A 56,338-nucleotide genomic window follows, 5' to 3' on the forward strand; every position below is an offset into this window, starting at 1 on the left:
CCGGATTCGAGAGCACAAACTCATTCCTTTTTATAAGATAATATGCAGCATTGAAAAATGGCAAACTTTACACGAACGGAAGAAAATAGAACATATTTAAAGATGAGAATGATCATATTGGTATAAACTGATAATTGTTGTATCCATTTATTATATATATAGAGAGAGTATTCTAGTTCATGTGACATGTCAGACCGAATTCATAAACAAACACAGCCTTGTGGAGGTGAAAATGTGATCTCTAATAAATTGCAAAATAACTTTGTTTACGTTTAGTTGGAAGACAACAGCAGCCATTTTAACATAATAGCGATATTACATATTAAATAACTAATGAAACCGTGCAAACTTATTTTGTGATGCTGGTTTAAATTACATTTTGGCATGCAGAGCCAAAAGAGCCACGTTGCATTCCGCCGTAAAATGTTTTTTGTTCTTTTTTATCCAGTGTCTAGCACTATAAATAAGAATACGTGACCAGCTGAACCGGGCACGTGGATTATCTATTTTACTCATTCCACTGTGGGAAGTTTCCCATTGTATCGCTTTCGGTGAATAGTTTAAAAACAAATCAAGGACAATAGTCCAGAGATTAATGCCTGGCAAAAACAATGAAACTGCGAACTTGATGAAGCTCATCCCGCTCACGTTTATTGTAAATTGATGCATCGTTGTATCATGAAACAATGATTTGCTAGATAACGGTAGATGATGCAAAAACATCATTGAAATTCATTTCCCGGATATCTGGGTCGGTTTAGAGAAAATAGTTTTGAGCTGGGCCATTTCATTTGAGTCGCTTGAAAAAAATTTGGGAACCACTGGTCTAAGTAGAATCGTATGTATACGCTGAAACCATTTACCTATATGCAAATACCCTTATTTCGATAGGTTTTATCGCCTAACTTCACATTCAGCCAAACGTCTGTTTTAATTCTGCCACAGTTTTCTGGACAATAGTAAAGACTCAGGAAACGCTATTTCATATTGTTATCGGCGCATCGTTTAGGCTTAGGGTAACAAACACACCGTTTTTTTCCGGTTTCAAATTTATTTCGAATGATTATTTCCATCACAACTTTCCAAATCGGTAAAAGGCAAGCGTGAAGAAAGCAAAAGTAAATTTCTTAAATAGTATTAAACATTACGAAAAAATTGTATTGTAGCAAAACAGATTGATATTTGTGGACATGAGCACCATATCTGAGATTATGAGGAGTAATTTGTCGAGTTTCAATTCAATAAAAAAGTTTCTAACCGACTATATTTATTCCACGTTGCTCATGCCGTTGGATATGTATGTGACCTGTATCGCGAGGTTTTTTTTTGATTAGCATTTATAACTCATCGTCGCAGTCAATGACAAACGATCATATTTACCATATATATGTATATCGTGTATGCAAGTATTTGTTTCGATCTCAGTTAAAAACGCCAGTAAAATAAAATAAAAAACTATCAAGTATAACTATACTCAAAGTAGAAGTTTTCGTATAGATTGGCAGGGGTGAGTAACATCAACTGAGTTTATATAAGTAGTCTTGATAACTAATTCTTTTTTTTTGGTCAAATTTTTTAATGTGCTTGAATAATAAATGGTAACAATTGATATTCTGAGACTTAATAAGAAATATATTAATGTAATAAAACCCAATCAAAATAAGATGATCGTATATCATTCAAGAAATTTTAGTTTGGTTGAAGTGGGTAAAGGAATAATCGAATAGAAGTAAACGGTTCAGTATTATTCGTTTACAATCCACAATAGCCTCAGCCCTAGTAAATACTTTTGGTCAATGTTTCCAAGCAACGAAAATTGCGGGCACAACCACTTATGCACATAAATTAGCCATGCATAATGATGTCAGGTGATGAAAGTTTCTAATATCGGCCTATTATATTATATTAGCAAAACTAATGGGTCAAAACGCGATTTATCTTGTCCCAATTTGACCTTTCATCATCCAAATCACTTATGTATGAAATAGTTCGTACAGCGAATTAAAATGCATTTGACACAATGCCAACATCCAACATGTAACATTTCATTCCTTGCCTTCAAACATTAATATTCTACAAACTAATTTAATATATTGTTCTTCAACAAGAAAAAGATCAAAATCTGATATTGAGGAATCTGATATTATAGCAAAATGCTAATCAAGATTGATAGATTTTAATATGATTCTAATATGCTTTGACAAGTACCGGAAGGAACCAAAACAGTTGGTATCTGCGAGAGAGAAGAAATATATGGATCCCAGAAAGCAGATACTCTCCCGTCTACCCAGGTCTATGTGATCGCGATCGTAACAATTATATAGAATGATATAAGATAACATATAAGCACTAATTTTATTTATTTTTTCCAAATAATATGCATCATTGAAGAATGGCAAACTTTGCATATACCGGAGAAAATAGAACTTATTTAATGATGACAATGATAATATTGTTATAAACTGATAATTGTTGCATATATTTATTATATTTATATAGAGTATTCTGGTTCATGTGATTTTGTTCTCAACATCTCAGACCGAATTCATAATCGAACACAGCCTCGCCTGGAGTGAAGGTGGAAATGTGATCACTGATTTGCAAAATGTCTTTGTTCACGCATTTGTTTTACAAACATAATAGCGATATTACAAATAAAATAACTAAAAAACATATAAAATTATTTTGTGATGCTGGTTTAAATTCCATTTTGGTATGTAAAGCCAAAAGCGCCATGTTGCATTCCGCCGTAAAATGTTTTTTTTTTGTCATTTTTTTTATCTATAGTGTAGCACTATGATTGCAAATACGTGACCTGCCGAACCAGACATATGGAATATCTATTTTACTCATTCCACTGTGGTGGAAAGTTTTCCATTGTATCGCTTTTGATGAATAGTTTATAAATAAACCAAGAACAATAGTCCAGAGATTAATGTCTGGCAAAAACAATGAAACTCAGAACTTATGAAGCTCATCCTGCTCACGTTTGTTGTAAATTGATGCATCGTTGTGACTTCGAACAATGATTTTCCATATATCGGTGGATGATGCAAAAACATCATTGAAATTCATTTCCCAGATATCCGGGTTAATTAAGAGAAAATGGGTTTGAGCTAGGTCATTTCACATCCAACCATGTTAACGGTGGATGATGCAAAAAGTTCATTGAAATTCATTTCCCGGATACCTGCGTTGGTTAGGAGGAAACAGGTTTGAGCTAGGTCATTTTACATTCATTCATGTTACGTTTTTATTGAAATGCCTATGGTATATATTGAAGTTTGTCAGTACTCTCAGTATGCTTCCCAGCTTTTCAAATTTGAGGGCTGGTACATATTTTGCTATTAGCGATAAAACTAAACTAAATAAAAATGTGTTATTTATTTGACTTACCACCTGTACCGGAAGATAAGCCATTTTTGTATATTCGAATACAATTCTATTCAAATTATTCACTAATTAGGGGTGCATTTAATTGGATGGGGAAATCACTGATCACGCTATATCCAATTCACAAAATGTAGTATCGCCTATAAAATTAATACTAAGAGCACCAAAATTTACATCTAGAAGCGACAATTTTGGGACAGTCAGAAATAAATTACCAGATACTGTAAAGCTGTAATAGGAGCCCGTACTCCCTAAAAGCTTTCTAGAATCCAAAGGCGTCATATAAAACGAATATTACATGTATCCATCCATAATAAATCTGTGAATAGGTGATGTGGGAATGCTTAATTTACACGAATTGCCATGACTCTGGCTCACAAATCTCAATTTTGTTTTTATTCATTTTCCATATCAATTATATATTAAAAAACACTTACAATACCTATATATATATAGTAATTTCCATAAAAATAGTCCTCGCTGCCTATCGCAGATCTTTGTGAGTAAGTCGCCTTTTTTCGACGTTTTATTACAGTTACTCTTTCCATTTTGGGAATATGGGATAAAGCTTCACCAGTTGAGCAACAAGGCGTTCGTAACAACGCGTTAATTATCTTGTTATTGAGAAATTTGATCTCAGTTTCAATGTGATGCACGAAAGTTATTATTCTCTATTCTATTCATCAGAACACTTCCCTGAGCGTGATGTCATGAACAACGCTTTTAATGGGAAGTAACGAGGATTTCCGTCAGACCATATTTTATGATGAGATAACCCAATGGGAGATATTGTGCGCAACACAAAATTTTTTGAACTAGTGTTTTCATTGCCAGGCAATAATATATGTATGTATTCATCATATTGTTCAGATTGCATATTACAAAGCACTTCGAGTTGACGAAATTTCCGTCTCGAATTTAGACTACGAAGTTTCTGAAAACACGACTTCTGGTCCGACCTCAATATAATGTTTACCATGACCACGCATTACAATGTAGAAGTCATCTTGATTTAAAGATTTTAGGTGCTTACAGAGTCTTGTTCCAAAATAGTATGCAAAAACTAAAGAACAATGTTTCTTGGATAAATGATAGATTTTTCTGATTTAATTTCTGGTTTTAGCTTTTATGAAAATCTAACAATGCCAATTTATGTCCAGCTGCAAGACCAAAGCTACCCAAAATATTTGTTGAACCGAAACCGGTCATGCCGTTCAGAAAGTGATAATTAGGTATACTATAATGGAGGTTTCTTCCGGAATTCTGAAAAACTTAGCTTTAAAAGGAGCAGTTTGAAATCTGGAAGCACATTTGTTGGCCTTGGTTTAATAGTCGATATATATCAAAAGCAGCCAAAATATGAAATCACTTGTACTTATTTTGGGGTTGGTGTTGCTCGCGGTCAGTTTTGGCGACGGTTACTATCACCGTAGACGTTACCACCACTCCTACCATGCCCATCATCATTACGCGCAGTATAACCGATTCTCCCGATCCCTTACGTCTCTTTATCGCATCGGAAGAGGATTGCGAGTCACTGGGAACAGACTTATTGGTCTTTATCGTTTGTACAGGTATTGAATTAGTGATTAATATCTTGACCTCACAAATATATTTTATTCGTGAAACACTATTTATAAAATTTTGATGTTTCTGCATCAAAATTTTCAAACTACGCACAGATAAAAGTTGCGCAAGTTTTAGGGCAAATCTAACAAAAAATCAATTAGCAAAATTTTGAAAAATGACAAAATTATTATTTGTTTTGTCAGTTTGAGACCACAATTCAGTTTTTGAATAGTATTAAATATTTATATTCAATAATAAAGATAAACCAAAACATTTCTTCAAAATTATATCGTAAATCGTTACGCCTTCAATCTCTATTCTAAATTATTATGGACAAACTTGATTTATATAAGGTTCCATTTTTGATCCCCAAATATATCGACAAAGCTATATATTTTTGCAATAGAATACTAATAACATCCACGTTTTTTAGACGCATGCTGATTAACATGCATCATTACGGGTACCATGGTGACGAAGACGACTTGTCTTTACTTGATGAAGATACTAGTTCGTTTGAGGTGAGACCGAATTGAAAATAATATAATAAAGTTAATCGAAGCCTTTTGCATTTCACGAGTAAAGTTCAAAAACTCGTTTTGAATGGAAAATAATAATTATCAAATTCCGTTTCCGTTACAGAAAGATGAAATGAACATGCCAGAACAACTAGCTGATAACGCCGGTAAGTTATATTATAAATCAAATGTACATAATAATTTTATTACAACATTTATTTCTATTCCAACGGGGGCCAATGACTGGCCCTTATGATTATAATACACAATTTGTAAGTCAGCATACATCTTTGGCATATTTTTAGCAATCAGGCGCAACTAGATAAACTTGACTAATAAGACTTCAACTATTACGATTAATGTGATAACTGTAATGTATGATTTTATCTTTATAGAAGACAAGGACGATGGTCAAGCAGAAGATGATATATCCATGACGGAATAGATCAATTGTTGAAGATACTGAAAGTCGAATCTTCTCGTTTTAACATTGCAATACATTTTATGCATGAAAAATATATATGGTATATATAATAAAAATATTTGGACAACTTCATATATGAGTCAGTGTTTGGTGTTACTTCATTTCGAGTCTCGATTTAGGTCGATTCTCTGAACTGGGTCTTGAATTCAATTTTATCAGCCTGTAGAGCGTAGGTAATGAGAAATCTTCTATATATAATAAAGATTATCGAAGCAAAGTCAATCATAATGCGCACACAGCCGTGGCCTAAACACCAGTATGGTTGTATAATATTCAACAGGAAGTTTGCTTCCAATTGCACGCTATCGGGTGTTGGTCGAGCGCGCAAAATCACCTTCTCGTTAAATTTTCTAGCTTTGACCTGTAGAGTAGGGTTGCCATACCGTCCGGAAAATTTAGGGTTAAATTTTGCGTCCGGAAAGAATTTAAAAAAATGCTCTAATGTCCGGAATTTTACTGCATTTGCAATCGTACCGTGCACACTGCTAATACTACGAGGTTGTGTGGAATTATGATGTAACAGAGCGTTCCTTATCAATGATGTTCACCACTTGGAACTTTCTGATTATTATTCGCTGACTGTTTTACTCGTTTCGTTGTGCAGCTGCAAGTGTATTTGATAGCAGCTAGTTCCTTGTTAAATTAGCTAAATACAGAAGTTTTATACCACGAAGTTTTACTTGTGGATTTTCTATTTGAATAGGAAGCAAGTCAGGAATTCGGGATCGAAAGTGCTAGTCCCTGGAGCTTTTTGGTTCAGTTAGTCTGGTGGTAAATTACTTTGTTTTTTGAAGTACGCATTTTTATTTGGGTTGTATTTATTGTTAATAAAAAAAGATATTATTTTAAATGGCTAATTTTAAACGAAAGTACACATTCACTAACGAGATGCGAGAAAAACATCCATGTTTTAGAAAAAGCAGGAATGATTATGGGGCAGAATGCTTGGTTTGCGAATCAGGAACCTATATATATATATCTGTCGTGCACAATGGTAATGGTGATTTAAACACACATCTGCAATCAGAAAAACATCGCAAAGCAGTAAGAGTGGCTGTTGCATCAACGAAAATGACAAATTATTTTGTTACAGCAGGAAGTAAATGCGAAGATGAAATCACTGCCGCAGAAGGCACGCTTGCATTTCACGCTGTTAATCATCATCATAGCTTTTTGTCCATGGACTGTACATCTGATTTACTTGAAAATATTTTCCCTGATTCTAATGTAGCGAAGAAGTTTAGTAGTGACCGCACAAAGACAGAAAAAGTTGTTACTAGCGTACTTGCGCAATATTCTATTGATGCTGTTCTGAAAAGTTTTGAAGAAAACGATATCGCGTACTTTGGCGTTGCAACAGATGGCAGCAATCACAATGAACTGAAATTACTATAATTATTCAATGTTTTGACTGGAGGAAAGGTGGCTTGCAATCAAAATTGATGAGTTTACAAACAAGGCAAACGAGACTGCCGACACAATTTCCACTTATGTAAGAGACACCTTAGAAAAAATGATGCTTTTGAAAAAATGTGTGGCATTTACAGGAGACAACTGTAAATGCCTTATTGAAGAGAATTAGATCTCCAGAAAAATATGCATGGTCAAAATAGTAAATTTGCAGTGACTTGACTTACAAGCGTGTATGTAATTTGTTTTAAGCTGTAATCACTGGGCTTACTTTTTGGCACAACCTAATTCTCAATATTATTTTCCACTCTGAACTTGAGATTCATTTAGAGCAGTGGTCGGCAAACTTTATGTACTTGCGGGCCAAATATACACATTTCCGGTAGCGCGCGGGCCGCAATAATTCCACTTTCGAACAATCATTACATTAAACTCCCAATTATGGCGCATTCGCACCTTCTATTGCTGTGTTAAAAGTCCGCCACAATGAGATGTGTATGTGGCGTTTTTTCGAAATATTATCTGACAATACATTGTTTTTATTTACCTATTATCAATGTGACGGATGATGTTTTTATGGCAACTTGCCCGCGGTACGTCGTCCAAATGACTAGTATAAAATTTATTGTAAGTGTAATGCATTTTAGATTAAGCTGCTGACAGCAATATGAGCTTCTGAACGTGCAGAATACACGTTTTGCACTGTCGCACAAATGAGCTGTGGCTTAGTCTCGGGTATCGGGGTCGAATTTTCGATGAGACGTTTCGTAACGAGTAGAACATTAAATACCTTAAATATTTGCGATGCTGACCGGACATATGAAGCTGGTTTTGGAATGCGCGAGAAAGAAAAATATATTTGCGTCCAAGCACTTTGGAATCGTCGCGAACCCTCCGTTTCCAAGACAATTTTAATATCAAAATTAACCCGAACGGCATAGAACTGACGCTACTCATTTCAAAACAAGCGTCGTACAGCAGCACTTGTTATCACATAAATCTGTGTGTGGACAATAATAAATTAAGGATCAATTTTTGTTATATGTATTAAATGTCGGGTCTATCGAGGGCCGCAATAAATTAGCTCGCCGGCCGCATTCGGCCCGCGGGCCGCAGTTTGCCGACCCCTGATTTAGAGCTATATTTAGAGAGTGCCCGCCTGGCGCGTTGGAATGAGTATCGTACAGCGTTTGCAGCCTTAGAATTTCGGTAGCGCATATATATGGTCTCGTGAAAATATGGAGCTCCGGAAGTATGTGCACCAAGATGGCGCACAACCTGAACATAGTATAGGTTGTGCGCCATCTTGGTGCACATACCTCGGGAGCGCCGAAAATACTCATGCACTGCCCGGAATTTTGCTTCTTCAAATATGGTAACCCTATTGTAGAGTCAAATATTGTGCGAAATAGGTGAACAAATGTCACTGAAAAACGTTTTTCATTTTTGTAGACTTTGCGTAATATCAAGTCTTTGATCATTTTTGTTAAGTTTCGATCAGTGTCGCAAAAAAGTGGTAGCAAGGAGGAATCCAAAACCACTGCAGTATTCTGAGTCCTATGCTGGCCAAATCCAGGCCATTTCGACAAAACTTCCATCGCCATCCGCTATCGACTCCTAATAGCCTATATATTAATAGCTGATAAAACCATTTGACATCAAAATTGTGTTATACATTGTGTTAGCCGGCAATAGCTGTTGAAGCCAAATGAGTTGTCCTTTCCGTTGTAGTCAAATATAAAATATCTTACTATTTGCTATAATTAATTCATTTATGAATCGGTCTGATTTCATAAACACAATTTTTTGAAGCTAATAAAGGAATCGTGAGCTTAAGCTGAAATATTTGAACGTTTCGATGTTGATATATCTTAGTTCTATCCTAATTATATATATAAAAGAACTTGTCAGAACCCTCGTCACAAAGAAGCAATATTTTTGTCCACTGTGCTCGTGTATAGGCCAACGCTATTTTTCTACAAAAGAGATGCTGCAATGCTTCAACCATTCAAACGATACAGTATGGATACACTGTTATTTATAACCTCCTGAAAGATGCTGAAAGCTATTTGACTGATTGCTTTATATCAGAATTAGGACATACTTTACTGCTCTACGTGAATAATTTGTTTTGGCTTGAGCGATTATTTTTGAACTCGAGTCTCTTTTAGCCGTTGAGACGTAAGCGCGTTTACAGCTTTGCTCTAAAAAACTAATTTCCAGAAACTATTTGCTCCAGTCAAGTACACTAACCAACACATGTGTTTATCAAAATCTTCCATTTTTTTTTTATCCAACTCCAACTTAGTATATAATGAAATATTAAGTACAAATGTAATGTGAGCATGAAATCGGACGAGCAACCTTGATCAAAAGATTTTATGTGATTTATCAGTAATTTCTATGAATGACAATGTGAAGAAGGTCTGTCATTATGTGGAAAAATAAGCACATATACTGTATTTTCATTTACTTGGCACTTAGTACAACTACATTGAAAAAAAAATCGTTTTTTTCAATTTAGCACAGAGACACTGTAATGTTATTGAAGGGTGTCCGACATCACATAATATTGGAGAATCATATTACTTCGATCGTGTCATGGATTCAGCAACAGCATTTTTTTCAATTTTATCGACATTGCCACGCAGACAAAGTTAGCTTACTATCAATCCAGCATGCCCAATTCATACATGTATGATGGCAATATGATCTGTAGGATATAGTTGTTCCGCGATAAAACGAATATAATTTTACAACACTAAATTTTGTGAAAAATTTTTTTTAAGAGGAAATGATTTCCGGAAACTATTTTTTATAAAAAGAAAACACATGAAGTTCTTTATACAGTTCCTGATGTGAGAGTCAACATGAATCTGAAAACATCTATCTTTATTTTGTTCATCACATTCCTTGTTTGTGACATCGGAGGTGCTATTCGTGGCTCAAAGAGACGACGAAGTTACGTTGCCGCCAGAGCCCTACTAAAACTACGTCGTATTGGAATAAATCTGCGTGCAACTGGTAGTAAGATCCTTCGTCTTTACTCTCTGTACAGGTATGGCTTACATTAAAATATTTGTCCGCGGCTGTTGAGTGTATTACGCGAGTTATAAAAAGTAAGATTCCATGCTAGTATAATTTATCAGAATGTACAGGTATGGCCTAAATTAAAATCTTTTTCCACGGCTGTTAATTAAGTGTATTACACAAGCTTGTCTATGGGAAACGTACCATGGGATGAGACGGGACAGCACACATTTGTATTTCCCATGGGAGACGTGGGACACGAAAACCGTATGATTTTCGAGAAAATGCTGATAAAACAATTTGTCATGGACTTCGTGTCCATATATTTGAGCATAGCTCTCTTGTTAGTTATAAAGAGCAAAATATATTCAGCATTGACAGCATTAACAATATACTTCGTGAAGGGGATGATGGACACATGTATAATAGTAGTAATTTAGTATATATACAATATATATAATAGTAGTAATATAGTAATTTAGTAGACGCTAAACCTGAATTTAGTAATTTTTATTGAATTTTATACCAATTGGGATCCCATGGGATGGGGTGGGACAGGCATAATTGCTATGGGATGGGAATGAGACAAGAAAATATGTCCTGTGGACAAGCCTGGTATTACATGAGTAAAAAACTCAAGACTTTACGCAAGTATAATTTATCAGAATGATTTGAAGATTCACAAAGGGTTCAAAATTTCTCGGAATACTGTGAATCTAAAAAACAAACTCTTCAGACAAAAGCAAGCAGACCGGTCACATAAAGTCGTGGTCCATCGGGGATATTGGCTTTAAAATAAAACACCATTATAACTGACATGCATTTATTCACAGCAATCTCTTCAACTTTGCTCGAAGCTGAGTCAGCAGCTCCCCATCTATACTGAACCCCTCATACCGGCAGTTATATTGAAGGGAACAAGCGTTCATTTATACACAATTTATGAAAACCCAACAAATGATTTAAATATTTCTGTTCCAGGCGTTTTGTTCTACGGACAAGAAAAAGGGGTGACACCGATGATATTGACGATATCAACGATGTCAACCCATCAGAAGTAAGTATACCCTAACTAGTATAAGCAGTTGTATTGAAAAGTATAGCTTGAACCCGGATTCTACTTATAACATACACATTTTTAATGCTATAAAGACTAAGCCTTTGGTGAATATCACAACTCGCGATCGCGCTACAGCATACTAATATAAAAACGATTATCTTTAGGATGAATCCGAATCTCTCGAGAAGTTCGAAGAAATGCCGGGTATGAAGTTTTCTTATTATCTTATCATCTAGAATTCTAGAACGACTGTGAAATGAACAATTTTGAACGCTTCAGTGGGTAGAAATGTATAAATTGAATATGGGTAGGGTATATCACCGGGTATAGCAGTACTTACAACATAGCCTATAGATTCTATGTATCACGCTGGAGATTGTCAAACACCATTTACAAAAAGAGCTCTGGAACGATATAATTAAAATTAATTAGTACTATATAAAAAAAAAAACTTTATCGGCTTGACAGATATTATAAACAAGGTCTCACATACTATTTTTGATTTCAAATATGCTAGAAGAGGAATGAAGTTACAAATCCTGAAGAGAACCAGAGTTATAAGAAGAAGAAAATATTTAATTGGAAAACTCTGCATATTTATTATTTAACTCTGATTCTCAAAATATAATTGCAATGAAGTCAAAATCGATTTAAATATCAATATAAATTTTGATGGATAGTAAGATGTCAGTTTTAGCCTAATCTTGATATGACTTTCACGTTTGCAGACAATAGAATTATTGAAAAGGCAAGATTCCGTAAAATTGTTAGATATATGTGATTGCAGAGATTTAGCAGCTGAATAAAAACTAAGTTTGTCAATGTTTTTAGGACTTTGCAACCATCTTAGATTTTTGTATTCCATTCCATTCCAACCATTCCAACAAAAACGATTAGATTTGTGCGTCCATTACACAAAAAACTGTTAAAAGGTTTTAATCGAAATTCCCTAACAGAACATGAATACGATTAATACTGCTAGCGAAATGAGATTTTAAAACGAGTGATTTCTGCCAATTCATCAAACCACGACCACAAAGGATGTTTCTATGATTAGGTCACGAGATGTCGGATTAGTTTGAAGTGACTAATAGTAATTGTGGATTTTATCGATATTTCAACACAAACCCAACAAATAGATTGTCCAACCATACATGCATAGACAGTTACTTGCGATGCCATATATTTATACGGTTTATAGCTAACTGGGGCAATAGCACATTTTACGGCGCTCCAAAAGTATATGTACAAATATGGAGGTAACTAATTTTGTTCGCCTACTTTACATCAAGTTGTGTAAAGGGACTGAAACATATGGGCTATATTCACTTGGCTAAAACAGACAGTCCCCGAACTCGTAATAGAACTGAAATAGGTAAAATCGGACAAAAATGATGGCCTAACCCTAACCTGGTACACATACTACGGGAGTACCCAATTTTCGACTTCTTGGGAAATAAAGAAAACACAGTTTATTTGAGAAATGTTCAATACTGTGAGCAGAGTTTTAACGTCGACGATGCTGCCGAAGGCGTCGCAGAAATGGAATTATAAACGGTGTTATATAAATAGTTTTGCGATATTTAATATACGCCTGTTCTATCCCAATCAACTGAATTTCCATGATAGAAACAATATAGAATAAAGCAGAATACATTCTATTTAAAATTATTAAATTTCTGGAATGCTAGATATATTTACTGTTTTAACATCGACTGTTGAAGACTTTTCATTTCTTCTGGAACATCAATCAAGTGACATTACATTCTCCATCACTCAATATCTAAGCAACAACAGTGATCACCAAATCATTGAAAATGAAGAACAAATCTATCTGTAAGTGGACACAATGCACAAATAATAGGAAATTAAGTTTGGGGCATAAAATGCCTAATCAACAAACGATCAAAATATGATATGATGTCCCGCAATATAATTCGTGTCAAATTTGTTCCGTCGACTAGCAGATTGGACCAAAAATATTCATTGTACTTATAGTTGCGTGATACTGTAATAATTCTAATCAATTAAGTCTAGAATTTATCAGTCAGTTGCACCAGTCATACATGAATTTCTGTTAAAGAAATTTTGAGAATGTTGCTCTGTTTGGCGAATTTTTTAGCCTCGAAGATTCATTTACCTGATCCACATATATTTCTAGGATGTGACTTTTGCACAAAACGAACTTTCACTGGCTTTCAATTCTAATCCCAATTCCTAACTAAACAAACGCTTTCCCTTTTTGTTCAAAAGTTTAATCCCTGTCATAACCGATTATGCTTCTCTTTCACTGCGTTTCAAAGCCCCGGTACGATGCAAACCCACTGTAATACCGTGTGTGTATACAGCAACTACAATGGTTTAAGACTTACATAAGAGAACTTTCTGGGTTGCTGCTCTTTAGAGAAATTTTCGTTTTGTGGCGTTGTCAGCAGATATGGCGAATGTTGTATGTCTCAGGCTTAGAACTCTGAACCAGTCTTTAGACAATTTTCTGATTGAAGAGTAACTGGAGGTAGAAGATGAAAATGCATTTTACCAAATAATTTACTTGTATCTTTAGAACGCACAAAATTTTACTTACTCATATGTCCGAGATCAACAAAAATCGGCAGGAAATATTTGTTCTGTCAAGTACCGCAAATTAAATTCATTTTTATTTTGGCTTTCGATTTCCACCTGCTTTCAACAGTTATACAAATTCCTCACGTTACGTCATATATTTTCCAACGTTCTATTCTAGTACCTATAGCAGTAATTGTAGAGAAAAATAGTAAAAAAATCAAAATGGGTGAAATATAAAATAATACCATATATTTGCGTAATGAAATGCAGTGCTGGGCACCCATTATGCGTAAGAAAGGGTCACATAAAACATCTCACATAGAAAAAAAACATGTACATGACAAATCATGTACAGACACAATTAACTCTAGTGAGAGTTTTGCTGCTGTTTCGTCTCCAATATAGGATTGCAGACGAGGCCTCAAAGAAGATTGCACAAAACGTAGCTCTGCAGCGGCGTGTAATCAAAGCTATAGTGATGAAAATGTTTTTTCGCATAACGCACAAGTAACTGGTTGAAAATACGGACAATTGTTTGATTGCTCGATTACCTAGCGATGGGTACCAGTATAGCAACTAACCCCCAAATGTACCCCATTTCATGTTAAAAATATGAAAACAAAGTTAATTTTCCCCAAAATTCGAACAAAGACTTTCGTAGGAATCAAATTACACCAGGTTTAAGAACATAACAGGTTCCATCCAGTCATTATCAAATTAAAATCTATATTCTCAAGACCTTTGGCACTGATTGAAATAATTATATGTGAGTTCCCATCCGTACGATGTACCTAATTACCCTTGTTGAGATAATAGGAATTTCTGTTTATAACGTGAATCACGAGCTCACGTTTACAGCACTTAATTGGATTTATGATCAACGTATAAATACGACTCCGATATCTTTCGATAGGGAGAAGGAAGATGATGTAAACCATTCTAAGCTAGTTTGGATAAATGTTATAAGATTTATATTCTGTGTATCGTGGAAATCTGAGAATAAAATCAAACAGAGTTTTCTCAATATATATGCTATAAATGATTAATTAATATAGCAACTAACCCCCAAATGTACCCCATTTCATGTTAAAAATATGAAAACAAAGTTAATTTTCCCCAAAATTCGAACAAAGACTTTCGTAGGAATCAAATTACACCAGGTTTAAGAACATAACAGGTTCCATCCAGTCATTATCAAATTAAAATCTATATTCTCAAGACCTTTGGCACTGATTGAAATAATTATATGTGAGTTCCCATCCGTACGATGTACCTAATTACCCTTGTTGAGATAATAGGAATTTCTGTTTATAACGTGAATCACGAGCTCACGTTTACAGCATTTAATTGGATTTATGATCAACGTATAAATACGACTCCGATATCTTTCGATAGGGAGAAGGAAGATGATGTAAACCATTCTAAGCTAGTCTGGATAAATGTTTTAAGATTAGTATTCTGTGTGTTGTGGAAATTTACGAATAAAAACATATAGAGATTTTTAACGCATCTTCATTCACGTGGGCGTTGAAGCTGAAGGGTGAACGGGTAACTTGCAAGTCAGAGACAATCTACGAAATAGCAATATACGGTAACATCACATTCATCTAACAATCATTTATGCTATAAATGGTGACAAAGCCGACTTGAATTAATCTTCTGAAACGGACCAGATCAACGGACAATAATCAGGACAAGCAACAATTGGACGGAATCAACCAAAAAGCTGACCAAGCGAAAGCTTTCAACAATTGCCGAGAAACAGTCTCTACAATACGTGCGAAAATCAAATTCGACCAATTTACGAACGTCGGGGAGATTCAAATTGCCTGGAACAACGATTGGAGTAGCAAATTGCTGACAAGCCGAAATATTCAAAAACATTATGAAAAGACAATAATCTCAATTGAAAACAGTTGAACTATGGTAACGGACTCTGGAAACGTTAAAATCATGAATATGGACTGTATTGAACATCGATCGAAATGAACTCTTTTAGAACATGATATATGTTCGAGGTGAAAAACCTAATCAAAAACGAACTGTTGAAAACAATGAACTATATACATGGACTGTTTTACTGTAAATTACGCGCTCTATTCCGAACAATAGAGAAATTGTCGCGCTTACCTATTCAGGAGCATGTAATTCTACAATTTGTTTCATGATTTGCAGGTTTTTCTCCTCATTGAGACAGACATTTTTCATTCTTCCACTATTACTAAGGTAAAGTACTTCTTTTTCTTCTTATATATATATACATGGCGTTTCATTCGGCTTTCAATTTTTATAAATTATTTAATGGTAACAACTTTGAATATTCTAATTTCAAATACCTTTAAAGAGATTTATATTATTGAATATTTGTGGTTAGAATTTCCTTTCGATTAAATAGATTTCGTTGGAATTAAAATGCTCTCTAAAAGTAGATTCGAGCGAGTCATACTTTTAATTATTTACAAAGCCGTCATATAGAACGGTGAAATAATAAGCTCGTTAAACAAAAATTGTATCCAAAAGCGTTATTTTTTCAAAAAAGCCCTGAGATGGCGTAAACTTAAAAATACGTTTTTTCATCCCGACATGGGACAAGCATATATTGACCAACTAGGTCTACAAAATCGTAACAATGCGATAAAGCGAGTATAAGTATTTTAACTTAGCGAAATACATTAAATTGAAAATATGTTTTAACCGTCCAAACCAAAATTTTTCAAATAAAAATACGCCATCCTTCTGTAATTCTACTTTACAACCTTTACCCTTTCTATAAATTCTTCTTTACTTCAATGTCTTGTCTCATTGTAGATCATATACATTTAAATATTTTTTTTTTGACCTATATCATTAATTTTAGCATTGTGTATTGTATTTTTCTATATATTTTCAATTTATTAGAGGTGCCAAATCTTTAAACTTCCAGTTAGTAAGATGGGGAGATAATATAGCAACTAACCCCCAAATGTACCCCATTTCATGTTAAAAATATGAAAACAAAGTTAATTTTCCCCAAAATTCGAACAAAGACTTTCGTAGGAATCAAATTACACCAGGTTTAAGAACATAACAGGTTCCATCCAGTCATTATCAAATTAAAATCTATATTCTCAAGACCTTTGGCACTGATTGAAATAATTATATGTGAGTTCCCATCCGTACGATGTACCTAATTACCCTTGTTGAGATAATAGGAATTTCTGTTTATAACGTGAATCACGAGCTCACGTTTACAGCATTTAATTGGATTTATGATCAACGTATAAATACGACTCCGATATCTTTCGATAGGGAGAAGGAAGATGATGTAAACCATTCTAAGCTAGTCTGGATAAATGTTATAAGATTTATATTCTGTGTATCGTGGAAATCTGAGAATAAAATCAAACAGAGTTTTCTCAATATATATGCTATACCAGTATTCGTTATCAAGAAATATCCAAAATTGTGATAGTAATTCTATTTTAAATCTGGACTGTAAAGTAGAATCACAATTTCAATCAAGTTTTTTCTTTTTCATCGGGTACATCATATTAATCCCTCTGCAGATTATAGACGCCTCAAACGAAATGAATTTACATTACAAGGTCGTCGGTGGTAACTTGGCACCAGGCTCGAAACCCTATCGTGCATGCTCAAAATACTGGAAAAGATCTCTCCGGCCCATGCTTTTCGCGCGTCTCGTGACCACCTGCAGGGTTGCAACAGGTTCATATCTTATTGGAATATTATACTGTTCTTGGCTGTTTTCTGGTTTAAACAAAGAAATATACTCACATCACGTTTCATATGGATGGTCATATTAATCAGGAAAAGCATGCAGAACTGAAAAATCACGCGCGCTGATTTTGAGGTTTCTAAATCTTGCGAGATTAGATGGAGAGAAATCGCGATGAATCGGAGGCGAAAAAGCGAAAAGTGTCATTACTCGGCGCCAAGTTGTCGCGAAAGACGTCGTAATATGACGGCGGAAGAGAAATTGCGTAATAAACCAACGCAACCTAGTCTCCAGTAAAGCGATTGAGACGGCATAAAAACAACGAAATTTCTCGCGAACCGACAAAAAAGTTTCGCGGACTGGCGGTTGGGAACCACCTTCTGAAGTATATAAATATTATATGACTTCTATACCCCCACATGCAATTTACGCGATTTTTCCCCATCTAGGCTAGATTTTATTAAATCGTAACGTTTGTTCAAACAACATATTTCAAAATAATTAACTCCATTTTTCCAAACGACTTGGGCGATAATTTTGTTTTTAGCAAGATCTATAGATTCTAGGGCATCTAATTCTTAATGAAGTAACACTGTGAAATTTTTTTGAACTCTTTTATACAGAAATATCCAATTGAAGTCTTTTTCACTTTAGACAAACATATATGTAGCGACCCTGCACATACCCACATACAATGGCTATATTTATAACTGTCAGGCATGGCGAAAATATAAGTAATATTTTCAATCCTGATTGTTATATCGTTAACTTCATAGCCTGCATCAGAAAGAAATGCGGAATTCAGGAAGATATGATAGTGGACCTCACCGATGAACAAGGTATTCTTTTTAAAATTACGCGTGACTATTATTACAAATATATATTTATATATCACTGCCCGAACTCTATCACATCACATATTTGTTATAGGGCTGCTGATTGACGTTTTATCAAGGCATGGATTTGATCGTGCATCAAATTACGTATCTCCGTTTGGCACTTACATTCTTGTCGAAAAAGTTCCGGTAAACTTGGGCATGAGTCGAGTGGTGAGAGGATTGCCTTCAGTTCCCGACACACTTTTTGAAGCAGAGGTTAAAGAAAGAAAGACTAAGAATATTCGGATAATAAAGACTGATTTTCAATACCAATACGTTCCTCTGCTAAAATGTATTTCAGATGAGTATCCCGAATATAGTATACACGTTGACGTCGAGAACAAGCCTACGATGCGCAAAAAAGGTGAGATTTTCGAATTTGGTCTTCGAGTGTTTCATCAGAATAATTCTTTGATTTGAACTGGTTGAGAAAAACAATTCATACGCAGCGCTCTCAAGCCAGATTATTTTCCAGATGCTTCAACAGGTCGTCGATGGTCTGGTGCCAGCGCCACCTCAAGACAACAGAGGAGACCTCTCGCTTCAAACAGTGGACGAAGAACCAGTAGATCCAACAGCAGAAGACCCCTTAAGTAACCTGTGCAGTTTCAGCCTATCAAAACGAAACACTGTCGGTTTAAAAGTCGGATATTCTTAATAATGGGATCCCCTACTGAGATTTTTGAAAAATATATATATACGTCAATATTGTATCCCTAACCGTATAATGGCTCAATGAGCATGTATATATGCTCATTGAATGGCTTGACTATGGACCTTTGACCCTCGGAAAATTCTCCCTATACTTTACCTTTGCAAAATTGTCAGAGCTATTTTAAGAGTGCTTTTGCAAGTAGGCGCTTGTAAAATGCAGTATGAGGGTCAAACCATCATTATGATTCATCGCATACAACAATCTGTTTTTTAAAAGTACCGGTAAAGAATTTCAGGCTAGTCTATCACAGCTATTTCTACACTAATTTTTATTACTGCAATTAAATTAAAACTCCAAGAAAGACAGAGTGATCATTGAATTATCTGATTTTTATTTCCCAAAAGTTTAAGTTCCCAAAACACAACTGAAAACTAACGAATAGAGTTCAAAAACGCGAAAACGAGGCAATGTTTACAATCACGCTTGAAAATCTGTCTGAGTGAGAAAAGTGTCTGAGCGGATGCGAAAAGGGGGCATTGTTACGTCACGAGGTAAACAAGGAAGTCGATGCTCGGGGAAAGGTCCATTGCAGTGGCTTATTTGACAAATCCTTGAAGGTATCCTTGGAGATATTCTTCATCCTATTTCAATTAAACTTGTCCTATTCGCGGCCCATAAAAGTGCAAGGAATTGGTAAACAGTTTAATACAAAACAAACACTTTCATTGTGGAAACACATTGATCAGTATTTGTCATCTATCGAACTGAAACAAGCAAACCACCAAAAACTTACTAAAACCTGCAAAAGTCTTTCGGTGCTCCCGAAGTATGCGAACCAAGATGGCGGACATCGGAACTTAACATGGGTAACAGGTTAGGGTTAGGCGATAATTTTTTTTCCAATTTTCCTTATTTTAGTCCTATTATCAGTTCGAAGACTAGCCAAAAGCCTACCGTAGTATTTATACCTAAAATTATGGCCTAACCCTAACCTAGTACACATATTACATTCTGATGTCCGCCATCTTGGTTCGCATACTTCGGGAGCCCCAGTCTTTCTATATATATATTTACTTTTAGTGTCAGCTTTCAAACGGACAAAGTGATTCCGCAAATCGAGGGTAATTACTAATATGAGCAGCATTTTTGTAATTCTGTTTAGGCTGGTTGCAGAAAAAAAACACCCAACAATAATTATATTGTTAGACCATGACATTAATATTTAGTTATCAGGCAGAGGCAGCATAATCAACCTAAGCTTATAGAATCCGCACTCAATTTCAAGTTCTCTACGACACCAAAATTGCTAGCATATATTCTCGATCAAAACGATAGAAAGCCAGATAACATCAAGACTGCCAAGAACATCATTCAACTTCGCTAGTTGCCCCAGCCTGCCATAACATTAGCCAATTTAGTGACACAAGTGGTGTAACAATATGTCAAAAGATTATTCCAGTTAATTTTGTGACGAAACAACACTAAATGCGATTTTTTGATTACTCTTCGAATGCGACGCGGGCCACAGGCCTGGGTTTAGGTCATTAGGACAGCACACTCGTATAGAATCGGCAATATCAGACTTCTGATGGTGGAATTGGGCAATGACATTAAACAATTAATTTTAACAATGTTTAATGTCATTGAATTGGGTAAGTGGTTTCAACAGTTTATTAAAGAAAGCTTCCAAGGCCATTATCAAACTTTTATTCCCTGCCTATTTTAAAGGCCGGCGTCGAAAGTTCCATTAAATTAGAGTTGGGGTCAAAATTATAATCAACTCGAATAGGCAGTCGTTAGTAAATGTCGACAGAGTTTGCAATGGGTCAAAAATCCGAGTCAACATTTGAATGGGCTAATTAGCTTCAGCATCCCCGTAGTTTCACTCACATTTATTCAATAAATAGATATGTCGCAGCATTCAAAAGTTGTAACAATCTCGGGTCGGCACACTTTGTAAAATCTACCGAATAGTCATCACAGTTAAAACTACGAATTACATAGACATATATACAAACATATAACAACGAAATGACTTCGTTCGAAAAAATGTACATTTTGTTCGTCAAAATACGCAGAATTAAAGAAGCAACGGCGATGATTGGATTCATCAGTCGCTAAACTAAGCAACAAGTCTTCACCGTCCGTTGTAGAGGACTGAAACGAGATATGCCCAAAAATCACACGGACGTGTTAAGGCTTTCGCAAGTTTTGTTTTTCAATCTAAATTTTTATTGATAACAGAAGACACTCCACATGATGCCCAAAGCTGCGCTGGTGTTCTGAATGACAAAAAGTTGCAAGATTTATTTAAATTCGGCTACGCTAACCACCTTGACAAACCATTGTTTATCACCTGTGATAAGTGCAAAGGCCGCATTGATCGGCTTTTATCACAGAAGATCCACCAATATGACGTTTCATTAACTTCCTGTGATTAACGAGAATCGTGCGAGTGTGGTGGTTGACGCATGTAAGCATACAGTTTTAGACATCATCTTGCCCGATGTCAATATGGGTTTGCATTCAACAGATTTATCTGGCCCATGGTTTTTTAGACGCTTTTCCGGCCGGGTACAAATAATATGAAGAATCCTACCATAAAACTGGACATGAATTAAAACATGTTTCACTGCATCATATTTCATGCGAAAATTGGTCAAAAAATAAGTTTGTTGAATACAAACGAAATTTGATATAATTGAAGTTCTCCCTGCATATGCACAAATAAAATATAATTCGCTGATTGACAGACCTCAATTATTGGATACCTTAATATTTGAATGTGATAAAACTGATTTATCGCATTTATTGTCTGTCAAACATGGGTTCAAATGATTAGATTTCCCGAGCATGGTACGGATTCCATAATGCTACCGCTTTTGTGGCATTATATCTTTCACAGTCATTTTGGGTCCCCCCTTAAGACATGCACAATATTTCTGGACAGTCTGCAATACCGCAGCCACCCTTTTGGTGAATTTCGAAAAATTCCAATCTATAAAAATCTTTCTTAGTTCCGTGAATTTGACATCAAGATTCTATTTTGCTGGGTCTTGCCGTGAAAGATAGACACAGATGACCCTGTTGACCGAAAACTTTCTCGGTTTTCCAATGATGCCAGAGAAAGCAATATAGCTTGGAATCAACTTTCCGATCACGGATGACCTACATGATATGCCCGAGATTGTAGTGCGAGCTGTTGTTGAAGAGCTTCACGCTGAACCTTCCTTTGCAATCTGATTGCTTTGTCTTTGCAATTTTGACTGATGACCATTCGAATGTCAGTGGGAGATGTACCAGGAAAACGCATTATTGCTTGTTCTATAACATAAAAGATAAAAAATTATCATCCTGAATACATGGCAAAGTCAACAAATTTGTACAGGATACTTCCGTAGGATAGGTTTTACATATTTCCTATCTATTTTTGAATGTAACATTTCACTGATGTTTTGATGTGCAAAATTTTTTATTCAAACATGATTATATATTTTGTTGGGCAGGCATATTTCATTCACAAAAGTTGGTGGAGCATACCATGCATAAGAATAATGACTAAAAATTGAGCTTAAACAAAGATGAGATAGCTTAGTTACAAACAATTTAAGTCAATTTATTTTCTAATATTCATTTCAATTGTTATTGGTTATGTTAATGGAATTAAATTATTATAAATAATTTGCTCAGAGAAATGCAAGAAGACTCATCTATTAGCAATCAAAACTGCCACATTTACTGAAACTATATATATTTATTAAATTGAATTAACATGCAGTATACGCCAACAAAAGAAAACATTTCAAACATGACTAATAAAATATTTCCTTCATATCAAAATTACTGGTCACATCACAATCTGAAATGAGTTATGAGTGTATCAAAAATACTCACGAACAATGAGATTCACAGTATCTTCATCGAGTTTTTCTTTTTCTTGATCACCTTTGCTTTTTCCAGTCAATGTACTGCTGGCTAGTTCTTCTCGATCAAAGAGAACATTCAGCAATTTATTTGTGAGTTTCTTATAATTGGTTGATTCTTGAACTATCATTTGTATCTCGTGAGCCATTCCAATTAGACGACACTTTCAATAAAAAGTATAACAGTTATATATCTCACGGTTCATCAACAAACAATCGAATCAGTCGTTTGGCTAACCATTTAATTGAGATATGTAAATTTCCTATTTACAATATGGGCATGGCACATGCGAACTCATTAGCCTCTATAAATTGATTGAACTACGATAATCAGGTTTTTCCTTCAACTAGTTATTCATTCAAACCAAAATTATGCATTTGATATACCCTATTATCCTTTGGTTGACGAGAGATTGCCAAAAAATATCGATTTCCAGAGGTCCGATGGATGCAAACTAATAATAATTTCAATTCTTGATGATGACCTTGGTTGTCCATTCTCTGACACATCAACCACAGGAATTTTCACCTGTATAACTCAGTGTGAAGTAATCATTAGCATGACGACATGCTTGTTTCCAATTGTCAGCAAAATGTACTACCACACAGTTAAATGTAGGAATTTATTTCATAAAAAAACAACTCACATTCGCCGCATTCGGAACAAGGCTTTGATCTTGGCAATTATTATCAGTGACAACTTCAGGTGAAGAAATATATTCTGACTGTACCGAAGTCGAAGCCTCAAATTGTCCATTCTGATGTAAAATATTTATAGTAAATATCAAAACTGTGGGGCACATATCTCAACTGGGGTTCCACGAGGCCCTGGAGTTCTGACCGTCCAGTTTAGGGGTCATGCAAATTTCAACTCATTTCCGGAGTCAATATTAATACATGTATATTGTTTAAATATAATCAAGTTGAAGATTGAATCAGCTTCCTATACTAAAATTAACTTTAAACTCATGTTTAAGTAAAAACAATTCAATGAATGGATGAATGAATTTTTCAGAATTGATTATGGTGATGTTTGAAGTAGGCTACTAAAACACTTTTTACTTCAATATTGAATAGACAAATATGAATTTAATTTTTGCATTGCGCCAATCCTAATATATTGTAAAAATATTGTCTATGAGCCAGTGTAAATTTAGGGCAGGTTAAAAGGCTCTTAATTCCAAACAGTGAGCTTATGGAGTGTTCGAAACAAATTATTTTTACAAATATATTTATTCTAGCAAATAAATAATGAAATGCAATATTTACAAGCATTAAAATCATAGAGCTACGTATATGCAAATTTGTTCAGAATCTAATTAAAACAATATTTTCCATTAAAAATGAGCATGATATGAAATAAAACTGAAATTTGAACCTGAAGACTTTGTAGCACCCCCGACTCATCAAATATCTTTTCCGATTTAATTGTTGAAGCTACATTGTAAAAATGTGAACTTTGTGGAGAATGAGATTCTTCACTCGATAATATATCAGAACATAATTCGGGTGTTCTCTGAATTAACATATAACAAACAAGAAAGTTATTTTTATCCAGATCACAATAGGGAAAATTTTTTTCCCAAGATTTGGCCTACCATATAAGTGCAAATGACAAAAGAAGCATAAGGAGAAGTGTGCACAAGACTGTTACTGATTTTGTCTCAGGAACAGTGAAAAAAGTTATTGGTTGAAAAACATTAGCTTTTTCATAGTGGTACTTTTACAATTAACAGTATAGCACACTTTTTATACTTACGAACGAAAGGAGGAGAATACAAGCGCACTCAAGACTTACTGATTCTGTCCCAGGAATGGTAAAAAAATTATGGTTGAATAACATCAGCTTTTACAAGTAAAGAGTATGGCGCACTTTTTATCCTTACGAGTGCGAGGAGGACAAATAGACTAGAAGTCCTCGAAATTCATGTCCATGTTCAAGTAGGATTACAATTTGAAAGGAAAGGCTTAATATTGGCTGACTATCTGGGCAATTAAATACCTGTAAATGTTATTGGTTAATGTGTATAAGAAAAGTCATTTTTACAATCAATATAGGCAATTCTGTTGGGCAATACTGTTAAGAAGGCACAGCGCAAAACTATTCCGATATGTTGCTATATCTCTTGGTTCAGCAATGATAAAAAAAACTTACAGATGTGGTAGAGGTAACATCATTCACAATTGATTCACCCTGAATAGGCAAAGGTTGCCAGGATTGTTGGTTACTGCTTAATGAATTCAATTGTTGGTTTCCTTGGGGAGATGAATTTCTTCTTCTCAGTGCAATATCATTCATCCGAAGCTGAGCTTCTAAACTTTCTGATATAGTTTCTCTTACTGCATTCAACAGACCTGTACAGGGTATACATGAATTACAGCTTTCAAATGATTCACTTACACATTATGTAACAATATTGATTTAGGATGGACAACCTGTGTCCTATATTTCTGCACATAATTATTAAAAACAGAATTTAAACAGCATTTCATAAAATTGATATCCAATTTCTATACAGTATAAAAGCTATAGTCTCGACGAAAACAGTAGTTCCAAAACTAAACTTCACGATATTTTTAATTACATAATAGATCCTTTGGTGTTGCTGCTCGATATTTTGTGTAGACTTTTTTACTGGTTGGGAAAAATAAACAACTTGGTGCATTCAATAATATATCCTTCAAAAACACCGACACTTCATTTCCTCAATGGTTTATAAAATTAAGAAAATTCGATCATTATATTTTAGTTACAACTAACCACATTGCAGGTTATAATTAAGTGCTTCTAACTGCTTCACTCTTCTTTCAAGATATTGATTTCTTTCAATTAGTTCTTGTCTACTTTTTGTACTAGATTTGTGTTCATCTACTGCTAGTTTTTGTACAGAAGACGTGCACTGCTTTTTGCTCTGAATAGTTTATACAAAGTGTTGGATAAATGTACAAGTCAAATTCCTCTTGATATTGTAATGTTTGGGAGGCAAGCATAAAAGAAATATTTGCTTACTAAAATAGCTCGATTCAAAAATTTTTGATCAGGTATCCATAAAAATATCTCAAAAAAATTAAAATTACAACATTCGAATCTAATCAAAAATACTGATTATTGCAACAATTTTTTCACATCTTCGAAATATTATTTCTACAAAGACTGCATATCTAATACAAATAAAGTCAAATCCTAAGATTTTCTGGCTCCAGAACTTATGTAGTATTATACTCAAACCAACTTTCAAAAAGATCTCACTTGTATTGATGTACATTGATCATTGTCTTTTCTCTTCATGGCACAAGTCATTATTTGAACAAGTTGTGAAGCACTTATATTGAGAAGAGGTTCCTGAAAATACAATAAAAATATTTATTTTTAAAGTCTTTTCACATATAACATAAGTAGTAAACACGAGAATATCGGTCGGAGACCGAAGACTTATCGATCTTAGATCGGTAATTAGTTAATAACTCGCTAATTATACGACATAATTAACCCAAAATCTATAGGCTACTGGTCCGAGGTAAGATGCATGCACATGCAAAATTTGGAGCAGATTCAACCACGCGTTCGTGAGATATCGCGTTCATCTAACAGACACACACACACACAGACAGACAGACACACAGACAGACATACAAATACCTATCAATATACTTACCGATCTTAAGATCGATAAGTAATAAGTTATTACAGAAGAGAATAGTAGCCTATACATAAAAATTGAATTCTACAAACAGGCAGAAACGAAGTGAAAAGTGAAATAAATATTAACCTGGTGTGATGATTCTTCTGCACATGGAGAGTCTTCATTAGAGTCCATTTTGAAATAGGATAACGCTAAACTATTACTAAAACATACAAATAGATCATTGATTGAAAAATTATGTACCAGATTATTGTTCGATTGCTGCTTGCAACATGAATTACACAAATTTTTCCTAAAACGTTTTACAATAAACAATAGCCAGTATGAACCCCTTTAATGGACAAAAATCTGAATATTATATTTATGATATTTAGATAAGAAAAGCTATATTCAATATCATCACTTTAAAATTTCCATTTTCCTCAACTAAATCATTATCAACAATACAAAGTTCAAAGCAAATCCTTATTTAAGTTACATTAAATGATTTCCGAGCATTCAACACAATAATCTGAATTTCATTCAACATTTCAAATTTTTTCAAGTCTTCTGTAATTTTATTAACAAAATTTCATAGAAAGACTGGCATATCATCTGCTTTCTTATTATTTTCCGAGTTTTGGATCAAGAAATTATTACTTGCTTTTTAGTTTTTTTTTAATTATCCAAAAAATTTAAAATATAACAATATTGATTCATAAATGTAGAATTTGAAATGTTTTGGGATAGTAAATTACCCCTCCCTGATTGAATAATGTTATAATTTAGCAGCACAAATAGTCAAAACATAATTTTCACGACAAATGGATCAGTGCTAAGAAATATCACATTCTACTCTAGTGGTTCCCAAACTTTTTGATATCGTTATCCCCAAATTAAATTACCAAAAGTTCAATTACCCCTCTCATAAAAAATACAGTAGTCATATTGTTATCACTTTTTCTTTAATCAACAACGATGATGATATCAACACCACCTATTGCATCATCCGATTTTAAGATGCTGAACTTGCACTAGTTCAGCATTTCAGCCTAAAATCTGTCAGCCGAAGTATTGGTATTATGTCTCTACGAAGTGCGTGACTAGTCACTAGATCAGAGTTTCCAAACTTTTTGGGCCGCGGACCCCTATTTTAATTTTGATGGACCCCCATCCTACGCCGTATCAAATTCTGTGCCTAACCAACGAGGAAGGATAATGTTTCCTTTGACGAAATAAAACTCATGAATGTCTGATTCAATACATATTGAAGGTGTAATACTGGTAGACCAATGGCAATTCAATAAGATTATGATCTATTTGCTACCCAATATCCGGACTGCCAGTACTAATTGAACACATGGACCTAATTTAATTGTGTATATAACTACAGTGTCACACAATTAAGTAAATTAGTTTGCGATTGCGTGAACTTTATCTCGTTTATGAATGTCTATGTGACAGTGTATATAATACAGTAAAATGTATATGTTTCAGACTCCTTTCATATCGTTGCGGACCCCCTGTGCAGTCATCGCGGACCCAAGTTTGGGAAACCCTGCACTAGATGATTAGACTCATTGACTATAGATGTGAACATTGCATGTCCAGATTTCCCGCAGACTAGTCAAAAGTACGGGGTTACAAAAGGAATTGTGAACATCTGGATTACCCCCTAAAATTTCCAAATTACCCCTTTGGGGGTAATTACCCCCAGTTTGGGAACCACCGTTCTACTCACTAAAATATGCGAAAATACCACACACTAATTATTTCAAATATTTCTACAGTCTACAATATATGATGGTTGCAGTCTATAATTGGTTAACACAAGGTTGAAATTTATAACAAAGCAAGAAATGGGAACTTTGGTAAATAATTGACATGTTATATAAAAAAAAAAACGAATCAATTGGTTATATTCAACATAACTGAGTGAATGATTCATATAGCATTAAAAGTCAATCATTTCAAATCAGAACATTATCAACTGGGATCAAATTTAAAACTCAGTTTTACTCGGATTTTGCTGAAAGCCATTCTGATATGCTTTTTCCATCCCTTTTCCACCAGTCCAGCCTTCTGCGGATGTTTTCTAGAGATTGCTGTACTTTGCGTTCTGCTCCTATTGGTGGATTTTTCTCAAAAAAATCTTTGATTTCTGCAGCTTTCTGTTCAGAGCTGTAATTCTCTGTGGTCATTTGTACCAGTCGATTTATAAGAAAACTTCCTTTAAACATATCATGCAACTTTTCCCAGTTTTTCTTCACAAATTCCCATGTAATATCTCGACCAATGGGATTGCTGATAGCAGCTGACCCGATCATGAATACCTTATCATTTGAACGAACCTTGTCAGTCATAGCAAAATCCAAAACTTTGGTGATCAGTTCAGGTTTCTTGACAGATCCTACAGACCTCTCAATACGCTCTTTTTCTTCATGCAAATCCACTTTTTCATGGAGCTCTAAAAGTTTATCCAATTCACCAGGACCACCGTGAGACACAATCGTGCTATAAACAGGTGATCGTAGGTCAGCAACTATACTGCTTTTCTGATTTAGATGATTTTCAAATCTCTTGTTAGCTTCAGCTATTGTTTTTTCACAACCAAATCGACCAACACGGCGAATCATCAAGCTTCTCAGCATTGCAGTAAGATGACCTTCTCCAGATTGTGGATCCCAACCTAAAGTTGTATTTGTAGAATCATACAAGGACAAGATATATTTTTTGAACTTATTTAAGGCATCTTCATCATTCCAAAGCAAAACTGACAGTGAACCGATATTCGCATCCAGATCACACCAAACAGAATAGTTGGTTTCGTTTTCATATGCCGATAAAGCATCAAGAAAATCTGTTGTCGGTGCAATACCTGATGCAGCTAAAGCGAACATGTCATTTTCAAACCCAAGACGATCACGTTCGGGCAATGACTTATCTTTGATCGCTGGAAGAAGAAGTTCCAGAAGTTCATGACTGTATTGAACACGATAAAAACCATATGTGCCTGGGTTGGCTTTGATCCAACTTGTTTTTGCAACATTTTCTAGGGTAACTTCCATGGTTTCATCTTTCAGAAGAACATCTTTCACAGGTTTGCTGGGTGATTCGTATGTCGAAAATGAAATAGGAATGGACCACATCGGTGACTTGCCATCTTTTATGGTTTTCTGATTTGCATAGAATTTCTTCTGTGACAATTTCAATGTGACTGAATTGTCAGTCCTAGATTTCACTGTCACACTCACAACAGGAAATCCCATTTGTCTTGTCCATGACCCCATAACATCTCTTACTGGCTTTCCACTCGCATCACCGAGAGCATCCCAGAGATCTTCAGTAAATGCATTTTTGTATGCATGCTGCTTCAAATAGTTATGCATTCCTTTACGGAAGTTTTCATCTCCTATCCAGTTATGCAACATCCTGATCACAGAGGCACCTTTGCTGTATGAAATTGCATCAAATATTTCATCAATTTCCTCGGGATGACCAACTGGAACCTCAATTGGATGACTGTTGTCCAAAGCATCCAAATCTATTCCTCGCATATAATCGTGCGATACAAACTGAGTCCAAATATCAAATTTCGGGTGACAATGATCTGTGGCCAAATATTCCATGAAGGAAGCAAAACCCTCATTTAACCAAAGATGGGTCCACCATTCCATTGTAACCAGATTACCAAACCATTGATGAGCAAGCTCATGGCAAACAACAAGTGAAACCCATTGTCGTGCATGTGCTGATGAGTTGTCTTCATCAATCAACAGAGCAGATTCTCTATAAGTAACCAGCCCCCAATTTTCCATAGCCCCAGCACAAAAATCAGCAATCGCAATCAGATCCATCTTCGGTAAAGGATAAGGTATGTTGAAATAATCTTCGTAATACGGCAGTGCTTTTACTGCAACATCTAGAGCAAACTGACCCTGTTTTTTTTTACCCAATGGAGTATAAACTCGAACAGGCAAACCTTTTGGCGTTTTGCCTTCAACAAAATCAAATTCTCCAACAACAAAAGCAAGCAGGTACGTAGACATGATTGGAGTACGAGCATATTTAACTACTTTGAACTCCTTTTCAAAGTAATCTGCTTCCGAGATAACATTCATGTTTGACAAAGCCACACGATCCTTGGGCACTACAAGTGTAACATCAAATGTGGCTTTCAGTGCAGGTTCATCCCAACATGGAAAACTCCTCCGTGCATCTGTTGCCTCAAATTGTGTCACAGCACCATAACGAGCTTCACCATCAACCATGTAGCGACTTCTATAAAAACCTTTCATTTTATCATTAAGCTCACCTTTGAAAAGGATGCTGAGAACTCCACTCCCCTGTGCGAGTGTACTGGCAAATTTGATAATAACTTTTTCTTGAGATTCATCAAATTCAATTGCAGATGACTCAAATATTTTCATATCTTTTTGACAGTAAGTGACAGAAGATATTTTGATGTCCATGCTGTTCATGACAACCTCAGCTGTGGGCTCTTTTACATCAACCTCAATATCCACCTTCCCATCAAAAGTAAATTCTTCAATACAGGGCTTCAGCCATAAATTATAATTTATAGGCAACACATTTGTCGGGAGACGCGAAAATGGTTTTTTGGTAGCCATATTTTCAAAATTCTGTAGTCAAGTCGATAATAATCAAACGAGCAGTTTCAGAGTTTAAAGCAGAAAGCTGCGGTAAGCACCAATACAATACAGGAACAATCGGTAATAGAGAAGTAGCGCAGAGACGCAAATATAGGCCATGCGTAAAAAAGTGTTCCCAAAATCCTGTATGAGAGAGGGAGAAAAAGAATTTACGGTATGTCTTTTGCTTTATTGACGAACCGGAAAACGCAAACATATACGGTTTTTATTTAGCGATTCGGATATTTATTTCCAACATGCAAAAATTGATGCACTGAGGAATTCAAAATTGTATGAAGACATGAAAATAATAGTGAGATAATATATAATAAAAATGTACGTACGTAGCAACAAATGAGTGTTCAGAGTCAAGTTTATCTAGTACTTGAGAAAAAAACATTAAATTTTGTATAATGGACCTTTCCCCGACCTTTGACCCCAGAAAAATTCTTCCTATACTTTACCATTGCTAAATTCCCGGGGCTATTTTGAGAGTGCTTTTGCGAGTTGGCGCATGTAAAATGGGGTATGTGTTTCAAACCATCATTATGATTCATTGCATACAACAATATGTTTTTTGAAAGTGCCGATAAAGAATTTTAGCCTAGTCTATCACAGCTATTTTTACACTCAATTTTTATTACTGCAATTAAATTAAAACTCTTAGGAAGACAGAGGGATCATTGAAATATCTGATTTATATTTTGAGTTTTCGAAACACAGCTGAAAACTAACGAATATAGCTCAAAAACGCAAAAACGAGGTAATGTTTACGACCACGCTTGAAAATCTGTCTGAGTGAGAAAAATGTCTGAGCGGATGCGAAAAGGAAGCATTGTTATGTCACTTTTTGTGTCACGCTGATTGGCCAATGTCACGAAGTAAACAAGGAAGTTGATGCTCGGGGAAAGGTCCATAAAGACAGAGTGATCATTGAATTATCTGATTTATATTTAAATTTCCGAAACACAACTGAAAACTAACGAATAGAGTTCAAAAACGCGAAAACGAAGTCATGTTTACGGCCACGCCTGAAAATCTATTTGAGCGAGAAAAGTGTCTGAGCGGATGCGAAATGGTAGCATTCAATCAATCAATTGCATTGTTACGTTACGTTACATTGTTAGCATTGTTACGTCACTTCTTGCATCATGCTGATTGGCCAAAGTCACGAAGTGAACAAGGAAGTCGATGCTCGGGGAAAGGTCCATCCATAGGCAGAAGAGCAAAAGATTATATATATTCACTCATTCAAAAACAATATTAATAAAATAAGAAATGAACAGGTGGGAAGTTGACAACCATATAATATTACTAGAGCATTAAATTGTGCATTAGCGACATTAAGGGATGTGTGTTCGAGACATTCAAAAATAAAATAAAATTTTTAATCAGAATGTTTAACAAAACAAAATATAATTGTGTTCTATTTTCTAAGAACGTTAGATAATACCTCCGTTGAGTGTCACATGTTTATGTTTACTCGAGTTTCAATAGACCTTATTCATTAAAAACCCATCCTACGCGCAAAAATGAAAGTGATGTAAAAAAACAATTTTAACATTAGCTCTTATGGGGAATGTGATCACCAGAGCAGAAATTTGCCTTTTTTGTAATTTTCTAGATATCTTTCATTGTATACGTGAGCAGTTTTGAGGATAGAATATTTTTTACATCTTTTTTGATATTTTTATCATGATAAACATGGTCAAGATTTTTGATAATCGTTCCTTGAAATTTTAATGAGCGCGGTGTTTCCGATGACGTCATTCTCACTAGACCATGAGATTCTGCCAACGCGCCATGCTCTGTGGATACTGCTTGTGATAACAGAATACTGGAATACCGGTACCGGGACCACAACTGGCGTTCAACGAAAGACCCATTTTGGTTTTTATTGGATGTTATATATTTCATGAATTCCATGCAACTATGTACATTTCTGGTACGCCTTTCAAAATCAATGGCCTAACTCAGTTCATGAGGTTGTAGGTATTGGTCATTATCAACATAATTGTTGAAAGAGAGTACAACAGCCCGAAAGTTTATTACTATCGTGTATTTTGTTTTTTAAGTTTGGCCCAAGCCTCATTTAATTGGGCTTGTGTTTTTGTGTGCGTGCTGGTGGGCAGGCACATGAGATACTTCATGTTTTAAACTTTTTTGTAGGTTTTGCTTGCCCTCCAGAATTCTCCATTTTAAATTTAGGTTTGTTATGGAGTTTTCGAAATAAACTATCTATCTATCTATATGTTGAGTCTTGTTGACACTTGACACCATGTACCTATCCCAAAATTGGTGATGTTCAGGGCTGGATTTAGACCATGAGAGGCCCCTTCATATTTTTGAGCTCAGAATTTCTCTCTAAACAACACCACATGTCATTACTTAAAATTTAAAAATATGAGTGCATTAAATTTTTCATTCTCCCCATTCATGGGTGTGAATTTTTAATTAAAGGAATAAAAATTTACTTGAGGCAGTTTTGCTTTCAATTTCTTTGATCAAACAACCGCTACAGTCATACTTTAACATATAAACTTCCAGCAGAATGCGCATAATAATAATTTCTCTTATTATGATGCTGTGGTTGAAACCAGTTGTGTACAGAATTTTCTACTCTGAAAAGCTTGATATATATATATATGGTTTCGTAGGGTTTAAACTTGTCAAGTTTTCAAAAGAATTACAAACTTCGAAACCGAATTTTGAGCCTCTAGGTTTCAGCCTGCCTAGCCTATTGGTAAATCCAGCCCTGGTGATGGTCCCTACAGCAAATTTCTGGCCCTAATCACTTAGCAGAATGAAATAAATGGTTTTCAGCATTTATTAGCAAAGATAGATATTTTAATTAAACATATAGTTCAACTTAAAGCCTGTATAATGATACTATAAATATATGTCTCATTATTACTGCATTGTGAGAAGGCTTTTCACACTATCAAGTCTATAAGGTTTAAGCGTCTTCCAATGTCTCAGATGGAAACTTCAGTCTTCATTTCGCATATTCTTTTCATTAATGCCATTAGTATTTGAAGCTTGACTGATTCCAATGTACCTTTTCCATTGTTGTTTAATGTAATAGCCTAAACTTGACTTACAAATTTTTTTCTCACATCAATCATCACATGTTTGAATACCCGAGCTGACTTCTACTGATTTGTTATTAATTTATAATTTTTTTTCATAAATTAACTGTCGTACTTGCTAAGTGTCCACTAAGTGAAAATCTACAAAAAAGCAGTGGTTTAACAATGAACTACATGTTTAACCGAATCCAAAAATATTCCGTAACTTAGTCAACCCTTCCTCCAAGGAGTTTCGTTAAATTGTTCAAACATCTTAATTAACTGTTAATCTTGATAGCGAACATGGGGGGGGGGGGGGGGGGGGCAGGGGCTTTTTAACCTAGTTAGGAGACCGGCATTGTACCATTATAGGTTGGAGATATTCATCTTTTTTGTATACCGGTACCGTACAACTTATCCTGCCTATTGGCAGGCTGGCCAACATTTTTGTTTGTAGGCCTATTTCAGTATTTACTAAATAATTTAGTTTTCACCTCTTGCAGCCTTGGTACGGTACCGGTAGTTTAAATAACACATCAGCATGCCTTCAGTAAATGATTGCTAGCGGTACAGGTATAAATGCGTAAAACCAGTAAACAAACGTGATAGAAATGGTATGGGTTATAGATTGTCAATGTTAAACGCTTCCTGTACCGGTACCGTACCCAAAGCGACATTAGCGCCGCATTTGCAGCGCATATCCCACAGAGCACGGCGAGTTGGCAGAATTTCATGGTCTAGTGAGAATGACGTCATCGGAAACACCGCGCTCATTAAAATTTTTATGAACAATTATCAAAAATCTTGACCATGTTTATTATGATAAAAATATCAAAAATAATGTAAAAAATATTCTATCCCCAAAACTACACACATATACGATGAAACATATCTAGGAAATCCCCAAAAATGCAAATTTCTGCTCTGGTGATCACATTTCCCATAAGAGCTAATGTTAAAAAAAAATTTTTTATTACTTTTATTTTTGCGCGTAGGATGGGTTTTAAATGACTAAGGTCTATTGGAACACCGAATAAAAATGAGACAGAATAAACAACATATACACGAAACATAGCTTACAGCAGGGATCACCAAACTACGGTCCGCGGGCCGGATCCGGCCCGCGGCGTCATTTTATCCGGCCCGCAATAACACGCAAAAATAGCGAATTTTTTTTCCAACGGAAATTTTCCCCGAGCATCGCCTTCCTTGTTTATTTCGTAACATTGGCCAATCAGCAAGATGCAAAAAAGTGACTAATAATAGGCCTTATCACATCCGCTTAGATACTTAGAATACTTCAAATTTTTTTTTCTGTCATTACGATTTTGTTGAAAATACTGAACCAAACGTTACTATGCATGCGCTCTCATACATTTGTCCCTTACATGATTTTATGAATCCAGAATTTCAAAAAAAAACCTTACAATAGTGAGTAATTTGATACATAACTTTATCATATTTCACCAAAACCTGTAGGGTCACATTTTGGCCAGAACAGCCATAGACCACTTATAACACTATCGCCCTAGAGTGGTGCATACCATATATGTACACACCCTTTGAACTTGACCATTCCCAGTTTTGTACACTCCACCCTTATCCCTGTTACCGCACCCACCCACCCTCCTTGCACAACTGCCTGTATAAAGGACCATATTGTACCTATTTGACTTACCCTATTATAATTTATATATATCAAAAGGGGTGTATGCCGCACATTTGTGTATTAGGCCAATAGGGTCTTGTGCATACATTCCGTCTTCAGTATTTATAATTACTTACTCTTTTATATTGCTTTTACGAGACGAATAAACATACATACATGTAACAAAGAATCATAAGGCCAATTAACTGATAATTGATCTTTAGTACCGATCGCCTATATTTTTGTATGCATAAGTAAATTTCTTTAAAATCACCCCGCGGTAGTTTTTCGTTGGTTTTTGTAGTTTTTGCACTGAGACAAGAGGAATAAGCTCGCAACTTGCGTAACGACAGCAGGCTTCAGTCTATAAAACAGTGTCTACCGGGTTTTGGTCACACTAAACTGACTAATCAATTACAACTCATGATTGACCAACTCGTTAAGCTACCTTATCGCTCCCCCCACTCAGAAATGAATATGAAAATCCCGTATATGACCAAAAAGATGTCACACGCGATTAAAGCGTGTAATAATAATAATAAAGCAATATGTATAAATATTCGTTAATTTATACGTAACTCACATGAGCCACGGACGAAGTAAAATAGCGAAAAATCACATCTTTACCAGAAGTTTTCGCCTGATTTATTTTAGCCTCCACGAGATCAACAAACGCAGCATGTTGATGGCAGCCTATCGGTGAGGACGAATGCATCGTAATCGTATATATATGGCCGCGCCCTCGTATTTGAGTTGCAATTGATTGTAGAATTTTCCGTTTAAATAGGTCTTGTCTAACATTTCTTCATGTTGACGTACTTTTGTTATGGCGGAGAAATCCTTCATTGCTTGTTTTTATGCTTGTGCCAGTTGTGTCGTATTCAGTTTCTCCAACTCCACATCTTGTAGGGTGTGGATAATTGATGAATTTTGCACATGAGAAAATTTATTTTCGTTTATTTTAGTTTGTTTTCTGTAAATAAAATATATATTTCGGTGAAAATTCCATCTTATGTACAAAAGTGAAAAGTTTGACTTCATTTCCCTGGGTTTGAATGTCTCGTTTACAAAAGGGGTATTACTCTAGTGATTAGATCTGTCCGACACATAAGTTGTTGGTTTGTTGGTCTGAATTGTATAAGATGTGATTGACTGACAACTGATTTTGTCCCAAACTCGTGAACCGACTCTGTACCATAGATCAGGGCTACTCAACTATTTTTACCGGAGATCCGCATATTTAACAAAACAAAACAATAAAATTTCAAAAATATTTGGATCCGGTCTTTCCAAAAATTATATTTCGGCATCCTTAAACACGCACTTCCTCGACCGAATAATGATTATCAGCCAATCAAGATTGTTTATTTTGGCATTATAGTTCTTTTCATTTATATTTAAATCTATACAAGTGATTTTATAAAAGAAAACTTCAAAAGTGGGGCTAATGGTCCAAAATAAAGAATTAGATGCGGTCCGAATCGAATACCCGAAAGGTCCGGATTCGGACCGCGGTCCGCCAGTTGAGTAGCCCTGCCATAGATTACACTACGAAATTTGGAAGACGTAAAATAGCTTTTTATTTGTAGTTTTCGACGATATACAGAATACAATCCTGAAACCTTCTATCCTTGAAAATATATCAAACCAATTTATATTCGTTAATCAAACAGCCAATAAATAAAAAACGTGATCTCGTGGCCCACATGTTTAACAGTATCGTAAATATGAGTAAAAAAGTATTTAAATGAGTTGTACCAGTCGGAACATAAGTTTTTTTATCTGAGAAATAAATCTTGAGTTGATTATCGCAGGACAGACAAGTGTTTTTTCAAACTTAAATTGTATATATACTGCGTAATGTGTTTCCTACAATACTCTTTTACCACTAACAAATTTTTTGTCAATTGTCTTTGATTGAAACTGACAATCTTGTCTATAAATAAAGAGTAATGCAAAATGTTGTGTTACTCCATTCATGAATTAAAATACCGGTAGGCTAAATTATAATGGAATGAATTGCCTGACAAATATATATATATATGTTGAATGAAAATTTTAAAAATCCTGTGTTACCCAATGAATTTAGCTATCCAAGTCATTTCTTTACGATAATATTCTTCTGCTTCTTGTATGGTTGTGGTGAAAGAATGAGGCGACGTTTTAGGCATAGCCAACATTGTCAGACCAGCACTCACTCCAAGAACTCCAAATAATGCCTGAAATTTGAATAAACAATTTTTTTTGTACTGCAAGATAACACATAATTAATAAGTTTGGGCTAAATCACTTTTGTTTAGGCCATAGAGCTTGTGATAATTTTAGATGGAGATTCTCATTTAACGTGGCAACATAGTTTAATCCAAGTCAATTCACAACGGCCAATATTTTATATAATATCTGAGCCTACAGTATTTAGTGCGGCAATGAAATGTTATAATGACAGTTACTACGTCTAGCTATTTCGTATACATGCATATGTGCTTTCCGACACAAACGCAAGTAAAGGGATAGTCACATTTCTATAATGCAATATATCTGTAACAGTAACTGAGAACTCACTTGCGTAACCCATATCGTATCAAACTTTGCGTGAATAACAAATGGAATGATTATTGCACCCAGCCTCGCGCACGTGGATGTGATCGCCATGGCCTTCCCTCTGTAACGTAAGCAAACAAATTACTATGACCAATACAATGTTTCAATTTCTCATAAGTAGACTATCTATGTAATAGAAGTATATAGTGATTGGCAGCACCCGGATAATGAAAAGTCACTTCTATAGATATGGACATACCTTGTGATAGTCGGAAAAACATCGTTCGTGTATTGGTATGTGGCGTTGAAAGCAATTGTTGTGAAGAGTTTTCCAGCAATGGAAGCCCATCGCATAATTCCTAATGCAGCTGTTAATGAGTACATTACAGGATAGAATGAGGAATTAGGATATGCTCATTATGTCGTCAATCCAAGGCCGGATTTACCATTGTAAAAGGTGGGTTGAAGCCTGGAGACCTCAGGTCTCGACTGCCAACGACTCTAGGAATTATCAGAGCGAAGAGAAGTAAATATAAAAGTAATAGCTCTCAAAACTCTCAGATTTTATTCCCTGGAATACAACAGGTCCAGTTTTTGAAAAGAAAAGAAACAATAACAACAATTTATAAATCAGCTGATACATCTGCGTATATTTGATCATCAGATTCTACTTCATCGCAAAGTCTAATTACTCACTTTCACTTGTGCTATCAATTTTTCCTGTAATCATTGTCACAACACATAATGAACCGGCACCAAACATTCCGACTATAAGACATTGATTTGCTCCATATCTTTTATTGATGATAGCGAACACAACCACCGAAATGATTTCAGTCGAACCATTCAAAGCTGCATTAAGATAAGGATTCCCTGTAAAGGTAACATATATAAGCATATTGTACTTTCCTGCCGAAACAGACCATGTTATAGATCGCAATGCCAGTTAGCCATGTCTGTACTTTTGATGCCAGTGACCGTTTTTTTTTGCGATTATTGAAAATAAGAAAAAATACAAATGTTAGCCTGCTAAACATGTTTGATCAGATTTTATACTATTCCAACTCACGACTATTCACATTTTTCCCAACAGCGAATTCCACTTTATAACTGTAGTTATGGGGGAAGGTGCTATCAGGAGTCTGAATTTACTGATTTTTTTTCAGTAAACTTTATTAGTTTTGGAGAAAAAATAACGGTCGGTGATTGGTCATACATGGATTTGGTGTAAAATGGATTGATTTGGATTTCTAAAAGTAGAAACTATCTGTGTGTGTGATTTAAACACTAAATTAAATTTACATATCGATCACACTTTTCCAATAGCGTACGCTACGTTCCGTAGCGTATTTTCAGGTAACTTACCTATAAGCGAACCGACGTTTAGAACAAGTCCGTAGTAAACACAGTTAACGGCAAACCAATTATACATCACAACAAGTGATACGATTCTTATGAATGGTCGGCGAAAGAGATCGGTCAGATGAGCTCTGTTGTTGACGAATTTCATTGTTTTCTTTTCTGTTTCGAGAATTGTTCGCCAATCTTCGTCTTTTATAATTGTACCCTTACTTTTTGCATATCGGTTCAGTACTTTTCTGGCTTCTAATTCCCTTCCTTTCATAAGTAGCCAGCTGGAGATAATTGCGACGCAGGTAAATATAAGAAACTTCATATTGAAAGTGCAAAATGGGGAAGAGAAAGAAATGGAAAATTAACTTTTCAAAGTAAGGAAAAATTGGTTCATGAACGCCGAGAAGTAGAGATAAACTACGAATGGATGTGGAAGGTAAAAGTTCGGGGTCTTACCTAGGCGTTTCTGGTATAAATGGCCACGTGATAATAAACATCAGCGACAATAGACCGCAAGTCAGATTTAAATCTCTCCAGTCACGCAAGAAATATGCCGCCACGGGAAATAAAGTGTGAGTAATTGAAGATACAAGAGGCGTGAATGTGGCAACAGTAGGTCTCAATTTTTGTCCCGCTATTTCACTTGCTGAGAAAGAATTTAGTAAATATACAGTAATCAGGATGTAGAGTGGTAAAATAAATCAAGTTGGATACAATTTAACAACGTAACTAACCGTAGGAAAACGCAGCACCGTATAGCGTCACACTTGTAGCACCTTCCAGAAAACGAAATACGCAATAAACAGTGAGTGTCGAAGCTAATGTGCAGCCTATTCCAGATCCCATTAATCCAACAGAAAGAATGAGAAGAGCTAGTTTACGTCCAAACCTTTTGAAAAAAGTTATTTCTATTATTAACAGTTTGCATAATCGTTACATTAAATTCCAAAGGGAAAGAGAAGCTATTTTAACAATTTTTTTTTAACTATTGAGCGTATTCACCATTACGATACTTGTCGATTCTTGCACAAAATTCCAAATACAAATTTTAACCAGAAAATTTGCTGCAGCAGCGATTTCAATAAGGCATAAATGAACGAATGAGGTAGTGGTCGAAACCAGTATAGTCTGAAGTATTTTAGTCAGAGGTTGCATAAAACTATCTCATAAGTCTTTTGTATATTTAGAGGTATAACTCACCAGTCAAAGATATATCCAGCTGGGATAGAACCAACGAGTATTCCAACAAAATACAGCGAATGTATCACAGAATTTAATACATATTTGTCGCAAACCAGGTCCCACTGGAAAAAAATTGAAAAAAAGTTAATTTGGTTTAGATCTAAACAACCGTATTTGCTATTCCGTTTTAATCAGACTGAATCCAAACATTTAAAATAACATGCTTCTATAAACTCTACACCCTTAAATAGGAGGCTGTGTCATTTTCAAAAATGTTATGCCTATACTAATATATAATAAGGCTTTGGTATCCGTAAAAATACATGCTAATATATAATATACGACCATTTATTCCCGTGTTACGCTCTTAAATTAGGGCTGAGTCTCTTTAATTCGTCGAAGTCACTTATAAAAACGCTAAAAAGCCCTTTTCTTGTTCAAAAATTAAAAAAGTCATGCGTCTTAAAAGTAGCTATGACTCTTCTAATGACATTGTGCCCATCTAAAAGCGTCATTCTCTTCTTAAAACGGACTATGCCCGATTTTTAAAAGTCTATAGGTATTTAAAAAGTGCAAACCGTTTTTTAAATTGATTGGTAAATTGATAGTATATATCAGTACCTCTGACACAACTGTCTTCTCGTAGTAACTCTTGTCGTAATAATAACCATTGTCGCATTTCATTATTCTATTATCAGAAGCTTCGGTTAGGCAGGATAAATTTCCAGATATCAAACATTCCGTTGTGTTGTAGATATATCGATGACAGGAATCTTCCAACTTAAAGAATATTTTATAATCAGATTGCTTTAAGCCTTTAAGAAGGTTTAATTATATGACAACCTCAACTAAGCATTTAAAGTAATCGCTTCAAGATTACCAAATATGACTTACACATTTTAATAAATAAAGTGACTTTGGTGGTAGCTTGTTATTCGGAAGAGGTTACGTAGATTGAAGGGAGACAAATAGTGTCAAATGTTGCAATTTGAGACATACGAAATATAGGAACGCCAAGAGATTGCTGCATTCAGAGCAATATAATATTCTTAGATGAATACAGTTTTAAAATTGTTGTAAAATTATTACCTCAGTGTTATTGTAATGACACCAAAAAAAGTCATGAATTGCGTAACCTATTTTGAAGACCTATTTTTTACCTATCTTATGCCATAACGCAAGCAAGCAGTTCCATTCGGAACGTTATAAAATCAAAGTTTTTTTCTACTCACTGGAATGGCTAAAGATGTTATCTCATCTTCACTCACGTTTTTGAAAAGTGTATTGTTGTCAAATTCAGGTAACAAACATCTGTCGAGTATGGAATACGATTAACTTTAGGTAGGGATCGCATAAATGTTCCACATAAATGCTTCATATTTTATTCTCTCATGATAGATTTATAATATAATTCAATATAACTATTTAATTCGCCGAATACCTACATGTTTTTAATTACACACTTCACCAAAGTACATCAATAATCTTTGCTAAGTAAATATAACATTCAATTTTTTCAAAATTTAAACTTGGAACCCCGCCTAACTGTCTGTTCTCGGTTGCGTCTGTTAATTCCAATTCGCTCCCATCTCGCAAATCGTCATTAAATATCAAAATGTCATATCCATCTTTGGATGTTGAACCCTATCAATAAGCTAAATAATTTTGCCCACCCTTCGTTATCAGAATCATGGCTATTACAGTATTACTTTCAAGATGTTATCAAACCAATATAACGTAAACCTCACCTGTGTTTTGGTATAGCATTGTAGAATACACCTGTTTGCGGTGTGATAGTTGCTGTTGCCGATAACAGTGTAACGGAAATTATTGAAAAAATCTGAATGTTATTAACACTCAATATGCTTTCAAGTTTTTCCACATCCATTCTTCAACAATACCGATAAGGTATAATTCTTAAGTTCACTACGTTACTAGGTATTTATAACTTGATGAAACTTTTTCTATAACATAAAGAAGCTACGCTTTTATCGGTACGTATGTCTGTATTCATGCTGCGCTCATGCTTCAAAAATAATGAATGAAGTTTTTAAAACGTAGCGGCTAAGGTCCAAACCAAATGTCACCACACGATGACGAATGATTTCAAACAGCTTTCACGTGAAAACGTGATGCTCCCCCATGGAGCGGTGCGGCATAGCGGAAGTTTTGCAACGCAACGTGGAAGTACCATGCACGCATGACTTTAATTATTATGATGAAGCGGGAAAGATATATTTTTTACTAGACAGACAATCAATTTTATGGCTTTTGTCCCAGTATAACGCAGCAGTCCTAAACTGCTGTTATAATTGTTAGGGGTACATGTCACACATCTGTGTCTTAGGCCAAGGTCTTGAACATGTATTCCGTCTCTGTTAGAAATGATACTTAATCTCGTTATTCTTTGTTCCGAAGCTACTATAGATAATCAACTATATATAAGCGAATAGATATATTATATAATATTAATGTGGACATGAAAAGAAAACCGAAATTATCTACACACAATTCCCCTCAAAATCATATCTTGAACGAAGCTGGAACTGCGTAACAGTTACCGTAACTTACTGTACCAGTGTCGGTGTAGGCACATTCATATATGTATATCCTTTTTATCAAAAGCAAAATAACAGAAATATTTTTATTAGTTATATGAATCGGGTTCAAATCGGATTTTTCTTCGACAAAATGAGTTGGTCATAGCAATTCATTTTATAATTATTTGCGGTTGTGCGTAATTCGAGTTACAGACCCGTAGCCCGAGGACAAAACATATTGTTATGATCGAACAATCAAGATTATATCTCCCACCGTGCCTGAAAGTACATTAACGTAGAGACTAAATAGAGTATATCTAAGCATGTCACGGTTTGTTTCAAAGAGGGTGATATGAGGATCAGGCAACCGCATTAAAGGTTACGATAAAGATGAAGCTACGTGCTGGATATATATCATCCGCCTTTACACAAAATATTGCGAAAACGTAATAATATTGCTTATACCGGTACTTAGGCCGCTCAAGTGAATCGAAATACCAAAAAAATCAAGTCACAACTACGGTATCGAATCTTTCACAGTGCTCTTAGTCTACATTTACCTTATAAAACATTTCCTTCTCAACACATCACTAGAATGCGATTGCGACACCGCCATACGGTGATTTTCAATTTTGATGACGTTATCACACAGACTTCAAAGTGAAATAACGAATCCCACAGAATTTTTTGAACCAAATTAAAAAAAATGGCTTTTCAGCGACTACAACAATTTCCAATTACTGAATTTCAGAGCAAGCGTTACAGTAGTTGAAGAAAAATTATTCGATTCGTATCTACGTTGGTTTGTTCCGCATTTCCTTGGTAGACTGTTGACACTCAACTTGACTGCGGTCGTAATCACGATCTATCGACTGCGTGAGAAAATATGTTCGGTGAAAGCGAAGGAAGAGGACGTATTCACAAAATTATTTAAACTTTACAAAGACGAGTTTGCCGGTGTGACTCACAACTAAATTATATTTTTAAAATAGGAGAGCTATTCAACCGCTAGGTTGATATCTATCATAGGAAGAATAAGGAAAATTATAATTTCATATAATGACTTTGTATAATTATTAGTGAATGTAGTGTTGTAATTATCTATTTCAGCGTTTAAAGTTTCAAATTGTTTCATTTTCTCATTTACATTTTCATTCACATTTCTGTAAACGCATGAAAATTATTTATAAAATTTGGTAGCATTAAAAATAATTATTTAATCACGTAATAAACTTTGTCGCCCCTCAACCCCGGCACGACAACCTTTTCGCTTCCTACAGAGTATTAGTGACAGTTTTAATGACGTTTGTGGGGCATAACGAGAGTTACCAGGCCAGCACGGGGATAATTGCGTAATACTGTGTGGAAACTATAGAAATAAAATATACCTTCACTACTCAATGTACAATTACAGCAATGATTTCCATTATTCCATTCAGAAGGCCGGTTACATGCGGGTCGCCTGTGAAGTAAGATGTATAAAAGTTAGCTTGCGTTCCCGCTGTTTATACGCAAACAATCAGCTGCAAGATCCCATCTTAGCGCAGCGTGCATGCGCACACTCCTAACCCGTCATTGCTAGCATCTCATCTGAACTCTTGGGTCGTCCTCCCGTCAACAGTAAATGAAACTGGTGGACGGAATTAAAAAACTGTCCTTGTTGATTGCCCGTTCCTACAGAAAGCAGGACATACGTCCTTGCTCACATTCACTTTTAATAGTTGATATATTTATACAGACAATAACCATCTTTAAACATAATGACATTTATTTATCGTCCTACAACGGCCTGTTTAAAACAAATGATCCATGTTTCGGTAACTTAGATAAGAGAATGCGTAATAATGCGAAGGCATGAAAGGCACATGGAAAAGACGAAAGTGTCATCATCCGATCACAAATGTTGTCGAGATTAAAGCATTAGAAAAATCGTCAAAAACTGCTCTGTGAAACTCTCCCAATTTGGAATTTTTTGTTTCTCTCTTCCTATACCTACATGGATTTTTGCTCATTTAGTCTTTAATGAATCTTTATCTATAGTGCCTTTTCTTATCTAGAGTGCAAGTCGCACTTTCGCTTTTGTATATACGCTTGTGTATACAAGTATTTAGGTAATAATAAAGAACTAAAGAATATTAGTAATACTACAGCAAATGAAAAGCGAAATCCTTTCTTCTCCCAAGAATGCCCAAATACCCCTCTATGGAAAAAAATTTCTCCCCGGTTGGGGAAAATTGATCTAAATAGGATTCGTCATTTGGCAGGCTGGTCCCAGAATCAAAAGCCGAAACTAAAAATACAAATTCAAAGCTAGTCTGAATGATATGCCCAACCTGACACAACGTTGCAAGTGAGTGCATGAGTGCAAAACACAACATGAGACTGTATCAACAAATGCATAAACGAATAAAATTATTTTGTTTTAAGACACGGTAAATACAAGAAAACTGTTTTTTAAGAATTCACGTAATTAGGCGATACAAATTTGCAGGTCAATTTCAGGCTCGAATTTGTCCTCTTTACAATAAAACTTGACTCGCATCAAATCGAAACAGGACAAATAACATTTCTCTTGAAATTGATCACCATATATATATATATATATAAGCTTGAATCGTGTTTGTTATAAAATATGAATTTATTTTAACACTTTCGCCATAACTCTACAAATAAAATACTCATACTACTGAAAAAATAATTATTGTGATTGTGATTTGTGGAGAAACCTTATAAATTAAGTTTATAACGTGTACTAATGATATAAGTGCTTACTAACGAGAAAAAACATGTTCAAGGAATACTGATGTTTGAGAAAGTCATTTTTTCTCAGCTTATACAAAAAGTTTTTCGTCGCTGATATTTGCGAACATTTTTAATTCGAATTATGGTACTTTGAGAATTTATTTTAGTAGTATCCCTTTCTCCAATTGTCCAGATATTAAGTGTGTATCGTCCAAGATAATATACCGGAATTAGTAAGAAATTCTCCTCTGAATACAAGCGCATTCCAAAAAAAAAGAAACCGTTTGTTCAGCTCCAAGTTCGCTCTGGGTCGGCCAAAAATATGTTATCAGCGTGGGGTTACGAAATAAATCGATAAAATTTAGTATTTCGTCGTTATTAATCAATATTTTTTGTTTGCGCAGGATCCTTTGAGGACTTTGTTTTTCGAATGCATAAACATATCAAGTATAGCTTTTGAGACTAAGTACCAACCGGATAATGTTTGAAATATGTCGAAATATGGCAGGATAAACGAGTATAGTGTTTACACAGCCTGATTTTCCGGACAGGACACAAAATGACAGTGAATAAATAAAGAAACTTTCGCCCATCAACATCACGGACATCCGCATTATGGTGCAATATATCATTCGAAAACTAGCAAATTTAAGTTGGATTCATCAAACAGGATATTATTCTACCGTAGTAGTATTATATTATAGACATATCTTCACCAAACTTAGGACACCAATGATTTGTGCCCGACCATAGAAATGTTTTTCATAGAATTACATACACACGAACAAGCATGGAAATTATTAAAGACGCTTGGTGGTGATGTTGTGATTATGAAAAAGTCAATTTTTGTAGAATCATCCGACATTTAAAACGTTCATCACGCTGTACTTGAAACGTAATGACGTACAAAAAAAATGATATCTTGTGTATTGTTTGCCCGTGGGTTTGAATCTTTTTTTTTTCTTGCATAATAATTGTATCCGGGATGTTCCACTTCAGTATTTCACTTGAACACCCCGGATGCTTCATTGCTATAAAAGGGCCTGCGTTCGAATATTCTACCAAACCAGCGCAATTTCATTGCGCGCGTGTATTTTTGTCGATAACAAAAAGATAAAACAATAGGAAAGAAAATATTGTTTTGCATTACGATAAATATTAGGCAAAAGCGATGTCTACCACAGCTTTATTACTGTGGATATGGACCCTGCTGGCTGCCAATATTGGGTAAGTTCTATAACCTTTTATGATCATTCTTTTCGTCCATATAAATACAGTTTTTGTAATATTTCCTTTTTATATTTTTACAGGACAAATGCGTGCTCAATAGGTATGTAATTTTATTATTCAAAATTGTAGGCTGCATTTTAATATCTAACTCGTAATGGAGACAAAATTTCTACTAGTTCCTTCGTACTCAACTGGCGGACCGCGATCCGAGAGCGGTCCGTTTGCGTATTTGATCTAGACCGCACATAATTATTTATCATTAGATCATTGGCCCCACTTTGGATCTGTGAAGGTTTCCTTGTATTAAATGGCTTTTAGAGTTTTAAAGGTTATTTTATATTTTGCATAAATTTACTTCTGACTATATATGAAAAAGAACTGTAACACCATAATAAACTATGCAAATAGTGCCATCATGATTAGGAAATAATCGTTGGCCGACTGAGGAAGTGCGCGTTTTAGGATGTCGAAATATAATTTCTGTAAAAGACCGAACCCCCACTAATTTTGAAGTTTTGTATACGAATCTTTGGTAAAATTAGTTGAGTAGCCCTGTTATATAGTACGAATATTCTCGTAGTCATGTGAAGCAATTGCGACTGAAGTACCAACATTTTTATATTTTCACATTTCATATATCCACTATCACCTCGAATTGACCCAAAGTTGATTATTTGAGTATATCTTTAAACTAAAAAGCAGTGCTAAAATTGATCAAGGTTTAAAAAGTACATTAAAAGTCAAAAGTGGGCAAAAAAGAAAATGAGCCATTTGCGAGCTCGTTTTGGTTAATTAAAAATTGATGAGTGTTCACATTTCAGTCTAAATAATATTCAGAATTTATTTCGTTGGACTTTTTTCATTTTACTTTATTTTATTTTCACGAAAACCTGATGTAACACTTGTCAATAAAGCTGAATGTTTTCTTTTATACATTTTTCCTATGCTTGCTGCTGATCTATTTTTCAAATATTCAGAACATATTTTTGAAAGATTTTTTACTCGCATTTTTATTTCCCATTCTAAGGCGACTTGGATATTGGAGAATGTTCTACCCTCATCGGACCAGAGTTCTCAAATATTGACTGCACAGCAGATGGGTCTAATATGTAAGTGTACCAACTATGTATATATAAATATATATTTGAAACCATTTTTAAGTCATATTTTTGGGGGAATTTATGGAAGAAATTTCGATTATATTTAGTGTTATTTTCTGTGGCATACTATGGCACTCTAATAACAACGACTGTCAAATCCCATTATCGACAAAGAACCGTTCATCTAACCGGGTAAATTGTATCAGATAAATAACTCACGCTGGCCGCAAAAAATTAGTGTAATATGTATAATCCGTGGTTTGGAATTCCAGATTTGTCAAAGACGCCGGACGCAAAATAAAATATGGGTTGTCACAGCCTCTAGTGCAATATAATTCAATCATCGCTTTTTCACTCAAGTCACTTGATCTACTTTTCAGAAATTTAAAGAGCATTGAGATATAATCTCAATTGTGTGAAATACACCATATATACACCGTACAAATTTTTTTTCGGTTGAAATACAATTGAAAGTAAAATAAAAAAGTTATAATCCATGAATATCAAATTGACGAGCGAACTTAGTTATTCACGTGATAGCATGACGGCAGTTTGGATCAATCCGTTTGTGTACTCGCGAAACCAATGGATTTTATTCTCTGAAATAACGTCGTTGTGTACGTTTTCCAATCCGGTGTAACATAATCTTTTATGCTAGTACATGCCTGTTTATTAGCGAAATGATTATCTCCAGAATGTAACGTCATCGAACATTTACGTTAGTGCATGTCCGTTTATTATTACCAACTAGATGATAATTATCAACAATGGTCAAAAATACTTGTCATTTATTAAATCGTCTTTATTTCCTTTCAAGAAAATGTGTGGCAAGATGTTTAACCGGATATAAGTTCAAAGACAAAGATCCCGGGTATGAATATGAAGTCAATTGTGATACTGGCGAAGGAAGCTGGTCCGAAGACTCCTTTTCTGAATGTGTCGGTGCGTACATTTAATAACATAATTTTTGCTGCCTATAAGTTATCCATGTTAATACTATTGATGACGTTGGAAAAATGTATCTTAGAATAATAGACGTCCATGCTTCAGTAGCCTACAGGTGTATATTTCGCGCACTTTTTACGCACGTACAGTTTGCACTTACTTCTGGGCTCTACTCCCAGATTATCATGATTGCTTGAAATTGAAAAAACCTTGCAACGTTTGCATACATTTCCGATTAGTAGATTGATATATATTAATTTATTTATAACCAACGCGATTATCTATACCAGTGCATTTTGGTGCTAAAGCAAATAATATCTGTGCTCCTAGTTGCTCTATATGTTTTTCTAATATTTTTCAAACTTTTCTGAAATCTTATGCACTCAACTGTCTTATCTTGACCCTAATGATATTGACCCGAGTTCATCGCATCGATGTTCAAAATTAAAGAATTCCAATTTGTGGTGTGAGATAAAGTGACAGTTTCAATGAGCTAAATCTGAACAATTGCGCTTTGTTTATCACTCAAATGTCGAGGGAGATAATGTGCATTACCTGTGGGGCGGTAGTCGAATATCAGTCGCGCTGACATTACGCAATTTGGGTCATGTTAAGAGAGATACTACTTTACCTGTATGCAATTAATATTTATCCAACCTAAAGCCTATTTATTAAGCAATATCTCTCTATTGACCCCATCAAAATTGATCTCTTCCATCTACAGACGCGAGATGCGAGATCAACGACCCTGAACATGGGTTTGCAGATTGCGACTACGTAGGCACAACAAGAATGTGTAGTCTGAAATGCGACTCTGAGTATCGCCACAGCGGTTCTCACCTCTTCATGTGTGACATGAAAACAGGGGACTGGAGTCCGGAGCTTCCCGAGTTAAATCAATTTCCGTCCTGCATCAAAGGAATAAAAAGGTATTTTTATTTTTTCACATCATTGCAATTTCTGTGGATGGTGCGTGATATGAGGTAGCACCAAAGAATAATATCTTAATAAATATTTTTTAATAATTTTAAATTTTAATAATGAAATGTTAAGTTAAATAAACCAAAATTAGCAGAAAAGAACTGTGTCTTGATGACGTTTCAGAGCTGGATTTGTTCCAAATATGTTTTTTACGCTCTTGCCAATTCAAGGTAATCATTATGCAGCTACGAATGAAATATGTACGATTTATTGAACAGCCGAAACCTGTTGCCAACTTGTCTAAATCAACTTAAATAATCTTCACTTTTTTGATTCAACGTTAAACATGAACATTACTTTGATATCAATACCACTTTCACGATTCTAATCTCCCATTTACATTACGTTATGCATTTGCGTTTTCGAAGAGCTACATAAAAATGAGGTTTTATCCTTATAAAAATCAGTTTTATTATATCCACTTTTTGTGTATATTATTTGTATACGATAAGTTTAGAGTCTTAGCCATTACAATTACTTATTAAATTGACTTTTATAAAAAAATTTTAATAGTTAATTTTTTGTGTCGGCGTGTACGTAATTGTACGTATGTGACGGTAAACTCTGCACGTTTTTGTTACTAGAAAGTGTTATTTAATGGAAGCCTAATTCATGGTACTGTATTGTATTTTACCGCATAACGTAAAATTCTTAATTTTATTTTACTTTTTTCTCAAAGGTGTAAAAACATGCGTTCGCCCGTTAATGGCGCCGTTGCGTGTAATATCACCAATGACGAACAGAGATGTTATCCAGGATGTCCACCTGGTTATAAATTTTCTGCCGAAGTTCCTGATGTGGGGTATTTTACATGCTTAGACGGAAAATGGTCTCCATATGACATCATTCCTGATTGCATAGAAGGAGCAGACGAGGTAAGTCAATTAATTGTTCATCAGACGTGTTGTTGTCATCATGGTAATCACGTCATCATAAACTCAGATAGATAACTCATGAATCTAAAGATAATCATAATTCAATCGCATGATTTTTGCAGATGAACGCAGTCGGAAACGGGCATTTCACGGGTATTTACACGAATTTGAAAGCCCCCGCAGATTTATCTGGCGTTTGTTACACATGGGGACAACATCATTATCGCACGTTTGATGGGACCGTTTTCCGACACAGAGGGGGATGTCAGTATTTATTGGCAAGAGATTTCCCGGGAAGAAAATTTCAAATACATGTGAAAAACGATCCAAAATGTGACGGAACGGAACTGAAATGTTCCAGGTATGTGGTGTGCAGTAGTTAAACTGATTGACTACTAATCTCCCTTCTCCATCAAGTTATCAAAACAGGGTTTCTAATTTTGAACTTATGCCTGACAAACCTATTTTAGGGAAGTTATTATCATGTACGGAGAAGATGAACTGAGGTTGAAGAGAGATGAGGAGGACGAACCAGCAGCCTACATGGATGGCAATAAGTTGACTCTTCCCGAAAATGTCTACGGATTGTTTGTTGAAAGAACAGCAAATTACATTATCGTCAAGGTGTGTCTGACGCCATCAATTTAATTTGTCATTTCTGAAATTATATTTTTTATGCCAGCCGTGCAACAAAAAACGCTCACTATCATTACAAACGGCTCGCCTATAATGCAGCGGTTGGTAACAGTTGAGAAATACTAAAAATGTAGAAATTAGTTAATTTTTCTGTGTCATAAATTGTTGTATTTTTGAATATCCAATTTTAATCACAAATCTTTGTAATTTACAGGATCACAACAGCAACCTATACGTAAAATGGGACGGAGCTGAACAAATTTGGGTTAAAGTAGACGAAGAAATGGCCAACCAAGTTGTTGGAATGTGCGGAACATTTAACGGGTAAGGAAACACTTTGTGCTAAAGGTCACGAACGGTATTTCTATAACAATTTTTCGTCACTGTAGGCCACACCTCAAAATGTATTCGAACAGTAATTCTGTTGCAGACATTCCTTAAATTGGGATTTTTCCACAAAAAAACTAAAATAGTACGATGTCAACTATTAGTAGCTTTTATCGTGTCATTTATCATCAAGAGTCCGGTCCGACAAACTGTAAAAAGTGAAGCAAAATTTCCCCCTGTTGTCCACGTTCATGTTTTATTATATTGTTATAACGCAATTATGAATGCAATAATTTCATTTCGCATGTTCATTGTGACAAAATAAACGAGCTTTGGTCAGTCCATTGTGCCCGAAGAAAGCTTTGCAAAGCTAATTGCACATTCACTTTGCATACCTGCGATTTTTGGCAGTTCTCATATTTGCGAGCAGTTTTTTTCGACTATAAAAGTTAGCATGTCTGCCCTCCGCACACGACTAACGTACGAGCATTTGCATGATGTCTTAAGCACACCAACGCAAAATAAGGCCAAACCTCGAGACCAAATATCCAGCACAAGTGAATGAATATGTTTCATGTCTCGTTTCTGTAAGATTCAAGTGTAATTTCAACACAATACATTCAGATATCCATTTTTGTACCTAATTTTTTGGTTTGCGGCCCGCGTGGTCAATAAATTTCAAAAAGTGGCCCGCGACATGTTTTGAGTTGGAGACCCCTGCCTTACATGGACCCACACTATTAGTAAATGAATAACTACTGCTGCGAATTGCTCTTGATGTGGAGGTTTTTATATGCAGGAAATGCTCGGACGATTTTACCATATTGAATGGTGACGCCACAGAGGTTGTATCCGATCTTACGAAGTTTGCTAGTGCATGGGTGACCTCCACGGAATGCGTGGCTGATGGAAGCGATGCATATTGTAAATGGGGAGAAGGGGCTACAGAAGAAGAAAAACTACTCACAGGTTAACAATTTTAGTTTTATCTTTCTTATTGTATTATACCACTGACCTCTTTATCGAATTAGGTTCTCTCGTCATATATACAGAATGTTGTACCGATAGCTTTGTTTGTTTACCAAGAAAAGCAGCATCCAACCACTTAAATGTTATTATTTGGATTCGCATTCCGCACAGGCACCGTCACATAACTTCTAATTGTATTTGTATCCTCCATCACTTTCGCTCATCAAAATTATTTACAACTGTATGAAGTAAGCTTCGCCCGTGCATTTTACTTTCTCGTGTTCATGTATGCCGTTTAAGAATTCATTCTCTTCAGTTTGATTGTCGTGATGTGTTTTTTCACCTATGCGAGTGTGGTTGAAAGGGCACAAACGCTGGTTACAGCATTCGCTATAAACCTTTCCCTATGTTTCGCCCCCTTTCCCGATCTTTCCGTCGTCTTTGTCTGTGTTTTTTATTCGTGAATCTGGGAAGCTTCGAATGAGTTTGGAATGTATTAAAAGTTTTGGGCGCGGCGAAGGATAAAGTAGTAATCGATCGATCTAAACAGTTGATTGGTTGTCGCAGTATGCTATAGTAAATACGCCGACTTTATATTTTAAGTTATTCGCTTCGGCAGTCTTTGTCGAAAAAGTAAGATAAAAGATAATAACTTCGCCCATCATGTTTATAACAAAATAGAGTAATTCACGAATACATAGCCTATACTAGATTGGGGGCTCCCGAAGTATGCGAACCAAGATGGCGGACATCGGAATGTAATATGTGTACTAGGTTAGGGTTAGGCCATAATTTTAGGTATAAATACTGCGGGAGGCTCTTGGCTAGTCATCGAACTGATAATAGGACTAAAATAAGGAAAATTGGAAAAAAATTATCGCCTAACCCTAACCTGTTACCCATATTACGTTCCAATGTCCGCCATCTTGGTTCGCATACTTCGGAAGCACCCTAGATTGTTTATCAATACGCTCTGCCTAAGACACCCAGACATTGAAAAGAAAAGTTGTAAAAGACACGAAAGTCTGCGTCGAGAGTGGTACGGTATGACCTTAGCTGAGCGCCGAGTTTGCTGAAAAAATCGGCGGACAAGTGTGACGGAGTTGGTCAAGCGTGACGAAATAAAGTGTTCCCCATATGAATTGAAAAAATAGTTTTGATGCAAAAAATATCGAGTTTTATATTACTAATGTATTAGACTTCGGTGGCTTCAACAATCTTTAATCAACGGAAGTTGAAATTAAATAGACTAATAGTTGGGAGGAAAGCGATCACAACCAACAACAGCAATTCAGCAAAACGATTAATGTGTACTCTCTTTGTTCAATACTATACTCCAGAACCTAATAAGTATTTTGAATACAGGGCAAGCTATTGAATTGTGCGGAAATCTTATGAATACCGAATGTAGAGACATTGTCGACCCAAGTCCGTACTTTGAAGCTTGCAAGGAAGATGCATGTTTCTTCAGAGGAAAAAGAGAAGCTAAATGCAACTCGATGGCAGCCTATTTCAGAGAATGTTCCCAGAAGGGCGTTCACATTAACTGGAGAGATGAAACTGACTGTGGAGTGATGTGCCCAGTTGGTGAGTACAGTCGAATTAGGCCAGTTTGCTGTTTGTTCTATTTAATGATATTGTTGAATCATTACAACATTCAAACAACTTTTTAAAACGGGAACATCAGACAATTCTTTAGATATTATGATGCTTAGCAACCGCCCGCTTCTTGAAATACGTTTATATCAGTAAAAATATGCATAAATAGTAATTTACTAATATTTGATACTTTATTTTGTTCGTTACAGCTACTTATCGCATTAAATTTCATTTAGAATTTCACTCACGTTTTTTAAAAGTTATATAAATATGGAAAAATACATATTGAATCTAATTTTCAAGGTATGGTTTATGACAACTGTGGTACATCATGCCCCAAGACTTGTGCTGGACTGGAATACAACTGTGAAGATCATCATTGTATAGACGGTTGTCATTGTCCCGCTGACACTTTCTTGCAAGACGGTGTTTGTGTTACGAAAAACGAATGCCCTTGTATATTTGGACTGAAGGTTAGTAGGCTACATATGCATTTGCTCCGTTCCATGATTTTCATTTTGGCCGCAAAGCGGTAAAATATCGTATTTATTTTGTATGAAGATACGTTCTAAACTCAAAAAATGAAAACACACCGTTTGCGGTGCTCAATATGTCTATAAAATAATCTAAAAACTAAATTATACAATTCATCTGTTCTCAGGCTTATGAACCAAAGAGCAAAGTTCGCCGTGACTGCAATCAATGCGTTTGTGCACGAGGCAAATGGATTTGTACGAAGAATGTTTGCGACGGAATTTGTCGATTATATGGTGATAGACATTACCAAACATTCGACGGTGCCATTTACAATATGCGCGTAGATCCCGACTGCTCTTACATATTGGCAAGATCAAAGGATTCTCAAACAATTTCATTCGAAATTTCAATTGAGAACAAAAAGTGCACGTAAGTGAATTTTCAAAAGTAAAGTTAGCCATTTCTATAATTTCCAATGTTTTGGGCCTAAGAGCAATTCAATAAACAGTTTGCTTATGGAAGAATCGCTACAAATAATTTCTATTCATTTTCAAAATTTCGAAGTGAAAAACGAATCACATGGAGCCCACAGAAAGTTTTGAAATAATTAAAAGTAATAGCCTTCTAGCGAGAAAAAAAATCTTTCACCA

At 35.2% G+C, this 56,338-nt stretch overlaps 7 protein-coding genes across 8 annotated transcripts in view; 4 read left to right on the forward strand and 3 right to left on the reverse strand.

Moving 5' to 3' along the window:
* The first annotated feature begins 4,689 nt into the window (after positions 1–4,689).
* Positions 4,690–6,036, forward strand: LOC144422026 (uncharacterized). Its single transcript, XM_078111743.1, has 4 exons — positions 4,690–4,967; positions 5,396–5,483; positions 5,605–5,647; positions 5,876–6,036. Exons 1-4 carry the CDS (start codon positions 4,753–4,755, stop codon positions 5,923–5,925), a joined length of 396 nt encoding a protein of 131 aa, XP_077967869.1. The 5' UTR covers positions 4,690–4,752; the 3' UTR covers positions 5,926–6,036.
* Positions 6,037–8,744: 2,708 nt separating this feature from the next.
* Positions 8,745–12,109, forward strand: LOC144422027 (uncharacterized). Of its 2 annotated transcripts, none has more exons than XM_078111745.1 (4): positions 8,745–10,432; positions 11,386–11,461; positions 11,629–11,668; positions 11,982–12,109. In XM_078111745.1, exons 1-4 carry the CDS (start codon positions 10,245–10,247, stop codon positions 11,990–11,992), a joined length of 315 nt encoding a protein of 104 aa, XP_077967871.1. In that variant the 5' UTR covers positions 8,745–10,244; the 3' UTR covers positions 11,993–12,109. The 2 variants fall into 2 exon arrangements, with proteins under 2 accessions (XP_077967871.1, XP_077967870.1); XM_078111744.1 differs by having other exon boundaries at positions 9,124–10,432; positions 11,973–12,109.
* Positions 12,110–15,087: 2,978 nt separating this feature from the next.
* LOC144422094 (uncharacterized) lies at positions 15,088–19,923 on the forward strand. Its single transcript, XM_078111901.1, has 3 exons — positions 15,088–18,583; positions 18,675–18,986; positions 19,098–19,923. Exons 1-3 carry the CDS (start codon positions 18,439–18,441, stop codon positions 19,217–19,219), a joined length of 579 nt encoding a protein of 192 aa, XP_077968027.1. The 5' UTR covers positions 15,088–18,438; the 3' UTR covers positions 19,220–19,923.
* A 652-nt stretch (positions 19,924–20,575) lies between these two features.
* LOC144422093 (uncharacterized) lies at positions 20,576–27,102 on the reverse strand. The gene is made up of 8 exons (XM_078111900.1): positions 26,971–27,102; positions 26,451–26,543; positions 25,962–26,112; positions 25,356–25,555; positions 24,579–24,716; positions 23,848–23,958; positions 23,172–23,364; positions 20,576–22,601 (listed from the first exon to the last, which is right to left on the reverse strand). The coding sequence occupies exons 1-8, from the start codon at positions 27,016–27,018 to the stop codon at positions 22,435–22,437; spliced, it is 1,101 nt and encodes a 366-aa protein (XP_077968026.1). The 5' UTR covers positions 27,019–27,102; the 3' UTR covers positions 20,576–22,434.
* LOC144422091 (puromycin-sensitive aminopeptidase-like) lies at positions 27,047–31,604 on the reverse strand. The gene has a single exon (XM_078111898.1). It carries the CDS (start codon positions 31,452–31,454, stop codon positions 28,839–28,841), a length of 2,616 nt encoding a protein of 871 aa, XP_077968024.1. The 5' UTR covers positions 31,455–31,604; the 3' UTR covers positions 27,047–28,838.
* Positions 31,605–36,698: 5,094 nt separating this feature from the next.
* LOC144422092 (organic cation transporter protein-like) lies at positions 36,699–43,306 on the reverse strand. Its single transcript, XM_078111899.1, has 12 exons — positions 43,016–43,306; positions 42,500–42,578; positions 41,889–42,047; positions 41,286–41,389; positions 40,820–40,974; positions 40,542–40,731; positions 40,098–40,366; positions 39,429–39,605; positions 38,992–39,100; positions 38,754–38,853; positions 38,268–38,410; positions 36,699–37,164 (listed from the first exon to the last, which is right to left on the reverse strand). The coding sequence occupies exons 1-12, from the start codon at positions 43,153–43,155 to the stop codon at positions 37,047–37,049; spliced, it is 1,743 nt and encodes a 580-aa protein (XP_077968025.1). The 5' UTR covers positions 43,156–43,306; the 3' UTR covers positions 36,699–37,046.
* A 4,323-nt stretch (positions 43,307–47,629) lies between these two features.
* The window catches only part of LOC144421987 (uncharacterized), a 25,253-nt gene continuing 16,544 nt past the window's right edge, over positions 47,630–56,338 (forward strand). The window contains exons 1-13 of the mRNA XM_078111634.1: positions 47,630–47,776; positions 47,860–47,879; positions 48,807–48,888; positions 49,697–49,821; positions 50,549–50,753; positions 51,485–51,680; positions 51,803–52,041; positions 52,151–52,304; positions 52,531–52,640; positions 53,443–53,612; positions 54,978–55,199; positions 55,515–55,684; positions 55,873–56,117. Coding sequence (XP_077967760.1) covers positions 47,721–47,776; positions 47,860–47,879; positions 48,807–48,888; positions 49,697–49,821; positions 50,549–50,753; positions 51,485–51,680; positions 51,803–52,041; positions 52,151–52,304; positions 52,531–52,640; positions 53,443–53,612; positions 54,978–55,199; positions 55,515–55,684; positions 55,873–56,117 — 1,994 coding nt within the window. The 5' untranslated portion in view covers positions 47,630–47,720. The remainder of the gene's footprint in view (positions 47,777–47,859; positions 47,880–48,806; positions 48,889–49,696; positions 49,822–50,548; positions 50,754–51,484; positions 51,681–51,802; positions 52,042–52,150; positions 52,305–52,530; positions 52,641–53,442; positions 53,613–54,977; positions 55,200–55,514; positions 55,685–55,872; positions 56,118–56,338) is intronic.

Source organism: Styela clava, chromosome 4 (assembly GCF_964204865.1).
Source record: "Styela clava chromosome 4, kaStyClav1.hap1.2, whole genome shotgun sequence".
Classification (NCBI taxonomy): domain Eukaryota; kingdom Metazoa; phylum Chordata; class Ascidiacea; order Stolidobranchia; family Styelidae; genus Styela; species Styela clava.

What these genes read in the sequence shown, in the direction of transcription:
- LOC144422026 (XM_078111743.1), top strand. Translation starts at nt 4,753, where the DNA reads ATGAAATCACTTGTACTTATTTTGGGGTTGGTGTTGCTCGCGGTCAGT. An exon ending in AAGATACTAGTTCGTTTGAG is followed by an intron (nt 5,484 to 5,604) that starts GTGAGACCGAAT and finishes TTTCCGTTACAG; the next exon opens with AAAGATGAAATGAACATGCC. An exon ending in ACAACTAGCTGATAACGCCG is followed by an intron (nt 5,648 to 5,875) that starts GTAAGTTATATT and finishes TTATCTTTATAG; the next exon opens with AAGACAAGGACGATGGTCAA.
- LOC144422027 (XM_078111744.1), top strand. Translation starts at nt 10,245, where the DNA reads ATGAATCTGAAAACATCTATCTTTATTTTGTTCATCACATTCCTTGTT. An exon ending in CGTCTTTACTCTCTGTACAG is followed by an intron (nt 10,433 to 11,385) that starts GTATGGCTTACA and finishes TTTCTGTTCCAG; the next exon opens with GCGTTTTGTTCTACGGACAA. An exon ending in ACGATGTCAACCCATCAGAA is followed by an intron (nt 11,462 to 11,628) that starts GTAAGTATACCC and finishes GATTATCTTTAG; the next exon opens with GATGAATCCGAATCTCTCGA.
- LOC144422094 (XM_078111901.1), top strand. Translation starts at nt 18,439, where the DNA reads ATGGCTATATTTATAACTGTCAGGCATGGCGAAAATATAAGTAATATT. An exon ending in GGACCTCACCGATGAACAAG is followed by an intron (nt 18,584 to 18,674) that starts GTATTCTTTTTA and finishes TATTTGTTATAG; the next exon opens with GGCTGCTGATTGACGTTTTA. An exon ending in GCCTACGATGCGCAAAAAAG is followed by an intron (nt 18,987 to 19,097) that starts GTGAGATTTTCG and finishes ATTATTTTCCAG; the next exon opens with ATGCTTCAACAGGTCGTCGA.
- LOC144422093 (XM_078111900.1), bottom strand. Translation starts at nt 27,018, where the DNA reads ATGGACTCTAATGAAGACTCTCCATGTGCAGAAGAATCATCACACCAG. An exon ending in ATGTTACCTCTACCACATCT is followed by an intron (nt 24,717 to 25,355) that starts GTAAGTTTTTTT and finishes ATGTTAATTCAG; the next exon opens with AGAACACCCGAATTATGTTC. An exon ending in TTGTTCCGAATGCGGCGAAT is followed by an intron (nt 23,365 to 23,847) that starts GTGAGTTGTTTT and finishes TTTTATTGAAAG; the next exon opens with TGTCGTCTAATTGGAATGGC.
- LOC144422091 (XM_078111898.1), bottom strand. Translation starts at nt 31,454, where the DNA reads ATGGCTACCAAAAAACCATTTTCGCGTCTCCCGACAAATGTGTTGCCT.
- LOC144422092 (XM_078111899.1), bottom strand. Translation starts at nt 43,155, where the DNA reads ATGGATGTGGAAAAACTTGAAAGCATATTGAGTGTTAATAACATTCAG. An exon ending in AATGCTATACCAAAACACAG is followed by an intron (nt 42,579 to 43,015) that starts GTGAGGTTTACG and finishes CATACTCGACAG; the next exon opens with ATGTTTGTTACCTGAATTTG. An exon ending in ATACGATATGGGTTACGCAA is followed by an intron (nt 38,411 to 38,753) that starts GTGAGTTCTCAG and finishes TTCAAATTTCAG; the next exon opens with GCATTATTTGGAGTTCTTGG.